This window comes from Rutidosis leptorrhynchoides, chromosome 5 (genome assembly GCF_046630445.1).
Source record: "Rutidosis leptorrhynchoides isolate AG116_Rl617_1_P2 chromosome 5, CSIRO_AGI_Rlap_v1, whole genome shotgun sequence".
In the NCBI taxonomy this organism is placed as follows: domain Eukaryota; kingdom Viridiplantae; phylum Streptophyta; class Magnoliopsida; order Asterales; family Asteraceae; genus Rutidosis; species Rutidosis leptorrhynchoides.
The window spans coordinates 302,980,149-303,052,237 of NC_092337.1; positions in this window are offsets into that span (position 1 = coordinate 302,980,149).

Here is a 72,089-nt window from a genome sequence, read left to right on the forward strand (position 1 = left end):
AGACCTGCACTTTCTACCATAAAGTGCTTCAAACGGCGCCATCTCAATGCTTGAATGGTAGCTGTTGTTGTAGGAAAATTCTGCTAACGGTAGATGTCGATCCCAACTGTTTCCGAAATCAATAACACATGCTCGTAGCATGTCTTCAAGCGTTTGTATCGTCCTTTCGCTCTGCCCATCAGTTTGTGGATGATAGGCAGTACTCATGTCTAGACGAGTTCCTAATGCTTGCTGTAATGTCTGCCAGAATCTTGAAATAAATCTGCCATCCCTATCAGAGATAATAGAGATTGGTATTCCATGTCTGGAGACGACTTCCTTCAAATACAGTCGTGCTAACTTCTCCATCTTGTCATCTTCTCTTATTGGTAGGAAGTGTGCTGATTTGGTGAGACGATCAACTATTACCCAAATAGTATCAAAACCACTTGCAGTCCTTGGCAATTTAGTGATGAAATCCATGGTAATGTTTTCCCATTTCCATTCCGGGATTTCGGGTTGTTGAAGTAGACCTGATGGTTTCTGATGCTCAGCTTTGACCTTAGAACACGTCAAACATTCTCCTACGTATTTAGCAACATCGGCTTTCATACCCGGCCACCAAAAATGTTTCTTGAGATCCTTGTACATCTTCCCCGTTCCAGGATGTATTGAGTATCTGGTTTTATGAGCTTCTCTAAGTACCATTTCTCTCATATCTCCAAATTTTGGTACCCAAATCCTTTCAGCCCTATACCGGGTTCCGTCTTCCCGAATATTAAGATGTTTCTCCGATCCTTTGGGTATTTCATCCTTTAAATTTCCCTCTTTTAAAACTCCTTGTTGCGCCTCCTTTATTTGAGTAGTAATGTTATTATGAATCATTATATTCATAGATTTTACTCGAATGGGTTCTCTATCCTTCCTGCTCAAGGCATCGGCTACCACATTTGCCTTCCCCGGGTGGTAACGAATCTCAAAATCGTAATCATTCAATAATTCAATCCACCTACGCTGCCTCATATTCAGTTGTTTCTGATTAAATATATGTTGAAGACTTTTGTGGTCGGTATATATAATACTTTTGACCCCATATAAGTAGTGCCTCCAAGTCTTTAATGCAAAAACAACCGCGCCTAATTCCAAATCATGCGTCGTATAATTTTGTTCGTGAATCTTCAATTGTCTAGACGCATAAGCAATCACCTTCGTTCGTTGCATTAATACACAACCGAGACCTTGCTTTGATGCGTCACAATAAATCACAAAATCATCATTCCCTTCAGGCAATGACAATATAGGTGCCGTAGTTAGCTTTTTCTTCAATAACTGAAACGCTTTCTCTTGTTCATCATTCCATTCAAATTTCTTCCCTTTATGCGTTAATGCAGTCAAGGGTTTTGCTATTCTGGAAAAGTCTTGGATGAACCTTCTGTAGTAACCAGCTAGTCCTAAAAACTGGCGTATGTGTTTCGGAGTTTTCGGGGTTTCCCACTTTTCAACAGTTTCTATCTTTGCCGGATCCACCTTAATACCTTCTTTGTTCACTATGTGACCGAGGAATTGAACTTCTTCCAACCAAAATGCACACTTTGAAAACTTAGCGTACAATTCTTCCTTCCTCAATACTTCTAACACTTTTCTCAAATGTTCACCGTGTTCTTGGTCATTCTTTGAGTAAATAAGTATGTCATCAATGAAAACAATGACAAACTTGTCAAGGTATGGTCCACACACTCGGTTCATAAGGTCCATGAACACAGCTGGTGCATTAGTTAAACCAAACGGCATGACCATAAACTCGTAATGACCGTAACGTGTTCTGAAAGCAGTCTTTGGAATATCATCTTCTTTCACCCGCATTTGATGATACCCGGAACGTAAGTCAATCTTTGAATAAACAGACGAGCCTTGTAGTTGATCAAATAAGTCGTTGATTCTCGGTAGTGGGTAGCGGTTCTTGATGGTAAGTTTGTTCAACTCTCGGTAGTCGATACACAACCTGAATGTACCATCTTTCTTCTTGACAAACAAAACAGGAGCTCCCCACGGTGATGTGCTTGGTCGAATGAAACCACGCTCTAAAAGTTCTTGTAATTGGCTTTGTAGTTCTTTCATCTCGCTGGGTGCGAGTCTGTAAGGAGCACGAGCTATTGGTGCAGCTCCTGGTACAAGATCTATTTGAAATTCAACGGATCGATGTGGGGGTAATCCCGGTAATTCTTTCGGAAATACATCGGGAAATTCTTTTGCAATGGGAACATCATTGATGCTCTTTTCTTCAGTTTGTACTTTTTCGACGTGTGCTAGAACAGCATAGCAACCTTTTCTTATTAGTTTTTGTGCCTTCAAATTACTAATAAGATGTAGCTTCGTGTTGCCCTTTTCTCCGTACACCATTAAGGGTTTTCCTTTTTCTCGTATAATGCGAATTGCATTTTTGTAACAAACGATCTCCGCTTTCACTTCTTTCAACCAGTCCATACCGATTATCACATCAAAACTCCCTAACTCTACTGGTATCAAATCAATCTTAAATGTTTCGCTAACCAGTTTAATTTCTCGATTCCGACATATATTATCTGCTGAAATTAATTTACCATTTGCTAATTCGAGTAAAAATTTACTATCCAAAGGCGTCAATGGACAACTTAATTTAGCACAAAAATCTCTACTCATATAGCTTCTATCCGCACCCGAATCAAATAAAACGTAAGCAGATTTATTGTCAATAAGAAACGTACCCGTAACAAGCTCCGGGTCTTCCTGTGCCTCTACCGCATTAATATTGAAAACTCTTCCACGGCCTTGTCCATTCGTGTTCTCCTGGTTCGGGCAATTTCTAATAATGTGGCCTGGTTTTCCACATTTATAACAAACTACATTGGCATAACTTGCTCCGACACTACTTGCTCCGCCATTACTCGTTCTGACACCATTTGTTCCTTTCGTTCTATTAACCCCTGGTCCGTAGACCTCACACTTCGCCGCGCTATGACCATTTCTTTTACACTTGTTGCAAAATTTGGTGCAGAACCCCGAGTGATTCTTTTCACACCTTTGGCATAGTTGCTTCTGATTGTTGTTGTTGTTGCGGTTATTATTGTTGTTGGGATGATTGTTGTAGTTGCTGTTGTTGTTGTTGTTGTTGTTGTTGTTGTTGTTGTTGGGCCGTTTGTTGTAGTTGCGATTGATGTTGCGATTGTTGGGATAATTGTTGCGATTATTGTTGTAATTGCTGTTGTTGTTGTATTGGTGATTCTTATCACCGTTTTCCTCCCACTTTCTTTTGACTTGCTTCACATTGGCCTCTTCAGCAGTCTGTTCTTTAATTCTTTCTTCAATCTGGTTCACTAGTTTGTGAGCCATTCTACATGCCTGTTGTATGGAGGCGGGCTCGTGTGAACTTATATCTTCTTGGATTCTTTCCGGTAATCCTTTCACAAACGCGTCGATCTTCTCTTCCTCATCTTCGAATGCTCCCGGACACAATAGGCACAATTCTGTGAATCGTCTTTCGTACGTGGTAATATCAAATCCTTGGGTTCGTAACCCTCTAAGTTCTGTCTTGAGCTTATTGACCTCGGTTCTGGGACGGTACTTCTCGTTCATCAAGTGCTTGAATGCTGACCACGGTAGTGCGTACGCATCATCTTGTCCCACTTGCTCTAGATAGGTATTCCACCATGTTAACGCAGAACCTGTGAAGGTATGCGTAGCGTACTTCACTTTGTCCTCTTCAGTACACTTACTTATGGCAAACACCGATTCAACCTTCTCGGTCCACCGTTTCAATCCGATCGGTCCTTCGGTTCCATCAAATTCCAAAGGTTTGCAGGCAGTGAATTCTTTGTAGGTGCATCCTACACGATTTCCTGTACTGCTAGATCCAAGGTTATTGTTGGTATGTAGCGCAGCCTGTACTGCGGCTATGTTTGAAGCTAGAAAAGTACGGAACTCCTCTTCATTCATATTCACGGTGTGTCGAGTAGTCGGTGCCATTTCCTTCAAAATAGTTAAATGGAACAAGTTAATCATACAGAATATTAAGAGTAGTTAATAGTATTTCGTAGCATAATATGAACTCATTTATAAAAGCTTTTTCTTCATATTAGCGTTTTATAAGTTTAAATTCGGGTAGTACCTACCCGTTAAGTTCATACTTAGTAGCTAATATACAATTCAACTACTACAATTCTATATGAAAAACTGATTATAATAATATTTCGCGTTCAAACTTTTATACAATATTTTACAAACTTACAATACCGCTTATTTTACATAAAGCATGAAATATAGCACACAATAACTTTGATACAAGATAGTTGTGAAGACAATTCTAGCTAGTACACAAGTCGTTCAGCAAAGGCAATAAATACACGTAATTCATACGTCCAGAAACAAGTCATGCATTCTGGTTTTACTAGGACTACTTCCCATCCTTGGTCTTGTGCAACATAACCGTTATGGCCGTTGATAAGACAGCGTGTTGTAACGTCATCAAAGGGACGAGGGTTACGTAATGTCCAACAGTCCCGTAATAATCTAAAAACCTCATTTCTTACCCCAATTACCGACTCCGTCACTTGTGGAAACGTTTTGTTTAATAGTTGTAGCCCGATGTTCTTGTTCTCACTTTGGTGAGAAGCGAACATTACTAATCCGTAAGCATAACATGCTTCTTTATGTTGCATGTTAGCCGCTTTTTCTAAATCACGAAGTCCAATATTCGGATATATTGAGTCAAAATAATTTCTTAACCCGTTGCGTAAAATAGCATTTGGGTTCCCCGCAATATATGCGTCAAAGTAAACACATCGTAACTTATGGGTTTCCCAATGTGATATCCCCCATCTTTCAAACGAAAGTCTCTTATAAACCAAGACATTCTTGGAACGTTCTTCGAATGTCTTACAAACTGATCTCGCCTTAAATAGTTGTGCCGAAGAATTCTGGCCGACTCTAGACAAGATTTCATCAATCATGTCTCCGGGTAGGTCTCTTAAAATATTGGGTTGTCTATCCATTTTGTAGTTTTAAACTGTAAAATAGACAAGAGTTAGATTCATAAAAAAAAATACTTATTAATACAAGCAATTTTTACATATATCATAAAGCATAAGAACACTATATTCCATATATTACACCACACGAATACAACTATCTTATTCCGACTCGCTCGTTTCTTCTTCTTCGGTTTTGGTTCGTTTTGCCAAGTTTCTAGGGATATATGATGTTCCCCTAATACGAACCGTCGTTGTCCACATTGGTTTAGAAAAACCTGGTGGTTTAGAGGTTCCCGGGTCATTGTTACAACTTAAGGACTTCGGGGGTTGACGATACATATAAAGTTCATCGGGGTTGGAATTAGATTTCTCTATTTTTATGCCCTTTCCCTTATTATTTTCTTTTGCCTTTTTAAATTCAGTTGGGGTAATTTCTATAACATCATCGGAATTCTCGTCGGAATCCGATTCATCGGAGAATTGGTAATCCTCCCAATATTTTGCTTCCTTGGCGGAAACACCATTGACCATAATTAACTTTGGTCGGTTGGTTGAGGATTTTCTTTTACTTAACCGTTTTATTATTTCCCCCACCGGTTCTATTTCTTCATCCGGTTCCGATTCTTCTTCCGGTTCCGATTCTTCTTCCGGTTCCGACTCTTCTTCCGGTTCCTCTTCGGGAACTTGTGAATCAGTCCACAAATTATTCCAATTTACATTTGACTCTTCATTATTATTAGGTGAGTCAATGGGACTTGTTCTAGAGGTAGACATCTATCACATAATATCAAACACGTTAAGAGATTAATATATCACATAATATTCATATGTTAAAAATATATAGTTTCCAACAAAAATGTTAAGCAATCATTTTTAAAGAAAACACGGTCGAAGTCCAGACTCACTAATGCATCCTAACAAACTCGATAAGACACACTAATGCAAATTTTCTGGTTCTCTAAGACCAACGCTCTGATACCAACTGAAATGTCCCGTTCTTATTGATTAAAAACGTTCCATATTAATTGATTTCGTTGCGAGGTTTTGACCTCTATATGAGACGTTTTTCAAAGACTGCATTCATTTTTAAAACAAACCATAACCTTTATTTCATAAATAAAGGTTTAAAAAGCTTTACGTAGATTATCAAATAATGATAATCTAAAATATCCTGTTTACACACGACCATTACATAATGGTTTACAATACAAATATGTTACATCGAAATCAGTTTCTTGAATGCAGTTTTTACACAATATCATACAAACATGGACTCCACATCTTGTCCTTATTTTAGTATGCAATAGCGGAAGCTCTTAATATTCACCTGAGAATAAACATGCTTTAAACGTCAACAAAAATGTTGGTGAGTTATAGGTTTAACCTATATATATCAAATCGTAACAATAGACCACAAGATTTCATATTTCAATACACATCCCATACATAGAGATAAAAATCATTCATATGGTGAACACCTGGTAACCGACAATAACAAGATGCATATATAAGAATATCCCCATCATTCCGGGACACCCTTCGGATATGATATAAATTTCGAAGTACTAAAGCATCCGGTACTTTGGATGGGGTTTGTTAGGCCCAATAGATCTATCTTTAGGATTCGCGTCAATTAGGGTGTCTGTTCCCTAATTCTTAGATTACCAGACTTAATAAAAAGGGGCATATTCGATTTCGATAATTCAACCATAGAATGTAGTTTCACGTACTTGTGTCTATTTTGTAAATCATTTATAAAACCTGCATGTATTCTCATCCCAAAAATATTAGATTTTAAAAGTGGGACTATAACTCACTTTCACAGATTTTTACTTCGTCGGGAAGTAAGACTTGGCCACTGGTTGATTCACGAACCTATAACAATATATACATATATATCAAAGTATGTTCAAAATATATTTACAACACTTTTAATATATTTTGATGTTTTAAGTTTATTAAGTCAGCTGTCCTCGTTAGTAACCTACAACTAGTTGTCCACAGTTAGATGTACAGAAATAAATCGATAAATATTATCTTGAATCAATCCACGACCCAGTGTATACGTATCTCAGTATTGATCACAACTCAAACTATATATATTTTGGAATCAACCTCAACCCTGTATAGCTAACTCCAACATTCACATATAGAGTGTCTATGGTTGTTCCGAAATATATATAGATGTGTCGACATGATAGGTCGAAACGTTGTATACGTGTCTATGGTATCTCAAGATTACATAATATACAATACAAGTTGATTAAGTTATGGTTGGAATAGATTTGTTACCAATTTTCACGTAGCTAAAATGAGAAAAATTATCCAATCTTGTTTTACCCATAACTTCTTCATTTTAAATCCGTTTTGAGTGAATCAAATTGCTATGGTTTCATATTGAACTCTATTTTATGAATCTAAACAAAAAAAGTATAGGTTTCTAGTCGGAAAAATAAGTTACAAGTCGTTTTTGTAAAGGTAGTCATTTCAGTCGAAAGAACGACGTCTAGATGACCATTTTAGAAAACATACTTCCACTTTGAGTTTAACCATAATTTTTGGATATAGTTTCATGTTCATAATAAAAATCATTTTCTCAGAATAACAACTTTTAAATCAAAGTTTATCATAGTTTTTAATTAACTAACCCAAAACAGCCCGCGGTGTTACTACGACGGCGTAAATCCGGTTTTACGGTGTTTTTCGTGTTTCCAGGTTTTAAATCATTAAGTTAGCATATCATATAGATATAGAACATGTGTTTAGTTGATTTTAAAAGTCAAGTTAGAAGGATTAACTTTTGTTTGCGAACAAGTTTAGAATTAACTAAACTATGTTCTAGTGATTACAAGTTTAAACCTTCGAATAAGATAGCTTTATATGTATGAATCGAATGATGTTATGAACATCATTACTACCTTAAGTTCCTTGGATGAACCTACTGGAAAAGAGAAAAATGGATCTAGCTTCAATGGATCCTTGGATGGCTCAAAGTTCTTGAAGCAAAATCATGACACGAAAACAAGTTCAAGTAAGATCATCACTTGAAATAAGATTGTTATAGTTATAGAAATTGAACCAAAGTTTGAATATGATTATTACCTTGTATTAGAATGATAACCTACTGTAAGAAACAAAGATTTCTTGAGGTTGGATGATCACCTTACAAGATTGGAAGTGAGCTAGCAAACTTGAAAGTATTCTTGATTTTATGAAACTAGAACTTTTGGAATTTATGAAGAACACTTAGAACTTGAAGATAGAACTTGAGAGAGTTCAATTAGATGAAGAAAATTGAAGAATGAAAGTGTTTGTAGGTGTTTTTGGTCGTTGGTGTATGGATTAGATATAAAGGATATGTAATTTTGTTTTCATGTAAATAAGTCATGAATGATTACTCATATTTTTGTAATCTTATGAGATATTTCATGCTAGTTGCCAAATGATGGTTCCCACATGTGTTAGGTGACTCACATGGGCTGCTAAGAGCTGATCATTGGAGTGTATATACCAATAGTACATACATCTAAAAGCTGTGTATTGTACGAGTACGAATACGGGTGCATACGAGTAGAATTGTTGATGAAACTGAACGAGAATGTAATTGTAAGCATTTTTGTTAAGTAGAAGTATTTTGATAAGTGTATTGAAGTCTTTCAAAAGTGTATAAATACATATTAAAACACTACATGTATATACATTTTAACTGAGTCGTTAAGTCATCGTTAGTCGTTACATGTAAGTGTTGTTTTGAAACCTTTAGGTTAACGATCTTGTTAAATGTTGTTAACCCAATGTTTATAATAACAAAAGAGATTTTAAATTATTATATTATCATGATATTATGATGTACGAATATCTCTTAATATGATATATATACATTAAATGTCGTTACAACGATAAACGTTACATATATGTCTCGTTTCAAAATCATTAAGTTAGTAGTCTTGTTTTTACATATGTAGTTCATTGTTAATATAATTAATGATATGTTTACTTATCATAATATCATGTTAACTATATATATAACCATATATATGTCATCATATAGTTTTTTTACAAGTTTTAACGTTCGTGAATCACCGGTCAACTTGGGTGGTCAATTGTCTATATGAAACATATTTCAATTAATCAAGTCTTAACAAGTTTAATTGCTTAACATGTTGGAAACATTTAATCATGTAAATATCAATCTCAATTAATATATATAAACATGGAAAAGTTCGGGTCACTACAATAAGAATCACCAATACAATAACAACAGCAATTACAATAATAATCGCAACAATTATCCCAACAATCGCAACATCAATCGCAACTACAACAAACGGCCCAACAACAACAACAACAACAACAACAACAACAACAACAACAACAACAACAACAACAACAACAACAACAACAACAACAACAACAACAACAACAAAAACAACAACAACAAAAACAACAACAACAACAACAACAACAACAACAACAACAGCAACTACAACAATCATCCCAACAACAATAACAACCGCAACAACAACAACAATCAGAAGCAGCTATGCCAAAGGTGTGAAAAGTATCACTCGGGGTTCTGCACCAAATTTTGCAACAAGTGTAAATGAAATGGTCATAGCGCGGCGAAGTGTGAGGTCTACGGACCAGGGGTTAACAGAACGAAAGGAACAAATGGTGTCGGAACGAGTAATGGCGGAGCAAGTAGTGTCGGAGCAAGTTATACCAATGTAGTTTGTTATAAATGTGGAAAACTGGGCCACATTATTAAAAATTTCCCGAACCAGGAGAACACAAATGGACAAGGCCGCGGAAGAGTTTTCAATATTAATGCGACAGAGGCACAGGAAGACCCGGAGCTTGTTACGGGTATGTTTCTTATTGACAATAAATCTGCTTACGTTTTATTTGATTCGGGTGCGGATAGAAGCTATATGAGTAGAGATTTTTGTGCTAAATTAAGTTGTCCATTGACGCCGTTGGATAGTAAATTTTTACTCGAATTAGCAAACGGTAAATTAATTTCAGCAGATAATATATGCCGGAATCGAGAAATTAAACTGGGTAGCGAAATATTTAAGATTGATTTGATACTAGTAGAGTTAGGGAGTTTTGATGTAATAGTTGGCGTGGACTGGCTGAAGAAGGTGAAAGCAGAGATCGTATGTTATAAAAATGCAATTCGTATTGTACGAGAAGAAGGAGAACCCTTAATGGTGTACGGAGAAAAAGGCAACATGAAGCTACATCTTATTAGTAATTTGAAGGCACAAAAACTAATAAGAAAAGGTTGCTATGCTGTTCTATCACATGTCGAGAAAGTACAAACTGAAGAAAAGAGCATCAATGATGTTCCCGTCGCAAAAGAATTTCTCGAAGTATTTCTGAAAGAATTACCGGGACTACCTCCACATCGATCTGTTGAATTTCAAATAGATCTTGTACCAGGAGCTGCACCAATAGCTCGTGCTCCTTATAGACTCGCACCCAGCGAGATGAAAGAACTGCAAAGCCAACTGCAAGAACTATTAGAACGTGGTTTCATTCGACCAAGCAAATCACCATGGGGAGCTCCTATTTTATTTGTAAAGAAGAAGGATGGTACATTTAGGTTGTGTATTGACTACAGAGAGTTGAACAAACTTACCATCAAAAACCGTTATCCACTGCCGAGAATTGACGACTTATTTGATCAACTACAAGGCTCGTCGGTTTATTCGAAGATCGATTTACGTTCTGGATATCATCAAATGCGAGTAAAGGAGGATGATATTCCAAAAACTGCTTTTAGGACGCGTTATGGTCATTACGAGTTTATGGTTATGCCGTTTGGATTGACTAACGCACCAACTGTGTTCATGGACCTTATGAACCGAGTGTGTGGGCCATATCTTGACAAGTTTGTCATTGTTTTCATCGATGACATACTTATTTACTCAAAGAATGATCAAGAGCACGAAGAACATTTGAGAAAAGTGCTAGAAGTATTGAGGAAAGAAAAACTGTACGCTAAGTTTTCAAAGTGTGCATTTTGGTTGGAAGAAGTTCAATTCCTCGGTCACATAGTGAACAAAGAAGGTATCCAGGTGGACCCGACAAAGATCAAAACCGTTGAAAAGTGGGAAACCCCAAAAACTCCGAAGCATATACGTCAATTTTTAGGATTGGCTGGTTACTACAGAAGATTCATCCAAGATTTCTCCAAAATAGCAAAACCCTTGACTGCATTAATGCATAAAGGGAAGAAATTTGAATGGAAGGATGAACAAGAGAAGGCGTTTCAATTATTGAAGAAAAAGCTAACTACGGCACCTATATTGTCATTGCCTGAAGGGAATGATGATTTTGTGATTTATTGTGACGCATCAAAGCAAGGTCTCGGTTGTGTATTAATGCAACGAACGAAGGTGATTGCTTATGCCTCTAGACAATTGAAGATTCACGAACTAAATTATACGACGCATGATTTGGAATTAGGCGCGGTTGTTTTTGCATTAAAGACTTGGAGGCACTACTTATATGGGGTCAAAAGTATTATATATACCGACCACAAAAGTCTTCAACACATATTTAATCAGAAACAACTGAATATGAGGCAGTGTAGGTGGATTGAATTGTTGAATGATTACGACTTTGAGATTCGTTACCACCCGGGGAAGGCAAATGTGGTAGCCGACTCCTTGAGCAGGAAGGACAGAGAACCCATTCGAGTAAAATCTATGAATATAATGATTCACACTAACCTTACTACTCAAATAAAGGAGGCGCAACAAGGAGTTTTAAAAGAGGGAAATTTAAAGGATGAAATACCCAAAGGATCAGAGAAGCATCTTAATATTCGGGAAGACGGAACCCGGAATAGGGCTGAAAGGATTTGGGTACCAAAATTTGGAGATATGAGAGAAATGGTACTTAGAGAAGCTCATAAAACCAGATACTCAATACATCCTGGAACGGGGAAGATGTACAAGGATCTCAAGAAACATTTTTGGTGGCCGGGTATGAAAGTCGATGTTGCTAAATACGTAGGAGAATGTTTGACGTGTTCTAAGGTCAAAGCTGAGCATCAGAAACCATCAGGTCTACTTCAACAACCCGAAATTCCGGAATGGAAATGGAAAAACATTACCATGGATTTCATCACTAAATTGCCAAGGACTGCAAGTGGTTTTGATACTATTTGGGTAATAGTTGATCGTCTCACCAAATCAGCACACTTCCTGTCAATAAGAGAAGATGACAAGATGGATAAGTTAGCACGACTGTATTTGAAGGAAGTCGTCTCCAGACATGGAATACCAATCTCTATTATCTCTGATAGGGATGGCAGATTTATTTCAAGATTCTGGCAGATATTACAGCAAGCATTAGGAACTCGTCTAGACATGAGTACTACCTATCATCCAAAAACTGATGGGCAGAGCGAAAGGACGATACAAACGCTTGAAGACATGCTACGAGCATGTGTTATTGATTTCGGAAACAGTTGGGATCGACACCTACCGTTAGCAAAATTTTCCTACAACAACAGTTATCATTCTAGTATTGAGATGGCGCCGTTTGAGGCACTTTATGGTAGAAAGTGCAGGTCTCCGATTTATTGGAATGAAGTGGGGGATAGACAGATTACGGGTCCGGAGATAATACAAGAAACTACCGAGAAAATCATCCAAATTCAACAAAGATTGAAAACCGCCCAGAGTCGACAAAAGAGCTACGCGGACAGTAAAAGAAAAGATATAGAGTTTGAAATTGGAGAAATGGTCATGCTTAAGGTTTCACCTTGGAAAGGCGTTGTTCGATTTGGTAAACGGGGGAAACTAAATCCAAGGTACATTGGACCATTCAAGATTATAGATCGTGTCGGACCAGTAGCTTACCAACTGGAGCTACCTCAACAACTCGCAGCTGTACATAACACTTTCCACGTCTCAAATTTGAAGAAATGTTTTGCTAAAGAAGATCTCACTATTCCGTTGGACTAAATCCAAATCAATGAAAAACTTCAATTCATTGAAGAACCCGTCGAAATAATGGATCGTGAGGTTAAGAGACTTAAACAAAACAAGATACCGATTGTTAAGGTTCGATGGAATGCTCGTAGAGGACCCGAGTTCACCTGGGAGCGTGAAGATCAGATGAAGAAGAAATACCCGCATTTATTTCCAGAAGATACGTCAACACCTCCAACTGCTTAAAATTTCGGGACGAAATTTATTTAACGGGTAGGTACTGTAGTGACCCGAACTTTTCCATGTTTATATATATATTAAATGAAATTGTTATTTACATGATTAAGTGTTTCCAACATGTTAAGCAATCAAACTTGTTAAGACTTGATTAATTGAAATAGGTTTCATATAGACAATTGACCACCCAAGTTGACCGGTGATTCACGAACGTTAAAACTTGTAAAAACTATACGATGACATATATATGGTTATATATATAGTTAACATGATTTTATTATAAGTATGAATCTCATTAGGTATTTTAACAATGAGTTATATACATAAAAATGAGACTATTAATTTAAGAAACTCGAAAACGATATATATAACGATTATCGTTATAACAACGTCTTAGTAGGTACATATGAATCATATTAAGATATTGATACACTTGGTTAATTATGTTAAATGATAAGTAAATATATTATTAAGTGTATTAACAATGAAATACATATGTAAAAATAAGACTACTAACTTAATGATTTCGAAACGAGACATATATGTAACGATTATCGTTGTAACGACATTTAACTGTATATATATCATACTAAGATATATTATATATTATATATCATAATATCATGATAATATAACAATTTAACATCTCATTTGTTATAATAAACAATGGGTTAACAACATTCAACAAGATCGTTAACCTAAAGGTTTCAAAACAACATTTACATGTAACGACTAACGATGACTTAACGACTCAGTTAAAATGTATATACATGTAGTATTTTAATATGTATTCATAAAATTTTGAAAGACTTCAATACACTTATCAAAATACTTCTACTTAACAAAAATGCTTACAATTACATCCTCGTTCAGTTTCATCAACAATTCTACTCGTATGCACCCGTATTCGTACTCGTACAATACACAGCTTTTAGATGTATGTACTATTGGTATATACACTCCAATGATCAGCTCTTAGCAGCCCATGTGAGTCACCTAACACATGTGGGAACCATAATTTGGCAACTAGCATGAAATATCTCATAAAATTACAAAAATATGAGTAATCATTCATGACTTATTTACATGAAAACAAAATTACATATCCTTTATATCTAATCCATACACCAACGACCAAAAACACCTACAAACACTGTCATTCTTCAATTTTCTTCATCTAATGGATCTCTCTCAAGTTCTATCTTCAAGTTCTATGTGTTCTTCCTAAATTCCAAAAGTTCTAGTTTCATAAAATCAAGAATACTTCTAAGATTGCAAGTTTACTTCCAAGTTTTCTAAATCCATTCCAAGCAATCATCCAAGATCAAGAAACCTTTGTTACTTATATTAGGTTATCTTTCTAATACAAGGTAATAATCATATTCAAACTTTAATTCAATTTCTATAACTATAACAATCTTATTTCGAGTGGAAATCTTACTTGAAATTGTTTTCGTGTCATGATTCTGCTTCAAGAACTTTCAAGCCATCCAAGGATCCTTTGAAGCTAGATCCATTTTTCTCATTTACAGTAGGTTTATCCAAGGAACTTGAGGTAGTAATGATGTTCATAACATCATTCGATTCATACATATAAAGCTATCTTATTCGAAGGTTTAAACTTGTAATCACTAGAACATAGTTTAGTTAATTCTAAACTTGTTCGCAAATAAAAGTTAATCCTTCTAACTTGACTTTTAAAATCAACTAAACACATGTTCTATATCTATATGATATGCTAACTTAATGATTTAAAACTTGTATTGTATATTATGTAATCTTGAGATACCATAGACACGTATACAATGTTTCGACCTATCATGTCGACACATCTATATATATTTCGGAACAACCATAGACACTCTATATGTGAATGTTGGAGTTAGCTATACAGGGTTGAGGTTGATTCCAAAATATATATAGTTTGAGTTGTGATCAATACTGAGATACGTATACACTGGGTCGTGGATTGATTCAAGATAATATTTATCGATTTATTTCTGTACATCTAACTGTGGACAACTAGTTGTAGGTTACCAACGAGGACAGCTGACTTAATAAACTTAAAACATCAAAATATATTAAAAGTGTTGTAAATATATTTTGAACATACTTTGATATATATGTATATATTGTTATAGGTTCGTGAATCAACCAGTGGCCAAGTCTTACTTCCCGACGAAGTAAAAATCTGTGAAAGTGAGTTATAGTCCCACTTTTATGTAACAACCCAAACCAATCCACGACAAAACCCCGTCAAAATTTACAACTAAAAAAAAAAAATTCTGGTGCAGTTCATTTGCGCGGCGCGCCAGGTGGGTGCGCGGCGCGCCAAACCACCTGGACAGCCCGCTGTCCCCGGAAGTCAATTTAACGAAAATGTTTGACTAGTTCCCGACACTTTTAGCCAAAACGCTTTTAACCTTACATTAATATATGTAAAACTAGCACATAACTAAGGTTTGAGCGAGTTTTACAAAGTGGGGCCCACACGTGCCCAAATTACCCTTTAAGTATCAAAATACAAATTTTAGACCATAAGACTCTTAATACAAAACAAAGCCGAGCATGGCGATTGGGGATACACTACCCAATCCTAATAAATCCAAAAGCAAGCCTTCTACGCAAACTATACAAGTCCTCTAATCCTCGCGCTTACCCGAGCCACCATCCGCATGCAATCTATAAAAAGAGTCAACAACGAGAGGGTAAGCTAACGCTTAGTGAATGATAATATACTACATACATATATATGCATAAAATGGACACGCCACATAAATAAACAAATACCGCATACCGGAGCGTCCAAGCCTAAAGGCAAGCTAATCTAAGTATACCGTACGATCACTAAGCAACAAGCTAATAATACCATCAATAAGGTAAGTTCACCAACGTCAATGTGAACAACGCCAATAACTACCCCCGGAGGGTTAACTTCATCACGACAACACAACATTAATCATGAATTAGCAATTCGACAATCATGCAACATATCGTGCATATACCAATAACCGCAAATCCACATTAGCTAGCATTACCAATAGCATATAGTTCATAATTAAATATGCCAATACATAATTCATACAACCATGGTTAACCAATTCGAACAAGGGAAACGGTACATACAAGACCGTTGGAGTTCATAACATCCGTTAGTGCTACTTAATCAACGCGTAGTCACTAATCCCCCGGGTGATGTCTTAAACAACGCGACTCACTCACCCTTTACAATGTGGCGTCTTAAACAACGCGACGATTCCACATGCCATTCAATACGATGGATGGTGTCTTAAACAACGCGACATCCCCTCCATTACATTGTGGTGTCTTAAACAACGCGACATCCACTTCTTTACCATGTGGTGTCTTAAACAACGCGACATCCACTTCTTTACCATGTGGTGTCTTAAGCAACGCGACAATGCCACATTCATACGACACAAATAAATACATTATATACACATAAGCATAATTATTCCACTCACAACCACGTGTGATAACGTACACCCAAAATGTGTACTTTGCCAAAGGTAGTCAACCAAAACGCACAACCGTGCCAATTGGACCTATGCACAAGTCCATCAAATCCACCTATATGTGAAGTGAGCTCTATAGCCGAGAATCACTTCACCCGACCCGTACCCATCCTACACATACATATGCATATAGGATATTAACACTCACCTTGAAGTCTTGAAGAAAGCTTCCAAGTAAACCGCAACTCGCCAATGGAAAATACCTATTCCATTATCACAATTACAACAATACACTTAGAGTGGATTCACAAGTCAACCAAATTCGACACTTAGTGCAATTTGACCCAAATGCACTACCAAGTACAAACCGCGCCCAAACTAACCAATAATCACTCACACAAGTGAGAATGGTCCTATTATGCCAATTAAACCCGAACTCAAGTGTCAAACACGTGTCATACCCATTTTGATACTTAAACCCTAATTTTGACCCATAAAGGCCAAAATCTCATCCTTTACAAGTTTTGACACCAAAACACATTTAACTCGGTTCTATACTTCAACTTAATCCATTTTAAGTTTATAACCTCATTAAATCGCCAATCGGGTCATAATCACCACCAAACCCTAATTTGACCCAAAGTCAAAGTTAGTCAACCAAACAACCCTAAATAGGTTTCAATACTTCCACAATCACTAAACCTAGTGATTAAACCCAATTTCAAGTTCTAAACATAACCAATTTGTTCACCAAACCGAAATCCACCAACAATAACAATAAACCCGATTACTAGCATCACTAAAGTCACTTCATGAGTCTAAATGGGTTTATCAACAAATCAAGTTCAAACCCTAACTTTGAATAGCAAAATCAACAATGAAATTCGGAGTTTGAGCTTACCAATACTATCACCGCGTAGCCAAGAACGAAAGGAACAACTTTAGAACCCGAGCTTTGGTGAGAAATCGACTCCTTCTTCCCCAAATCAAGCCCTCTCTCTCTAAACCCTTACTCTCTCTCTAAAAATGGTTGAGAGTGTTTTTAGTTGGTGAGAATTTGATCCAAACTGATCAAAGGATCAGTTTTGATGACCCTAAACCGACCCCAAGTGAAAAGACCAAAGTACCCTTCATTTAAAGCCTTTAAAATGGCTGAAAATTGCTTCTGACCCATTCGGCGCGCCGCGCCACATTGTGGAGCGCCGCTCCACTCTGCAGGTCAGATTTCAGAAACTTGTTTTGGCCATAACTTTTTGACCGTAGCTCCGTTTTCGATGAATCAAATATCGTTGGAAACGTAATAAGATTTTCTTTCCAATGGTAAGGCTTTGAAACATCAACACAAACTTTATTTGGGGTTGAAAAGGTACGTACACACCTTGTACCTCAAACAACGTCCAGTTTTCCTTCGACGGTCGAGCAAGCAACACCTACATGTTGTGCACACTCCATACACACATAGTACACCTTAAATACATTATGTACAATAAATATTTGGGTCTTACAACTCTCCCCCACTTAGAATCGATCACGTCCTCGTGATCCTCGTCACTTAACCAAACGGACCACACTCCACGGTCCTCAACATAAGTCCCAATCCGACTTTCCTAAGCAATTCTTCCCGACGAATCGCCTTCCACAACTAAATCGTCATCCACGATTTTTCTCAAATCCACAATCCGAGCACTAAAACCATACTCATTCCCTCGCATCGGGAAACTCATCCCATCTCTAACCGAGATATCACTCCTCTAGCGTACCATTACCAAGTACCGTGCTAAAGCAACCAAGTCTCAACCTAAGGTCAACAACCCGAAACGATGAAGACCGAACCAAACGAATCCTTACGGACAACACCAATCACTAAACATCCCTTGTAGCGCATAATACAACCAATACGCAACTACCGTAACATCATAAGCGAACGACTAGAACCGCTAGCGTCCAATCGACTATAACAACTTAAAACCCTAGGCGTACAAAATCGACCATTGTCACGCCCGTAACGACATGTGAGCGAAATACGGCTATCGCATCAGTAATCACACAATACGGTCCTCACGATCCCACCATAGGAGTATAAAACAACCGATAGATCACTCAACACCCGATGAAGTCAGCGGACCCCGTCAACGGTCATGCTTCACCGATATAACAATACCTCATGATGAAGTCAGCGGACCCCGAAAGTCATGCTTCACCACTATAACAATACCTCACACAACGAGTAGTGCAACATCGCGCTCCGCTACACTATAGTGAACCCTAACGGATACCGCTAACCGTCTACACTATCGAGCAAGAACCACCTATATCAAACATAGGCACAAAACAATATTTCTCTAGAAGAGAATCCGATACGCACATCCCTTAACCGAGGGATTTCACCTTGCTCGCCAAAACACGTCCATTATCTCTCGACGAGATTCACCAAACTTACCACCTCGGTGGTAATTTACAAATCCAATATCATAAGTACCAATGAGCCAAAAATTGTACTCTACCACCAATTGACCAAAACTAGGTCTCGACCAAATTTCCGGATCTAACAAAAGCATCATCCGAAATCTCACACTAAAACCTCCTCGTGCGGGAGTGCCACTCCCTCACTTGGAACTACGTTCCATATCCACAACTCGTACAACCGTACAATGCTACCAAAGGTAGACTTTACAAACAATTGGGTTCACACGACCCGTTACCATACCTTGCTCCAAACCTTGAGCACACGAAGGACTTGACCAATCCTTAAACACTTCGAACGAAAAGTGTACCACAAATACCCAAACTATACCCTCGCAATCATCCAATTTCATTAGTTTGTCAAATTCCACCTAGTCACTTATGTATCCAAGGGTTTTACTCCGGTACCCTAAGTACAATGCAACCACAACCATAACCTAGTCGGAGTCGAACACCACGCTAGTAGGTATAAAAGAGGCACCTAATGTCGCGTCATAATGACTCCATTACCAACATACATCGAGATTTCAAACACTCGATCTCAAGGGTTCCAATCACCCGGCGAACCTCATGGTTCATCACTTCAACATAAAAGCGAACACGCGCTTAACAATCGGACACCAAAACCATTTCCGTGGCTTGGTAGAAACATTTCCCAAACAATAAGGAATGCTTGGTTGCACCAAGTCTTACGCCCTTCATCAATCAATTAAAACGTCACCATAGGGTACTTCCATTAGGAACGTCACCCATAACAACAATATGCACAAACCAAGGCATTTAACAACTCACTTCCAAACGGCACTCGATAAACAATCAAAAGACATATTTATTAAAATGAAACGTGCCTTAACGTCTCCTCGCCGCACCCGTCCCCGCTAACTTAGGACGTTCCGACTTACGATGTCCTTCTTTTTGGCAATTAAAGCACACCATACTACCACCCTTTGGTACCGAACATTCCCAATATTTGTGACCCCTCACGCCACAATTGTAACACCTGGGCGCACTAGAATCCGATATACCCGTCCGTGTACCACCCGTGCTCACGCTCGGACCCTTAGTCCTCTTACTCGGAGCACCATAAGAAACAACCCTTATCTCCCTTGAAGGTTCACCCTTCTTCGATCGTGTATGCGACTCGAAACCCCTAGCCAAGTCGAATAATTCCGAAAACGATTTCGCTTGACCACGACTAATTTTACTTTTCAAGTCGTCATTCAAAGTCCAATAGAAATCCCCCATTAACAAACGATCACTTCCCAAATACTCCGGACAAAAACGAGCCTTCGCCATAAAGGTCGTCTTGAGAGTACTCAAATCCATAGATCCTTGTCGCAAGTTTCGCAACTCATTATGCAATTCCCACAAATCGGCCGAAGTCCGGAACTCCTCGAAGAATTCCTCCTTAAACTCGTCCCACGATAAGACCATAAACGTTTCACCACCAACAAGATCAATCTTACCATCCAACCAATCCCTTGCCCTACCCCGCAACAAACTAGTTGCGAGCCTCGTCTTCTTCTCGGGAGGGCAATCAATCGTGCGAAAACGCCCTTCGACATCCGAAATCCAAGTTGTGCTTACCAATGGATCCGGTTTCCCGTCGTACATCGGTGGTTTAGTCCTCATGAAGCTCTTAAGATAACGCTTCATTTCGCCAGTACTTTGAAGTTTGGAATACTTCCTATCCATTTCTTCTCGAAACGCTCTCATTTGCTCCGCAACGGCGGCCGCAACTCTAGCGTTAAACTCCACGTTATTCGCCTCGGTCTCGTTTCGCGTCGTCATTCAAAAGAATGCAAAACGATTAGTCCACGAACGTATAAAACCTCACGCACAACACCGTCCCATCTTGCTAAACACTCGTCGTACATCACTCGTTAGACACGATTTGCACCCGTAATAAGGTTTGCAAGTTCTTATTACGCACACACGCCGTATCGACTCGTTAGTACAACGACCGCCTCGCTCGATGATAATAACCAACACAACAAAATTCCTACACATATAAACATACGCAAGGAATAACATCACAACACAACACAATATCCTAGTTAGTTCACCTACACGCTAAGGCACTAACCAAATTTTCGTCCGTCCCGTTCTCCTACAAATCCCGCAGCAAATACGCACACACAAAAGTCTAAGTCTAGGCACCTATCTCAAGTCGCCTAAATCCCTTAGACCATGCTCTGATACCACTTGTAACAACCCAAACCAATCCACGACAAAACCCCGTCAAAATTTACAACTAAAAAAAAAAAATTCTGGTGCAGTTCATTTGCGCGGCGCGCCAGGTGGGTGCGCGGCGCGCCAAACCACCTGGACAGCCCGCTGTCCCCGGAAGTCAATTTAACGAAAATGTTTGACTAGTTCCCGACACTTTTAGTCAAAACGCTTTTAACCTTACATTAATATATGTAAAACTAGCACATAACTAAGGTTTGAGCGAGTTTTACAAAGTGGGGCCCACACGTGCCCAAATTACCCTTTAAGTATCAAAATACAAATTTTAGACCATAAGACTCTTAATACAAAACAAAGCCGAGCATGGCGATTGGGGATACACTACCCAATCCTAATAAATCCAAAAGCAAGCCTTCTACGCAAACTATACAAGTCCTCTAATCCTCGCGCTTACCCGAGCCACCATCCGCATGCAATCTATAAAAAGAGTCAACAACGAGAGGGTAAGCTAACGCTTAGTGAATGATAATATACTACATACATATATATGCATAAAATGGACACGCCACATAAATAAACAAATACCGCATACCGGAGCGTCCAAGCCTAAAGGCAAGCTAATCTAAGTATACCGTACGATCACTAAGCAACAAGCTAATAATACCATCAATAAGGTAAGTTCACCAACGTCAATGTGAACAACGCCAATAACTACCCCCGGAGGGTTAACTTCATCACGACAACACAACATTAATCACGAATTAGCAATTCGACAATCATGCAACATATCGTGCATATACCAATAACCGCAAATCCACATTAGCTAGCATTACCAATAGCATATAGTTCATAATTAAATATGCCAATACATAATTCATACAACCATGGTTAACCAATTCGAACAAGGGAAACGGTACATACAAGACCGTTGGAGTTCATAACATCCGTTAGTGCTACTTAATCAACGCGTAGTCACTAATCCCCCGGGTGATGTCTTAAACAACGCGACTCACTCACCCTTTACAATGTGGCGTCTTAAACAACGCGACGATTCCACATGCCATTCAATACGATGGATGGTGTCTTAAACAACGCGACATCCCCTCCATTACATTGTGGTGTCTTAAACAACGCGACATCCACTTCTTTACCATGTGGTGTCTTAAACAACGCGACATCCACTTCTTTACCATGTGGTGTCTTAAGCAACGCGACAATGCCACATTCATACGACACAAATAAATACATTATATACACATAAGCATAATTATTCCACTCACAACCACGTGTGATAACGTACACCCAAAATGTGTACTTTGCCAAAGGTAGTCAACCAAAACGCACAACCGTGCCAATTGGACCTATGCACAAGTCCATCAAATCCACCTATATGTGAAGTGAGCTCTATAGCCGAGAATCACTTCACCCGACCCGTACCCATCCTACACATACATATGCATATAGGATATTAACACTCACCTTGAAGTCTTGAAGAAAGCTTCCAAGTAAACCGCAACTCGCCAATGGAAAATACCTATTCCATTATCACAATTACAACAATACACTTAGAGTGGATTCACAAGTCAACCAAATTCGACACTTAGTGCAATTTGACCCAAATGCACTACCAAGTACAAACCGCGCCCAAACTAACCAATAATCACTCACACAAGTGAGAATGGTCCTATTATGCCAATTAAACCCGAACTCAAGTGTCAAACACGTGTCATACCCATTTTGATACTTAAACCCTAATTTTGACCCATAAAGGCCAAAATCTCATCCTTTACAAGTTTTGACACCAAAACACATTTAACTCGGTTCTATACTTCAACTTAATCCATTTTAAGTTTATAACCTCATTAAATCGCCAATCGGGTCATAATCACCACCAAACCCTAATTTGACCCAAAGTCAAAGTTAGTCAACCAAACAACCCTAAATAGGTTTCAATACTTCCACAATCACTAAACCTAGTGATTAAACCCAATTTCAAGTTCTAAACATAACCAATTTGTTCACCAAACCGAAATCCACCAACAATAACAATAAACCCGATTACTAGCATCACTAAAGTCACTTCATGAGTCTAAATGGGTTTATCAACAAATCAAGTTCAAACCCTAACTTTGAATAGCAAAATCAACAATGAAATTCGGAGTTTGAGCTTACCAATACTATCACCGCGTAGCCAAGAACGAAAGGAACAACTTTAGAACCCGAGCTTTGGTGAGAAATCGACTCCTTCTTCCCCAAATCAAGCCCTCTCTCTCTAAACCCTTACTCTCTCTCTAAAAATGGTTGAGAGTGTTTTTAGTTGGTGAGAATTTGATCCAAACTGATCAAAGGATCAGTTTTGATGACCCTAAACCGACCCCAAGTGAAAAGACCAAAGTACCCTTCATTTAAAGCCTTTAAAAAGGCTGAAAATTGCTTCTGACCCATTCGGCGCGCCGCGCCACATTGTGGAGCGCCGCTCCACTCTGCAGGTCAGATTTCAGAAACTTGTTTTGGCCATAACTTTTTGACCGTAGCTCCGTTTTCGATGAATCAAATATCGTTGGAAACGTAATAAGATTTTCTTTCCAATGGTAAGGCTTTGAAACATCAACACAAACTTTATTTGGGGTTGAAAAGGTACGTACACACCTTGTACCTCAAACAACGTCCAGTTTTCCTTCGACGGTCGAGCAAGCAACACCTACATGTTGTGCACACTCCATACACACATAGTACACCTTAAATACATTATGTACAATAAATATTTGGGTCTTAAATTTTAAAATCTAATATTTTTGGGATGAGAATACATGCAGGTTTTATAAATGATTTACAAAATAGACACAAGTACGTGAAACTACATTCTATGGTTGAATTATCGAAATCGAATATGCCCCTTTTTATTAAGTCTGGTAATCTAAGAATTAGGGAACAGACACCCTAATTGACGCGAATCCTAAAGATAGATCTATTGGGCCTAACAAACCCCATCCAAAGTACCAGATGCTTTAGTACTTCGAAATTTATATCATATCCGAAGGGTGTCCCGGAATGATGGGGATATTCTTATATATGCATCTTGTTAATGTCGGTTACCAGGTGTTCACCATATGAATGATTTTTATCTCTATGTATGGGATGTGTATTGAAATATGAAATCTTGTGCTCTATTGTTACGATTTAATATATATAGGTTAAACCTATAACTCACCAACATTTTTTGTTGACGTTTAAAGCATGTTTATTCTCAGGTGAATACTAAGAGCTTCTGCTGTTGCATACTAAAATAAGGACAAGATTTGGAGTCCATTTTTTTATGATATTGTGTAAAAACTGCATTCAAGAAACTGATTTCGATGTAACATATTTGTATTGTAAACCATTATGTAATGGTCGTGTGTAAACAGGATATTTTAGATTATCATTATTTGATAATCTACGTAAAGCTTTTTAAACCTTTATTTATGAAATAAAGGTTATGGTTTGTTTTAAAAATGAATGCAGTCTTTGAAAAACGTCTCATATAGAGGTCAAAACCTCGCAACGAAATCAATTAATATGGAACGTTTTTAATCAATAAGAACGGGACATTTCAGCATCCTCCAATTTCATGGACCATTCCTTCGGATTTAATCCTATGGTTTTCTCTAGAATACGTTTTAAAGCTCGGTTGGTATTTTCAACTTGTCCACTTGTTTGTGGATGATAAGCGGTTGAGATTTTATGAGTTACTCCATATCTTTTGAGAACTTTCTCAAGTTGATTGTTACAAAAATGAGTACCCCGATCACTTATTAAAGCTTTCGGTGTTCCGAACCTAGCAAAAAGACGTTTTAAGAAGTTGACTACAACTCGTGCATCGTTAGTTGGGAGAGCTTGTGCTTCTGCCCATTTAGATACATAATCAATGGCAACGAGAATGTAGAGATTATTATGAGATTTTGGAAATGGACCCATATAGTCAATATCCCAAATGTTAAATACTTCACATACTTGAATGACATTTTGTGGCATTTCATCATGTTGACTTATTGTTTCGGCCCTTTGACAAGCATCACAGGATTTACAAAGAAGGTGTGCGTCTTTGAAAATTGTAGGCCAATAGAATCCAGCGTCATAGATTTTTCTTGCTGTGAGTTGAGGCCCATAATTCCCTCCTGTTGGTCCTGTGTGACAATGGTTTAAGATTTGACTGGCTTCATCCCCGAATACACATCGGCGTATTATTCCATCGGGACAACTTTTAAACAGATGTGGATCTTCCCAGAAATAGTGTTTTATATCACTAAATAATTTCTTTCGTTTTTGGTACGACAACCCTTTTCAAGGAATCCACATACTAAGTAGTTTGCATAGTCTGCAAACCATGGAATTTCATTATAATCGATCTTCAAAAGATATTCATCAGGAAACTTATATTGTATGGCCGATTCATTTAGAACTTCTAATTCGGGATTTTCAAGACGAGAAAGATGATCAGCGGCGAGATTTTCTGCTCCCTTTTTGTCTCGGATTTCAATATCGAACTCTTGTAAGAGTAAGATCCAACGGATTAATCGTGGTTTGGCATCTTGTTTCGAAAATAGGTATCTAAGAGCAGGATGGTCGGTATAGACCACCGTTTTAGCTAGAACGAGATATGAACGAAATTTGTCAAAAGCAAAGACAATAGCAAGGAGTTCTTTTTCAGTAGTTGTGTAATTCGTTTGTGCTCCTTGTAACGTCTTACTAGCATAATAAATAGGTTGAAATTGTTTTTCAATCCTTTGTCCTAAAACGGCTCCCATTGCAAAATCACTTGCATCGCACATGAGTTTAAATGGTAGATTCCAATTTGGAGTTATCATGATCGGCACATTAGTGAGTTTTTCTTTAAGAATATTAAAAGATTTGATGCATTCATCTGAAAAGATGAATGGAGCATCCTTTTCTAGGAGTTTATTCATAGGAGTGGCAATTATAAAAAAATATTTTATGAAACGTCGGTAAAAACCGGCATGCCCTAGAAAACTCCTAACTCCTCTAACATTGGTGCGATGTGGAAGTTTAGCAATTACATCTACTTTAGCTCTATCCACTTCAATTCCTTCCTTTGAGATTTTATGACCAAGAACGATGCCTTCTCTAACCATGAAATGGCATTTCTCCCAATTAAGAACTAGATTTGATTATTCGCATCTAATAAGCATTCATTTAAGATTAACTAGACATGTTTCAAAAGTATCACCGAAGACTGAAAAGTCATCCATGAAAACTTTCATGCATTCTTCTATCATGTCATGAAAAATTGCCATCATGCACCTTTGAAAGGTTACGGGGGTGTTGCAAATTCCAAATGGCATGCGTTTATAAGCAAAAGTACCATAAGGGCACGTGAATGTGGTTTTCTCTTGGTCCTCGGGTGCTATTGGAATTTGAAAATATCCGGAGAAACTGTCAAGAAAACAATAGTAACTATTTCTGGCTAATCTTTCTAACATTTGATCAAGGAAAGGTAAGGGAAAGTGATCTTTTCTGGTGACGTCATTTAATTTTCTATAATCAATACAGACACACCATCCTGTTACAGTCCTAGTAGGAATAAGCTCATTTTTTCATTTGTGATGACAGTCATGCCAGCTTCTTAGGTACGCATTGAACTGGGCTTACCCATGGACTATCAGAGATTGGATAAATTAATTCTGCATCTAGCAGTTTAATAATTTCTTTCTTAACAACATCTTGCATATTAGGATTTAGTCTTCGTTGGCGTTGTACATAGGTTTTATGACCTTCTTCCATAAGGATTTTATGTGTACAATACGAAGGACTTATTCCTTTAATATCATGAATCATCTATGCAATAGCTGGTTTATGAGCTTTTAGCACAGAAATGAGTTGAGATTTTTCATTTTCTGTAAGATAAGACGATATTATTACAGGTAATTCTGATTCACCATGTAAATAAGCGTATTCCAAATGGTTTGGAAGTGGCTTTAACTCTAATGTTGGTGGTTCTTCTATTGATGATTTATATCAATATCTGTCTTCCTCTTTTAACATTTGAAGTTCTTCTGTTGTTGGTTCATATCCATTAGCCATAAGTGTAGCTAATATTTCAGCTTCATTAATTGGTTCAGTTCCTTCTCCTAAAGAACATTCTCCCGTTCCTTGTAATTCTGGAAATTCTTCTAACAATTCTGCATGTGAATCTATAGTTCGAATATAATAACATGTATCATCTGCAGATTGCGGTTGTTGCATGGCTCTATCAACAGAAAAGGTAACACTCTCGTCCTCTATACTTAGGGTCAGTTTCTTACCGAACACGTCTATTATTTCTTTATCCGTGTTTAAGAATGGTCTTCCTAATATGAGAGGAACTCGAGAATCTTCTTCCATGTCCAGAATAAAAAAATCTACTGGAAATACTAAAGTACCAACTTTAAATAGCATGTTCTCCATTATCCCTCTAGGATTACTGATCGATCGGCTAGTTGTATACTTATTCGTATTGGTTTCAATTCTCCAAGGTCTAGTTTAGCGTATAATGAATACGACATTAAATTTATACTAGCACCTAAGTCTGCCAATGCTTCTATTGAACTAAGACTACCCAGAAAACATGGAATTGTGAAATTTCCTGGATCTGAGAGTTTTTCCAGTATCTTATTCAACAGTACTGTGGAACAATTAGCATTCATAGTAACAGCCGAGAGTTCTTCCATTTTCTTTCTATTTGTGATTAGATCTTTCAGAAATTTAGCATATCTTGGAATTCCTGATATCACATCAATGAAAGGAAGATTAACATTTATTTTGTGACAACCCGTCCTAATCCTCCTGGACGAAGTCTTCAACATTTGGTTCCATTGCGAGGTACTGACTTAAATATGCCATGAACGACTCCATGTAATATGAGCAAATGCACAGCGGAAGATTTCTTTCATACCTGAGATTAAACATGCTAAAAAGTGTCAACCAAAAGGTTGGTGAGTTTATAGGTTTATCATAACAATCATTTCAATATATTAATAGACCACAAGATTTCTGTTTATAAATATATGTACACTCGCAAGTGTATAAAAGTATTCTATAAGCTGTAGGCACCCGGTAACAAGCCTTAACGTTCATATTTTACCCTCTGAAGTACACCAGATCAGGTGTGTTTAAAATAACCTCGAAGTACTAACGCATCCCATAGTCAGGATGGGATTTGTCAGGCCCAATAGATCTATCTTTAGGATTTGCGCCTACCGTACATAGACAAGTAGTTTAATGTTACCAAGCTAAGGGTATATTTCTGGTTTAAACCACATAGAATTAGTTTTAGTACTTGTGCCTATTTCGTAAAACATTTATAAAACAACGCATGTATTCTCAGCCCAAAAATATATAAAAAGGGAGTAATGAAACTCACCATACTGTATTTTGTAGTAAAAATACATAAGAGGACACTGAACAAAACAGGGTTTGGCCTCAGATTCACGAACCTATATCATTTATCATTTATATATATTAAAACAAATAATAATAATCAAATAAGTTTATATATTAATATTAGTGATATACTTGTAATTTTAGTATGTTATATGTATTAAATATAGTTTTACGTAACTAATTGTTATTTGGTACAATACTAGTAATAATAATAAATAACAAGTTGTGTTATCTTATGATAAAAATAAGAATACCTATGTTAATGATAATAATAATACTAATAATTATAAATGATACAAGTGCTAATGAAAATAGTTTGTATTATTTTTATAATAATAATAATATTAATCTTAGTCATGGTGATAATAGTGATTCCTCTATTAGTAATACTAATAATTCTACAGTTTTAATAAAAATATTTTTGTTGATTTTAATATAGTTAACAATGATAATAATAACAATATCGTTGATAACATAATAATAATAACCTTAGTCATAATAATAATAATCATAAAAATAATAATAATACTTAATTGATAAAATTAATAATAGTAAATATATTAGTAATATTTATAGGGATCATAATTATAATAATGGTTATAATACTTATAATTATGGTAATATTAATAATAATACTTATAATGCCAATGAAAATAATAGTAATAATAATCTTAATAATAACATTAATAATCGTGATCATAATAATAATGATATTAATAATAATAAAAATAGTATTAATAATGATTAATGATAATAATATTAATTGGAAAGTGAAAACTACCTTAAAGAGTTTTCTAAAAAAAAACTGCCTCCTGCGAGTCTCGAACCCTTGACCTCACGCTAACCCGTAAACAAGCTTAACCATTTGGGCTATTCCCTTTTTCTGATTAATATCTATTCCAATAATACATAACCCGTGTTTTTTTCTGTTTAGTTTCATCTTCTTCTTCAACTTCTATATTTAAGAATCAATATTCATTTAATCTTAATAATACTTTCAAACTTGATTTTTAGATTTAATATACAGCACAAAATCGATTAATTGAGATTAAAAAAAACTAAAAAAAATGACAGAACATATAAAAGTTGTTCGTCGCTGTTGATATAAAAAAAAAATTATTGATTACGAATTTAAGAACGTTTTGGCCACAGATTACAAAATGAACTAACCTTCAATTCATTCATATAATCTTTCTCCATTATCAATTTAACTAGAAACATAAAAAAAATACAAATTTCGTGAATGAACACCAGGTTTGAGTTTTTAATATAAAACTTTGACCACAAAATTAGATTTCGATATGAAAAATTAAGACTTGTAACTTTCCAGAAAGTTTAAGTTAACGATTTCCAACATTTCTACATTTAAGGATTTTAAAATATGATTCGTAAATCATGATTTGACCAAAAATTTGAGAAACAGGGTGTTCAGGCTGTTTTTAAAAAAATTTATGAATTTAACTGATTCAGTATCATTTGATTATTTTAATTGATATTGGTAATGGAAGAGAATTCGTGTGAATACGTTCCTACTTGAATTGATTGATTTATAGAATATTTATTTGGTATTATTCAGATCGAACAGGAAATAAAAATAAAATAAATATGAAACAGACTGGTAACCGAATTTGGATTTACTGTAAAGGTTGAATTTGATTTGTACGAATTTGCAATCAAAAACAGTATGAAAGTAATATGAAACACATCCTGAGAATTTCTAGTTCATATATATATATTTTATAGAAATAATATTATTAATTAGTAATTACAATTACATTTAATAATAATCAAAATTAATAATAATACTAATAATAATATTAATAAAAGTAGTAAAAAAAATTTCAAATGATAATAATATTTTTAGTGATACTACATAATATTAGTTATATTAATACTATTAATGATAGTAATATTATCAATAATAATAATAATATAACAACTTATACATATCCTTTTATATATATACATATCTCTATATCTTATATTAAAATTGATGATACAATTAATAATATTTAATAATAACATTAGTAATAATCATAATATTGTTAATAACATTAATACTAATAACATTAATATTAAATATAATAACACTATCAATCTATATATATATATCATGTTTGTATCTATAGATTATTAATAACACTAGTGTTTGATATTGTTATTAGAAATAGTATAATATTATTATAAAATTTATATTTATACTTGTATTATATATAAGTTCATTACTTATGTAATATATACTATAATGTGTATTACCTTTTATATAATAATAATCATACATAAAATATCTATAGTTTTATTTTTAATATCAACTTTTTATCTTGTGTAAAATTTTACGTAATTAACTCAATTGATTAAGTTGTATTTTATTATTTCGATTTATTATATAAACTTATATATATATATATATATATATATATATATATATATATATATATATATATATATATATATATAATTACAACAATCGTTCGTGAATCGTCGGAAATAGTCACAAGGTAAAATGAATTCATAAAAATAGTTCAAAATTTTTGATACTCAACATTACAGTCTTTGCTTATTGTGTCGAAATCATATAAAGATTAGGTTTAAATTTGGTCAAAAATTTTCGGGTCTTCACAGTACCTACCTGTTAAAGAAATTTCGTCCCGAAATTTGATTGAGGTCGTTATAGTTAACATTAAAAATGTTTTCATGACGAATTTGAGCTGATAAATAGAGTTTTATTACTGTTGAGTAATATGAATAAGATAATTCGATTATTCGAAGAGTACGAGTGAAGCTATCACTAAATAGTGAAATGAGAAAGACATGTTTCATCATAACTTTTGACTAGTCATGGTTGAATTCCGGAATTCAAGGGATTCAAAAGAAAATCTTGAAAATCTATAAGATCTGATTCTTTGAGATTTAAGGAAATTAGGATCTCTTTAATTAAATGCGATGATCTGTCCCGATTACTACGTCTGATATTTCCATTATAAATTTACCCTTTTTCATCCCATTATTCTCACCATTCCTATTCTCCATTCTTAGATTCAAAAGATTGTGAAAATGCTTAATCCAGTTCTGACTCTTGTTCTTATCCTCACTATCGCAACAATCATTTTCCTTTTCCAATTACCACCGGAGGAATCTGTTTTCTTCTACTTCGCCCTTGAGATTATAATGTTTTTAATTCTTCCGTGTCTTTATGTTGCGATAAACATTGATATACACGGTTTGTAATTTACGTGTTGTTATCGAGCTTTACATTCCCCCTTATATTTTGGAGTTTCATACTTTTGTTTTCTCTTCCCGACTCTAAGTCAAGCAAATAATGGTCTAGAATTCGTAGATATAGAGTTTCGAATGATTATAATGTTCTAAGCAGGAAAGAACGTGATAGCATGATTTGATTTTCAAATTTATCAACATCACGGAAGATAGAACCATCAAGAATACATTTTCTTGATATGTTCGGAGGTTAAATAGAATGAAAGGGTTATGTAACATGGCACATGATGACATTATGATCTGTGAATCATCATCACATTTCATTAGAATTTTCAGCATGACTTACTGTAATATAATCACGTTGGCCAAGCATCATTATATTATACTAACCCATGCTTCAATTACCAACACTTCTCCACAATTCATTCATAATTTATACTTAGATTTTACGGAAGTTTCCAATATAATGGTATACAGAAAACACGAAGAGGTAGATAATTCGGACAAGAATATTTATGAAAATATCCTCAGAAATATCGAAGATATTTGTGATGATATTTTGGAATTTCTAAGTCCGAAGGTTGATGAAGGAGAATTTTCCGCAAGATTTTAACATGACTTCGGAGTAAGATATTCTCTAAAGATTTCATCGGATCCAGATTTATCTGGGTTCTTTAAATATAGGGTTAGGTCCTTGTATTTGTCCTTGGTCTCCTTCATGGTTAGCTCAATCCATTTTCCAGTACCAAATTTTCTATCGAGCGTTCCCAACACTTCATTCTTTATCATCAAACTCTTGGCCATTTAGGCCATCTACAATTTTACTGTTTCCTTTGCATTTAATGCAGCCATATCTGAATCATCAGTTATCAATCCGAGGTGTTTTCAGAAGAATTGTGTTTTTAGATGATTAATTGCTGATGGTATTATGGCGGAATATAAAAGATTCTACGGTAACAATAAAAGAGCACGCATATATATATCAAGGTTATAATAAGGTTGTTTCGAATGAAAATTCGAAGTTGATTTTGCTGGAGCTGTGACAAAATTTGCTATTTTGAAAGGAATTACCAAGTTATTTTGGTTAATAATAACACTAAAGGAATTAGCACTGCTACGTGTTAAATGTTCATTCAGTTTCTGAGGGTTTTTCAGGTGCATGACTATATGCATCAACCTTTTCTTTCGTAGATGAAGTGCGGTTGGTTCATCCTCTCGATTGAGGTGTTTTCAAGAATTATGAAAGGTTTGAACGCAGATTATAACTGTCATGATACAAATGAGGTTTAAGATGAAATCAAGTGGCAAACTTGAAGAAATGTTTAGTTTCATATGTTATAATCAATATTTTAATTCATTTTAATTGTCCAATGTTTTTAGTCCTTAGTCGATAGTCCACAGTTAACAGTCCAGTAATTCATATATAGTTTAATATATAATATTCGAATTAATTAATACGTATCGTGACCCGTGTAAATGTCTCAGACTCGATCACAACTCAAACTATATATATTATTGTAGAATCAACCTCAACCCTGTATAGCTAACTCCAACATTACTGCATATAGAGTGTCTATGGTTATTCCAAATAATATATATAGATGCGTCGATATGATATGTCAAAACCTTGTATACGTGTCCCGATATTTAAAGTGCATAAAATAAATAACAGAAATTAAATGACAATAAATAAAATTGCGAGAATTAAAATTACGATAAATAAATTGCGATAATTAAAATGTAACAAGGTATTAACAGTTAGCTAGGAACAGTTAGCTAGGATTCTGTTAGCGTGAATTCTTAACAATATTTTAATTAGTTAGTTCGTTTGTTTCTAACAAATTTTATTTTGTCAAATGTTTTCTTCACTATGCCACTTGTTGGATTTTGATAAATCAAAATTCAAATATGAAATTGGATGAAAATGGTTATTCTGTGGTGAACGGATTTGTATATCGGTGGATGTAAGTAGGATAATAAACGACTGTTGAATCAGCTTCGAAGAATGTACAGTGTAACTTATTAATGTGAAATCTGAATATTCCTCGGGTATTACCTACCCGTTAAAATATTTTCACCATTAACAGTTTGTACAAAAGAATTTTTAATTACAATCTTTATGAAAATATACTTACATATATATTTTCTTCAGATGTCATCATGGATTTATTGAGTTAATATGATATTAATCTCATTTGATTTACTGTTAGAATTAGAATGGATAATCTCCAAAACTTTAGAGATTATTTAATCGCCATGTCGAACGGGGATAAATGATGTAGAACATCATGTAGAATGATGATTATGCTTGAGGTACAGAATGAGATGTTGAGGCATGGATTGTTGATGATACTGGTGCTGTTGCTGATGGTACTGTTGGTACCGGTGATGTTGTTGAAGCTGGTAAGTTTTGCACCATATTCTCCAAATTGATTACTCGAGCGTGAAGTTCGTTGACTTCTTCTATTATTTCGAGATGATTGTCGGTCAGAACGAGTGGATGAATAAGGTTTAGAATTGTGGATAGAATATAATTATGATGAGATACTCTGGAAATGAGAGAGAAAATGGTGTTTTGGACAGGTTCACCGGTAAGTGCTTCAGGTTCTTCACCCAGAGGTGAATTCGATTGGTGGAAGGGATCACTTCTTTTTGCCTCCAATGATTAAGTAGGCTACGAACCCATCCCCAATTCATCCAGAATTGGTGATGACTAATTGGTTGATCCATTCCGGTTACACTGTCTTCGGAGCTTGAGTCGAAATCCATATCTGAATAGTTTTCGGAATCTAAGGAATTTAAACTAGTTACGAGTTCCGTCTTGTACGGTTAGATAAGGGATTTTTGATATGAGATGATTTTTGGATATCGATGATATTCTAATTGTATAGAATACCTAAATATAGTACAGAAGATCCCGTATATTATGGAGAGAATTAAGGAAACGTATCAGACAAGATTTAATGTTATGAGATAGGAATTTGTCTGTACACCATCTATGCAATAATTGCAATAAGACGTATCGAGACTGAAAATGATAGGTAGATATTTTTTCGACAAAGAATGGTAAGCAAAATTCTTGACATGCAGACCAAGTTCAAGTCCAGACTTATTAATGTATCTTAACAACTACCAGGTTGAAGTCCAGACTCATTAATGCATCCTAACAACTACCAGTTAGACACACTAATGCAAGACATCGTTCGCTAAGACCATCGCTCTGATACCACATGTGACAACCCGTCCTAATCCTCCTGGACGAAGTCTTCAACATTTGGTTCCATTGCGAGGTACTGGCTTAAATATGCCATGAACAACTCCATGTAATATGAGCAAATGTACAGCGGAAGATTTCTTTCATACCTGAGATTAAACATGCTTAAAAGTTTCAACCAAAAGGTTGGTGAGTTCATAGGTTTATCATAACAATCATTTCAATATATTAATAGACCACAAGATTTCCGTTTATAAATATATGTACACTCGCAAGTGTATTAAAGTAGTCTATAAGGTGTAGGCACCCGTAACAAGCCTTAACATTCATGTTTTACCCTCTGAAGTACACCAGATCAGGTGTGTTTAAAATAACCTCGAAGTACTAATGCATCCCATAGTCAAGATGGGGTTTGTCAGGCCCAATAGATCTATCTTTAGGATTTGCGCCTACCGTACATAGACAAGTAGTTTAATGTTACCAAGCTAAGGGTATATTTCTGGTTTAAACCCACAAAGAATTAGTTTTAGTACTTGTGCCTATTTGGTAAAACATTTATAAAACAGCGCATGTATTCTCAGCCCAAAAATATATAAAAAGGGAGTAATGAAACTCACCATACTGTATTTTGTAGTAAAAATACATAGGACGACACTGAACAAAACAGGGTTTGGCCTCGGATTCAGGAACCTATATCATTTATCATTTATATATATTAAAACAAATAATAATAATCAAATAAGTTTATATATTAATATTAATGATATACTTGTTATTTTAGTATGTTATATGTATTAAATATAGTTTTACGTAACTAATTGTTATTTGGTACAATACTAGTAATAATAATAAATAACAAGTTGTGTTATCTTATGATAATAATAAGAATACCTATGTTAATGATAATAATAATACTAATAATTATAAATGATACAAGTGCTAATGAAAATAGTTTGTATTATTTTTATAATAATAATAATATTAATCTTAGTCATGGTGATAATAGTGATTCCTCTATTAGTAATACTAATAATTCTACAGTTTTAATAAAAATATTTTTGTTGATTTTAATATAGTTAACAATGATAATAATAACAATATCGTTGATAACATAATAATAATAACCTTAGTCATAATAATAATAATCATAAAAATAATAATAATACTTAATTGATAAAATTAATAATAGTAAATATATTAGTAATATTTATAGGGATCATAATTATAATAATGGTTATAATACTTATAATCATGGTAATATTAATAATAATACTTATAATACCAATGATAATAATAGTAATAATAATCTTAATAATAACATTAATAATCGTGATCATAATAATAATGATATTAATAATAATAAAAATAGTATTAATAATGATTAATGATAATAATAATAATTGGAGAGTGAAAACTACCTTAAAGAGTTTTCTAAAAAAAACTGCCTCCTGCGAGTCTCGAACCCTCGACCTCACGCTAACCCGCAAACAAGCTTAACCATTTGGGCTATTCCCTTTTTCTGATTAATATCTATTCCAATAATACATAACCCGTGTTTTTTTCTGTTTAGTTTCATCTTCTTCTTCAACTTCAATATTTAAGAATCAATATTCATTTAATCTTAATAATACTTTCAAACTTGATTTTTAGATTTAATATACAGCACAAAATCGATTAATTGAGATTAAAAAAATTAAAAAAAAAAATGACAGAACATATAAAAGCTGTTCGTCGCTGTTGATATAAATTTTTTTTTTATTGATTACGAATTTGAGAACGTTTTGGCCAAAGATTACAAAATGAACTAACCTTCAATTCATTCATATAATCTTTCTCCATTATCAATTTAACTAGAAACATAAAAAAAAATATGAATTTCGTGAATGAACACCAGGTTTGACTTTTTAAAATAAAACTTTGACCACAAAATTAGATTTCGATATGAAAAATAAAGACTTGTAACTTTCCAGAAAGTTTAAGTAAACGATTTCCAACATTTCTACATTTAAGGATTTTAAAATATGATTCGTAAATCATGATTTGACCAAAAATTTGAGAAACAGGGTGTTCAGGCTGTTTTTTAAAAAAATTTATGAATTTAACTGATTCAGTATCATTTTATTATTGTAATTGATATTGGTAATGGAAGAGAATTCGTATGAATACGTTCCTACTTGAATTGATTGATTTATAGAATATTTATTTGGTATTATTCAGATCGAACAGGAAATAAAAATAAAATAAATATGAAACAGACTGGTAACTGAATTTAGATTTACTGTAAAGGTTGAATTTGATTTGTACGAATTTGCAATCAAAAACAGTATGAAAGTAATATGAAACACATCCTGAGAATTTCTAGTTCGTATATATATATTTTATAGAAATAATATTATTAATTAGTAATTACAATTACATTTAATAATAATCAAAATTAATAATAATACTAATAATAATATTAATAAAAGTAGTAAAAAAATTTCAAATGATAAAAATATTTTTAGTGATACTACATAATATTAGTTATATTAATACTATTAATGATAGTAATATTATCAATAATAATAATATAACAACTTATACATATCCTTTTATATATATACATATCTCTATATCTTATATTAGAATTGATGATACAATTAATAATTAATAATATTTAATAATAACATTTGTAATAATCATAATATTGTTAATAACATTAATACTAATAACATTAATATTAAATATAATAACACTATCAATCTATATATATCATGTTTGTATCTATAGATTATTAATAACACTAGTGTTTGATATTGTTATTAGAAATAGTATAATATTATTATAAAATTTATATTTATACTTGTATTATATATAAGTTCATTACTTATGTAATATATACTATAATGTATATTACCTTTTATATACTAATAATCACACATAAAATATCTATAGTTTTATTTTTAATATCAACTTTTTATCTTGTGTAAAATTTTACGTAATTAACTCAATTGATTAAGTTGTATTTTATTATTTCCATTTATTATATAAACTTATATATATATATATATATATATATATATATATATATATATATATATGTATATATAATTACAACAATCGTTCATGAATCGTCGGAAATAGTCACAAGGTAAAATGAATTCATAAAAATAGTTCAAAATTTTTGAGACTCAACATTACAGTCTTTGCTTATTGTGTCGAAATCATATAAAGATTAGGTTTAAATTTGGTCGAAAATTTCTGAGTCGTCACATATTTGTTTAAACATATTCAAGAATTTGGATTGCTCGGCTTCAAGTCTTTCTTTTCTCATTTTACTCGGATAAGGAAGTGGTGGTTGGTATGGTTTAACATAAGGCTTGGCCTTAACTGTGTTATCTTCATTAACCTTTTCAACTACCGGTTCTTTTTCCTTATCTTGCTCAGATTGTGGTTCTTGTGGAGTAGGAATAAAGTCCTCAGAAATTACAGGTATTTCAGGTGGTTTAAGTGTAATACTACTTCTCGTGGTAATGGCTTTAGCTGTTTCATTCTGGGGGTTAGCATTTGTATCGCTAGGTAGACTTCTCGATTTTCTTTCACCTATCAACCTTGCTAGGTTGCTTACTTCTTGTTCTAGATTTTGGATTGAAGCTTGTTGATTTTTAAATGCTTGAGCATTTTGTTCATTAGTTTGTTTCTGAGATGTAAAAAATTGCGTTTGATATTCAACTAGCTTCGACATCATGTCTTCTAAATTTGGATTTTTATCATCGGTTTGTGGTGGTTTATTTTGAAAAATAGGTCTTTGCTGATTGTAAGTATTGTTGGATACTTGTTGATTGCTAGGACCTTGTTGGTTGTTGTATGAAATATTTCAGTTATAGTTCTGATTTTGATTGTAGATTGGTCTTGGCGGTAGATAATTATTCTGATAATTATTTCCAGGCCTTTGGTTCATGTATGAAACATTCTCTCTTTGTTCCATTGTTTGTTCAATACTGAGACAATCTTTTGTCAAATGTGGTCCTCCACACTGTTCACAACTAATTCGTATAGCATGAATATCTTTAGTCATCTTTTCCATTCGTCTCTCGACAGCATCTATCTTTGCGGAAATGGAATCAAAGTCATGGCTAGAATCGGTTCTAGCCGCTTTAGATGATCTAACGATATCTTTTTCTTGATGCTACTCATGTGAATGGGAAGCAGTGTTATCTGTAATTTTTTAAGCTTCAGTTGCGGTTTTCTTCATAATAGAACCACCAGCTGCTATATCGATGTCTTTTCTTGTAGTGATGTCGCATCCTTGGTAGAATATTTGTACTATTTGATAAGTGTCTAAACCATGTTGCGGACATCCTCTTAACAACTTTCCAAATCTTGTCCGTACCTCATATAGAGTTTCATTTGGCTTCTGTGTGAATGAAACTATTTCTCCTTGAAGTCTTACGGCTTTAGATGCCGGAAAAAATTGTTTAAGAAAATTTTCAACTAAGACATCCCATGTATCAATCACCCCTTCAGGTAATGATTCTAACCAATCTTTGGCTTTCCCCTTTAAAGTCCAGGGAAATAACATGAGATAGATCTGTTCATCCTCCACTTCTCTGATTTTGAATAGAGTACATATCCTATTAAAGGTACGAAGATGTTCGTTTGGATCTTCCTTCGGCGCACCACTAAATTGGCATTGATTAGTTACCATGTGTAGGATTTGTCCTTTTATTTCATAATCTGGCACATTAATGTCTGGTTGAGTAATTGTGTGACCTTGGCCAGTGCGTTTAGCTCTCATTCGGTCTTCCATACTTAGAGGGTCCAGATTTTCCATGATTGAAATTGTTGAATCTGAATCACTAGATGATTCTGATTTAATGGTTTCTTCCTCGACAATCTCTGGATGAGTGATTTATGGTTCAGGAGGACTGATTAGTGGTTCAGGATCCCTGAATTGTCCCTGAATATCCTCCGGATTCTCAATTGTGAAGTCGGGTTCAAAAAATGGATTATCGGAAATTTGAATTGGAGTACTTGGTCGACTAGATGACGATTCTAAAGAAAAATCAACGACGACAATATTGGCTAGATGTCTTGATCGAGTAACAGGTGGTGAACGTATGAAAGGTGGTGAACGTTTTGCTCGGTGCATTCACAGAATATCCTATTAGTTATAAACATAAAAATTATATAAGCTATCAAATTAATAGACTTTTCTGATTTTGCCCACGTTTCGAATAGCCAATAGATGCAGCAGGTAGCCAGGACCCTTTAAATCGGAATCCCACAACTCGCCACTAACAAATCCTACTATTACTACGAACCAGAAAATTTTGGATGTCTATCAATTTAACCACTTAAAATAATTTTTCGTTTTGAAATTTTAGAAATAAAAATCTATGTCCTAAAAACTAGAGCGTCGAGAAATAAGAAAGAAAAAGAGTACGTCGAAAAACGTTGAAAAATAAATGGTCGAAAAATAATAAAAATAATGTAGCGCGTCGAAACTTAAAAGTCTAAAAACTAAAAATTAAAAGTTGCGTCTAATGGTATTAAAGCTTAAAAGGAATTCTATATCTAAAATGGCAATAACTTAAAAAGTACTAAAATCTTAAAACGGCGTTGCAAAATTCTAAAGCACCTAAATTTTAATCTAAAGAAAAAGCACTTAAGGAATTTTACGGCAAAGTCTAACAATCTAGAACTACTATGGCAAAATACTAGATTAAAACTAATTACGAACGAAAAATTATAAAATTACGCTTTAACTAATAAAAAGATACAAAATAAAAAAATAAAACTTAAAGTTATAAAAATACAATTTTATAAAAATATTATTTTTATATTATTTATTTTATAAAAGTATTAATTTTTATATATTAATAAAACTAATTAACACTTAAATTATAAATTATTTAAAAACTAAAACTAATTATTATTAAATTAAACCCTAATCTTAATTAATTAATAATAATAATAATAATAATAATAATTAATACTTAACCCTAATTCGATTCAGCTGATGTACCGGGCCTGTCAAATCAGCTCATGCGATCGCATGAGCTTGGTGTTATAATACCATGCGGTCGCATGGCTTCGGATATCAGGCCACTTTGTTGGGCTGCTACAGTGTTCGGCCCGTATATTTTTTTTACTTTTTTTTATATTTTTGTAAAAAAATTTATATAAAACTTATAAATAAGAAAAATTTACTTATTAATTTTTATAACTTTTCACAATAAATAGAAATATAAACTTTTTAAATTTAACTAAACTTAAAAATATAGATATATATTTTTCTTTTTCTTTTATATTTTTGATTGTATTATATAAAACGTATTTTAATAAAAATGAATTAAAGCTTAATAAATTTTTTTATAGCGTTTTGCTCCAGCGTTCTCTGGTAGCGGCGCCAAAAATACTTAATGTGCGCAGAGGTGTATACGAAATAGTTATATTTTTGTTGTCAAATACTATTAAATACGATACAATTTTACACAAGTTATTTATTTATAGAGTGGATATACCTAAACCTTGCTACAACACTTTATAGTCAGTGTACCTAATCGTACAGTAGTGTAGTTTTTAGTAAGTCCGGTTCGTTTCACAGGGAGCTAACCAAGTTTAAAGCTATATTTTTAAACTATATTTGTATAAATATATATATATATATATATATATATATATATATATATATATATATATACACACACATATATATATATATATATATATATATATATATATATATATATATATATATATATATATTATTAAGTTATTATTATTATTATTATAAAGGGGGGTTTTTACCGTTTAACGACAGGTTTGTTGATATTATGTTTTAAATTGCAATTAAAACCTAATGTAAAATATTAAAAATAAATATAACTTAATTTAAAGCGTAAAGTAAATGATGATAATAAAATTGCGATAATTAAAAGTGTGAATAATAAAATGACAGTAAATAAAAATGTGATGAGGTATAAAATAAAGGAATTATGCTTATTTACACTTCCGTAATCATGATGTTTGACGTGTTGATTTTAATTTATTACCATAGGTTAATTGTCCTTTGTCCTGGATTATTTGATATGTCCATCTAGTTTTTGTCCATAACAGTCCATCAGTCATAAATATAAAGTGCGAGTGTCCTTGTCAAATTACTCTTATATCCGAAGTCAAATATTCCAACTAATTGGGGACTTAAACTGTAATAAGGTTTAATAATTTATTATCAATTACACCAAGTGTCCTTGCATGTAATCCACCCCTGTTTTAATGAGTCCATTGACTGTTAATCCATTCCCGTGACCGGTCAAATGAACGATTATTAGTACTTATAATTACGTCCAATTGTAAATCTTTATACTAAATTAACGAACTATCATTCAGTTAAACAAATATAAAGCCCATTAATAGTCCATAGTCTAATTTCTACAAGTGTCGTTCTTTTGTCCAAACCCCAATTATGGTCCAAAGCCCAATTACCCCGTCTTTAATTTTTAGCCCAACATCATGATTACTTCAATTTAAATAAGCATAATAATAACTTAGCTACGAGACATTAATTTAAAAAGGTTGAACATAACTTACAATGATTAATAATAGCGTAGCAATACACGGACAGAATTTCGATTTACAGACTTACAACATTCGCTAACATAACCTTATTATTATTAATCTTAAATTAAAATTAAAATTATAAAATATATATATATATATATATATATATATATATATATATATATATATATATATATATATATATATATATATATATATATATATATCGTGAGAGAGAGATTGAAAAAGGAGTATATCAATTCGGCCAAAACACGCAAAATTTATAGATGTGGCCAGAGTTTAGGAGCCATGCGATCGCATGAGCTTTGTTCTTCCAGGCCATGCGATCGCATGGCCAGCTGGATCCAGCCCAAATGCTTTTGTTTGCTAGTTTGCCGACGGTTTTAATAAATATATATATATAATTTTAAGAATTATTTATATATATTATATTATATTATATGCATAGTTAACTTGTAATTTTAGCTCCGTTGCGTCGCACGTTGAGAGTTGACTCTGGTTCCGATTCTGGATTTTTGAACGTCCTTGCGTACAATTTAATATCTGGTACTTTGTGTTTCACGGCTCGTACTCTTGTAACTTTTAGACGTTTCTCATCAATAATTTGAACCACTTTGATTGTACTTTGTACTTTTTAGCTTTTTGGTCGTTTGCGTCTTCAATTCATCGAATCTGTCTTTTGTCTTCACCTTTTATTATTTAAACGAATATCACTTGTAAATAGAACAATTGCAACTAAAATCTTGTCTTTCTTGAGAGATAATCCTATGAAATATATGTTCGTTTTTAGCATTATCATTACACTTCTTTGACTTAGTCTCAAGCTTGTATCTATCTGCATCCTTGGTTTTCACATAAGAATTACACCTAAAGATTCTAAGATGACCATAACTCACATTTTTACCTTCCCATTCTTCCTCGAGAATTCGAGAATCCAACGGTGTTGAGGCTCCCCTATTGATGAAATAAGCCGCCGATGTAACATCCCGCATTTTTCCGTTAATTCATTTTAACGCCCGTCTTTTTTTTAGATAATATCTTTTGTTATCTAAATTCGTACCTTCCATTAACTAACGTTCTTAATATTTTCCGTTATTGGATTATAACATTCCATTTATTCTCGCGTATTTAAATGAATTCGTTTAGTTAATTCACGCACCCACTTTAAACTCGAGGGATCAAAGTTGCCAAGTGGGCAAACTAGTTGACTAGGTCAACTAGTAAACCCACCTTCCACCACTCATTCATTTCATCTTCAATCTCCCTTTTCTCTCTAGATGGAGAAACCCCATTTCCACCAAAATCATTCATTCATCATCTAAATCGGATCTAGCAAGCAAACATCAAAACAAACTACATATTCGTGATCCTATCTTCATCCTCTTCAATTTGGTACTAATTTCATAGCTTGGGGTAAGCTTTTCAAAATCTCTAATTTTTCATAATTTAGACCTTTAGACTTGAAATGGTGTTAATTAGTGTCTATGGCTCATTGTGATGTCGTGTATGTAATTTGTATGCTTGATCTTGTTATTTGGTGTAACTAGCATGTACTCTTGAAATGGGTTAGTTAACTCTTTGATTTTGGATGATGAAATATGTTTAGATGTTAAACCTTGTGTGTTAATAGTGTTACTAGCATCGTTAGCTTCGTTTTGGTATGTTGGATGACATGAAAACCTTACATTAACATGATTATTGATTTTGTAATTCTTGTTTAGGGTTTGATAGATCTTAAAATGAACTTTTGATGCATTAAATGCTTTACAATGTTAATTGTAAGTGTTTAGTTGTAATGTATGCGTAATTAAATTCGAAACGGCATATTGTATGTGTAAATTGAGTTCCCGAATCATGAAATGCGTTTTACGAACTTGAAACTTGAATGATGAACTTTTAACGATCATTCGACGAGGTTTTTATTGTTGTAAATGATTAACTTGATTGATGATATGTGTTTAGTTGTATTCCTTGTCAAAATACCTTTCCAACGATATAAGACACATGTTTTAAGTGTTTTCGGTTCACAATTTGTGTTTGTTTGAGTTTGGTTCGAGACTTGTCATTTGCAAGAACAACAATCTGTAACCCATTTGGACGCCGTCCCACACCTTAGACGCCGTCCAGTCTGATAGTGCTCCAAATGAACATATATTTCGTATCAATATCTTTCCAATATGTAAAGATTTTAGTTGCAATTGTTCTATTTTCAAGTAATATTCGTTTAAATAAATAAGTGCGAAGACAAAAGAAGAAAACGAAGATTTGAAGACGCAAACGTCCAAAATGCTCAAACGTACAAGTTAAACTCCAAGTGGTTCAATTTATTGATGAATGACGTCTAAATATTGACAATAGTACAAGTTACAAAATGCAAAGTACAAGATATTAAATCATACGAAAAGACGTTCGAAAATTCGTAACCGAGACATGAACCAACTATCAACGTACGACTCAACGGAGCTAAAATTACAAGTCAACTATGCACAAGAATATAATATATATATATATATATATATTATATATATTATATAAAATTATATATATTATATTATATATTAAAAAATACCAGCAGCCCACGTTTTGTATTTATTGGATGAGCTGGATTTCGAACCTCCACAATCGCGGAGCTCAGAGGCACAATTGTATCGCAATCGCGGAGCTGCCTCGGACAAAAATGCCCATAAAAGCCAGCCTTCTGATCAACGAAATAGACCTCAATTTCTTTCTTTCTCTCTATATGTAATATATATTTATATTTATAATTTTAAATTTTAATTTAAGTTTAATAATAATTGGGTTATTGTAAGAAATGTTTTACGAGTTTTAAAGTCGAAACTCTGTCCGTGTAACGCTACGCTATTAATAATCACTGTAAGCTATGTTCTTCCTTTTCAAATTAATGTCTCGTAACTAAGTTATTATTATGCTTATTTGAGCCGAAGTAATTGTGATGTTGGACTAAATATTAAGACGGGGTTATTGGATTTTGACCATAATTAGGGTTTTGACAAAAGACCGACACTTGTGGACATAGGACTATGGACTATTAATAGATGGGGGTATTGTCTAATTGAATGATAACTCATTGGAATCTGTCGAACCTATCTTTAAATTAGTTAATCTAATAATTATTAAATGATTATGAATGTCCTTTTTAGTGACGTTTATACGACATCCTTTACAATCATTTAATTAATTATTCGGGTTGGGTAATTGATTATTCATTTTGGCCAAGTGGGTAAATTAATATTCATATCTCCTTAAAACAGGGGTGGATTACATACAGTGATAACTGGTGTAATTGTTGACAGAAGTGATAACTGCGTCACAGTTTAAATCCTTAATTAGTTGGAATATTTGACTTCAGGAATAAGGGTAATTTGACGAGGACATTCGCACTTTATATTTATGACCGATGGACTATTTTGGTCAAAAACCAGATAGATGTATCAAATACACCCAGGACAAAGGACAATTAATGTAACATCCCAAAATTTTAAGATAATATTTTATGAGAATTTATTAGTGATTCGTTATGTTTAAGTATTTAACTAGCAAAATAAAATAGACAATTCAAGAATTTGTTAGTTAAATATTGGCAAGGACTAATCATGCAAAGTATGAAATGAGATGGTTAGTTAGTGTTAAGGACCACCTAAACTATGTTTTGGTGGGGAGGGACCTAAGTGGCCAACTAGTGAAAGTTTATAAGTATTAAACTACTCATGAAGCTTCTAGTTCATTTTGGGGAGAAAGTCCAAGAAAGAAAGAAAGAAAGAAAGAAAGGGAGAGAGAGAGAGATGAGAGAAATTAGGGTTTTCAATTAGTGATCTAACCCTATAAAAATCAAGTAAGTCTACAATCAAGGATGCTAGTAGCACAAAGAAGTAAGAAGATCATCATCAACATCCTTTTCTTCATGTTTTTTAAGTTTGAATTCTTAAGAAGAAGTTGAGGTAAAACTAGTACACTTGAAATTATTGAAGTTTATGTTTAGTTTATGGTTAGATCATGATGTAATGGATGTTTTATGAGTTGAGTTAGTGAATTTCGGATTTAAGTGCTATGGTGTATGTCTAAATGGGTTTTGTTAATGAAATGAAAGTATAAGAGTAGATTATGATGGATTTATGTTATGTTTATGTATAAATATTAGTTTTATAGTAATATGATACATGAATATGCATAATACTAGTTAAAAGATTGTGCATGGGGAAGAAAATGATTATATGTGTAATGAAATAAGTAAATATGGTTTTGTGCACATAAGGTGTTTGATAAAATGCTTCAATGAAAGTGAAAATTGTAATTTAACAAGAAATGTTGATAATGCTAAAAACGAACATATATTTCATAGCATTATCCCTCAAAGAAGACAAGCTTTTAGTTGCAATTGTTCTATTTACAAGTGATATTCGTTTAAATAATAAAAGGTGAAGATAAAAGACAGATTCGACAAATTGAAGACGCAAACGACCAAAAAGCTCAAAAGTACCAAAAACAATCAAAGTGGTTCCAATTATTGATAAGAAGCATCTCAAAATTACAAGAGTACAAGACGCAAAACGCAAAGTACAAGATATTAAATTATACGCAAGGACGTTCGAAAATCCGGAACCGGGACCAAAGTCAACTCTCAACGCGCGACGCAACGGAGCTAAAATTACAAGTCAACGGAGTACAAGAATATAATATAATATATATATAATTATATTTAATTATATATATTATATTATATAATAAATAAATAAGCAGCCCACGTTTTTAAAGACTTTTGAGCTCTCCCAGCTGGCCATGCGATCGCATGGCCTGGAAGAACAAAAACCATGCGATCGCATGGCCCTGAAATCCAGGCCTGGTCCTATAAAGTTCGCGAGTTTTGGACGAAATTTAACATCTTTTTCTTCTTCCTTCATACGTAAATATATATATATATATATATATATATATATATATATATATATATATATATATATATATATATATATATATATATATATATATATATATTATAATTTTAATTTTAATTTTAATTCTAATAATAAGGGTATGTTAGCGAATGTTGTAAGGGTGTAAGTCGAAATTCTGTCCGTGTAACGCTACGCTATTTTTAATCACTGTAAGTTATGGTTAATGTTATTTTTAATTTAATGTCTCGTAGCTAAGTTATTATTATGCTTATTTAAGCCGAAGTAATCATGATGTTAGGATAAATTATTAAGATTAGGTAATTGGGCTTTGTACCATAATTGGGGTTTGGACAAAAGAACGACACTTGTGGGATTTATATTAACTAAATGATACCTCATTAATTTAATATATAGACTTATAATTTGACGTATTTATATATAACCACATACGCTTGACTGGGCACGGTGGGCAGGATATCTATAAATACCAATAATTGTTCATTTTACCGGACACGGAATTGGATTAATAGTTAATAGACTTGTTGAAACAGGGGTGGATTAGATTCAAGGGTAATTGGTGTAATTGTTAACAAAGTAATAAAACCTTGGTTTACACGCAGTCGATAACCTGGTGTATTCATTAAACAAAGTATTAAGACCTTGTTACAATTCGAATAAGAATAATTTGACGAAGACTTTCGCACTTTATATTTATGACTGATGGACTATTATGGACAAATCCGTATGGACATATCAAATAATCCAGGACAAAGGACAATTAACTCATGGGAATAAACTAAAAACAACACGTCAAACATCATGATTACGGAAGTTTAAATAAGCATAATTCCTTTATTTTATATTTAATTTCCTTTATTTTATATTTAATTGCACTTTTAAATATCGCACTTTTATTTATTGTCATTATATTTAATTGCACTTTTAATTATCGTACTCTTTAATTATCGCAATTTCATTTTATCGCACTTTTATTTATCGCAATTTCATTATCATTATTTACTTTACGCTTTAAATTAAGTTATATTTATATTTTACATTAGGTTTTAACTGCGACTAAAAGTTTTAAAATCGACAAACCGGTCATTAAACGGTAAAAACCCCCTTTTATAATAATAATACTACTTATATATATAATTGTATTTTTACAATTATAAGTTAAAAATATAGCGTTAAGCTTGTTTAAGTGTATCCCTGTGGAACGAACCGGACTTACTAAAAACTACACTACTGTACGATTAGGCACACTTCCTATAAGTGTTGTAGCAAGGTTTAGGTATATCCATTCTATAAATAAATAAATATCTTGTGTAAAATTGTATCGTATTTAATAGTATTTCGTTGTAAAAATAATACTATTTCCTAGTACACCTCGCACACATCAAGTATTTTTGGCGCCGCTGCCGGGGAAAGCCAAAGCGAAACGCTATAAAAAAATATATTTATTTTTAAAAAAGTTTGTTCAAAATATATAATATATAAAATTATAAAGTAATTTTATTTCTATTTTAGTTTTTTTTTAAAATTAAGTTTTTATTTAATTTATATAAATATTTTATATAAATATTAAAAACAGAAAGAAAAAAAAAATTAATTAAAACTGAGAATTGGGCCGAAACCCGTCGAAGCCCAACACTGTTTTTATTTAAATATCGAAGTGGGCCGAACTGTTTTTAGCCCAATACTTAATCCGGTAATATTCATCTCCGCGATCTCGGAGTAGAAAAGGCAGAGAACTTCGAGATCGCGTAGCACACCCTGACACGCCTGGTCAAACCCTAATTCTGCATTAATTACGGAGTATTATTTATTATTATTATTAAAACCCTAATTAGGGTTTAATTTTAAATTAATTAGTTTTAGTTTTTATTATTAATTTGTATTTTTAGTTTAATTAGTTTTAATAATATATAAAATTAATACTTTTATAAAATAAATAATATAAAAATAATATTTTTATAAAAAAATTGTACTTTTTACAACTTTAAGTTTATTTTTATATTTTGTATATTTTTATTTGTTTTAGCGTAATATTTGTATTTTTCGCTCGTATTTAGTTTTAAGTCATAGTTTTTGCCATAGTTATTTTTATTTCTAGATTCTTAGGCTTTGCCGTAAAATCCCTTAAATGTTTTTTCTTTAGACTAAGATTAAGGTGCTTTAGAATTTTGCGAAGCCGTTTTATAAAATTCAGTACCTTTTTAAGTTTTTTCCATTTTGGATATAGTATTCCTTTTAAGCTTTAATATTTTTAGACGCAACTTTTAATTCTTAGTTTTTAGACTTTTTAATTTTCGACGCGCTACTTTCTTATTTTTATTTTTCGACGCCTATTATTTTTCGACGTTTTTCGACGCACTCTTTTTCTTTCTTATTTCTCGACGCTCTAGTTTAGGACATAGAATTTTCTATTTCTTCTCTAAAATTTCCTTAAATTTAAATGAAAAATTATTTTAAGTGGTTAAATTGATAGACATCAAAATTTTCTGGTTCGTAGTAATAGTTAGATTTGTATGTGGACCGGGTTATTGGAGCCAAACAGTACTCAATTATATTGAGACCAAACGAATCCTGCCCCTCTGCTGCATCTTTTGGCTATTCGAAACGTGGGCAAAATCAGAAAAGTCTATTAATTTGATAACTTATATAATTTTTCTTATTTTTATAACTAATAGGATATTCAGTGAATGCACCGAGCAAAACGATCACCACCTTTTGAACATTCACCACCTGTAACTCGATCAAGACATCTAGCAAATATTGTCGCTGTTGATTTTTCTTTAGAATCGTCATCTAGTCGACCAAGTACTCCAATTCAAATTTCCGATAATCCATTTTTTTGAACCCGACCTCACAATTGAGAATCCGGAGAATATTCAGGGACGATTTCGAGATCCTGAACCATTAATCTTTCCTCCGGAACCACCAATCATTCAAACAGAGATTGTTGAGGAACGAACCATTAAATCAGAATCCTCTAGTGATTCAGATTCAACAAATTCAATCATGGAAAATCTGGAACCTCTAAGTATGGAAGACCGAATGAGAGCTAAACGCACTGGCCAAGGTCACGCAATTACTCAACCTGATATTAATGCGCCAGATTATGAAATCAAAGGACAAATCCTACACATGGTAACTAATCAATGCCAATTTAGTGGTGCCCCGAAGGAAGATCCAAATGAACATCTTCGTACCTTTAATAGGATATGCACACTATTTAAAATAAGAGAAGTGGAGGATGAACAAATATATCTCATGTTATTTCCCTGGACTTTAAAGGGAGAAGCCAAAGATTGGTTAGAATCGTTACCTGAAGGGGCGATTGATACATGGGACGTTTTAGTTGAAAAATTTCTTAAACAATTCTTTCCGGCATCTAAAGTCGTTAGACTTCATGGAGAAATTGTTACGTTCACAAAAAAGCCAAATGAAACTCTATATGAGGCATGGACAAGATTTGGAAAGTTATTGAGAGGATGTCCGCAACATGGTTTAGACACTTGTCAAATAGTACAAATATTCTACTAAGGATGCGACATCACTACAAGAAAAGACATCGATATAGCAGCTGGTGGTTCTATTATGAAGAAAACTGCAACTGATGCTTATAAAATTATTGATAACACTGCTTCCCACTCACATGAGTGGCACCAAGAAAAATATATCGTTAGATCATCTAAAGCAGCTAGAACCGATTCTAGCCATGACTTAGATTCCATTTCTGCAAAGATAGATGCTGTCGAGAGACGAATGGAAAAGATGACAAAAGATATCCACTCAATACGAATTAGTTGTGAGCAGTGTGGAGGACCACATTTGACAAAAGATTGTCTCAGTATTGAACTAACAATGGAACAAAGAGAGAATGTTTTATAAATAAACCAAAGGCCTGGAAATAATTATCAGAATAATTATCAACCGCCACGACCGATCTACAATCAAAATCAGAACTATAACCGAAATGTTCCATACAACAACCAACAAGGTAATAGTAATCAACAAGTATCCAACAATACTTACAACCAGCAAAGACCTATTTTTCAAAACAAACCACCACAAATCGATGATAAAAAGCCAAATTTAGAAGATATGATGTCGAAGCTAGTTGAATCTCAAACTCAATTTTTCACATCTCAGAAACAAACCAATGACCAAAATGCTCAAGCATTTAGAAATCAACAAGCTTCTATTCAAAATTTGGAACAAGAAGTGAGCAACCTAGCAAGGTTAATAGGTGAAAGAAAACCAGGAAGTCTACCAAGTGATACAAATGCTAACCCCCAGAATGAAACAGCTAAAGCTATTACCACAAGAAGTGGTATTACACTTAAACCACCTGAAATGCCTGTAATTTCTGATGAAGCTATTCCTACTCTACAAGAACCACAACCTGAACAAGATAAGGAAAAAGAACCGGTAGTTGAAAAGGTTAATAAAGATAACACAGTTAAGGCAAAACCTTATGTTAAACCATACCAACCACCACTTCCTTACCCGAGTAAAATGAGAAAAGAGAGACTTGAAGCCGAGCAATCCAAATTCTTGGATATGTTTAAACAGATAAATGTAAATCTTCCTTTCATTGATGTGATTTCAGGAATGCCTAAATATGCTAAATTTTTGAAAGATCTAATCACAAATAGAAAGAAAATGGAAGAACTCTCGGCTGTTACTATGAATGCTAATTGTTCTGCAGTGCTGTTGAATAAGATACCAGAAAAATTATCTGATCCAGGAAGTTTCACAATTCCATATTTTCTGGGTAGTCTTAGTTCAATAGAAGAATTGGCAGACTTAGGTGCTAGTATAAATTTAATGCCATATTCATTATACGCTAAACTAGACCTTAGAGAATTGAAACAACACGAATAAGCATACAACTAGCCGATCGATCAGTAAAATATCCTAGAGGGATAATGGAGAACATGCTAGTTAAAGTTGGTACTTTAGTATTTCCAGTAGATTTTGTTATTCTAGACATGGAAGAAGATTCTCGAGTTCCTCTCATATTAGGAAGACCATTTTTAAACACGACCAAAGCAATAATAGACGTGTTTGGTAAGAAACTGACCCTAAGTATAGAGGACGAGAGTGCTACCTTTTCAGTTGATAGAGCCATGCAACAACTGCAATCTGCAGATGATACATGTTATTATATTCAAACTATAGAATCACATGCAGAATTGTTAGAAGAATTTCCAGAATTACAAGGAACAGGAGAATGTTCTTTAGGAGAAGGAACTGAACCAATTGATGAAACTGAAATGTTAGCTACACTTATGGCTAATGGATATGAACCAACAACAGAAGAAATTCAAATGCTAAAAGAAGAAAATAGATATCGATATAAATCATCGATAGAAGAACCACCGACATTAGAGTTAAAGCCACTTCCAAACCATTTGGAATATGCTTATTTACATGGTGAATCTGAATTACCTGTAATAATATCATCTTCTCTTACTGAAAATGAAAAATCTCAACTCATTTCAGTGCTAAAAGCTCATAAACCAGCTATTGCATGGAAAATTCATGATATTAAAGGAATAAGCCCTTCGTATTGCACACATAAAATCCTTATGGAAAAAGGTCATAAAACGTATGTGCAACGCCAACGAAGACTAAATCCTAATATGCAAGATGTTGTTAAGAAAGAAATTATTAAACTGCTAGATGCAGGTTTAATTTATCCAATTTTTGATAGTCCATGGGTAAGCCCAGTTCAATGCGTGCCTAAGAAGGGTGGCATGACTGTCATCACAAATGAAAAAAATGAGCTTATTCCTACTAGGACTGTAATAGGATGGCGTGTTTGTATTGATTATAGAAAATTAAATGATGCCACCAGAAAAGATCACTTTCCCTTACCTTTTATTGATAAAATGTTGGAAAGATTAGCCGGAAATAGTTACTATTGTTTTCTTGATGGTTTTTCCGGATATTTTCAAATTTCAATAGCACCCGAGGACCAAGAGAAAACTACATTCATGTGCCCTTATGGTACTTTTGCTTACAACCGCATGCCATTTGGACTTTGCAACACCCCTGCAACCTTTCAAAGGTGCATGATGGCGATTTTTCACGACATGATTGAAGAATGTGTAGTGACCCGAACTTTTCCATGTTTATATATATTAAATGAAATTGTTATTTACATGATTAAGTGTTTCCAACATGTTAAGCAATCAAACTTGTTAAGACTTGATTAATTGAAATAGGTTTCATATAGACAATTGACCACCCAAGTTGACCGGTGATTCACGAACGTTAAAACTTGTAAAAACTATATGATGACATATATATGGTTATATATATAGTTAACATGATATTATGATAAGTAAACATATCATTAAGTATATTAACAATGAACTACATATGTAAAAACAAGACTACTAACTTAATGATTTTGAAACGAGACATATATATATATAACGATTATCGTTGTAACGACATTTAATGTATATATATCATATTAAGAGATATTCGTACATCATAATATCATGATAATATAATAATTTAAAATCTCATTTGATATTATAAACATTGGGTTAACAACATTTAACAAGATCGTTAACCTAAAGGTTTCAAAACAACATTTACATGTAACGACTAATGATGACTTAACGACTCAGTTAAAATGTATTTACATGTAGTATTTTAATATGTATTCATACACTTTTGAAAGACTTCAATACACTTATCAAAATACTTCTACTTAACAAAAATGCTTACAATTACATTCTCGTTCAGTTTCATCAACAATTCTACTCGTATGCACCCGTATTCGTACTCGTACAATACACAGCTTTTAGATGTATGTACTATTGGTATATACACTCCAATGATCAGCTCTTAGCATCCCATGTAAGTCACCTAACACATGTGGGAACCATCATTTGGCAACTAGCATGAAATATCTCATAAAATTACAAAAATATGAGTAATCATTCATGACTTATTTACATGAAAACAAAATTACATATCCTTTATATCTAATCCATACACCAATGACCAAAAACACCTACAAACACTTTCATTCTTCAATTTTCTTCATCTAATTGATCTCTCTCAAGTTCTATCTTCAAGTTCTAAGTGTTCTTCATAAATTCTACAAGTTCTAGCTTCATAAAATCAAGAATACTTCCAAGTTTGCTAGCTTACTTCCAATCTTGTAGAGTGATCATCCAACCTCAAGAAATCTTTCTTATTTACAGTAAGATATCTTTATAATATAAGGTAATACTCATATTCAAACTTTGATTCAATTTCTATAACTATAACAATATTATTTGGAGTGGAAATCTTACTTGAACTTGTTTTCGTGTCATGATTCTACTTCAAGAACTTTCAAGCCATCCAAAGATCCTTTGGAGCTAGATCCATTTTTCTCATTTCCAGTAGCTTTATCCAGAAAACTTGAGGTAGTAATGATGTCCATAACATCATTCGATTCCTACATATAAAGCTATCTTATTCGAAGGTTTAAACTTGTAATCACTAGAACATAGTTTAGTTAATTCTAAACTTGTTCGCAAACAAAAGTTAATCCTTCTAACTTGACTTTTAAAATCAACTAAACACATGTTCTATATCTATATTATATGCTAACTTAATGATTTAAAACCTGGAAATACGATAAACACCATAAAACTGGATATACGCCGTCGTAGTAAAACCGGGGGCTGTTTTGGTTGGGATAATTAAAAGCTAAGAAGAACTTTGATTTAAAAGCTATACTTATGGAAAAATGATTTTTCTTATGAACATGAAACTATACCCAAAAATCATGGTTAAACTCAAAGTGAAAGTATGTTTTTCAAAATGGTCATCAAGATGTCGTTCTTTCGACGAAAATGACTACCTCTTTCAAAAACGACTTGTAACTTGTATTTCTGACTATAAACTTATACTTTTTCTATTTAGATTCATAAAGTTAAGTTAAATACGAAACCGTGGCCACTGGAATCACTCAAAACGGATTAGAAACGAAGAAATGGCGAGTAAAACAAGATTGATAAAAACTACTCATTTTACCTACGTGAAAGTAAGTAATAAATCTATTCTAACCATAACCTAATCAACTTATATTGTATATTATGTAATCTTGAGATACCATAGACACGTATACAATGTTTTGACCTATCATGTCGACCCATCTATATATATATTGCGGAACAACCATAGACACTCTATATGTGAATGTTGGAGTTAGCTATACAGGGTTGAGGTTGATTCCAAAATATATATATAGTTTGAGTTGTGATCAATACTGAGATACGTATACAATGGGCCGTGGATTGATTCAAGATAATATTTATCGATTTATTTCTGTACATCTAACTGTGGATAACTAGTTGTAGGTTACTAACGAGGACATCTGACTTAATAAACTTAAAACATCAAAATGTATTAAAAGTATTGTAAATATATTTTGAACATACTTTGATATATATGTATATATTGTTATAGGTTCGTGAATCAACCAGTGGCCAAGTCTTACTTCCCGATGAAGTAAAAATCTGTGAAAGTGAGTTATAGTCCCACTTTTAAAATCTAATATTTTTGGGATGAGAATACATGCAGGTTTTATAAATGATTTACAAAATAAACACAAGTACGTGAAACTACATTATATGGTTGAATTATCGAAATCGAATATGCCCCTTTTTATTAAGTCTGGTAATCTAAGAATTAGGGAACAGACACCCTAATTGACGCGAATCCTAAAGATAGATCTATTGGACCTAAGAAACCCCATCCAAAGTACCGGATGCTTTAGTACTTTGAAATTTATATCATATCCGAAGGGTGTCCCGGAATGATGGGGATATTCTTATATATGCATCTTGTTAATGTCGGTTACCAGGTGTTCACCATATGAATGATTTTTATCTCTATGTATGGGATGTATATTGAAATATGAAATCTTGTGGTCTGTTGTTACGATTTGATATATATAGGTTAAACCTATAACTCACCAACATTTTTTATTGACGTTTTAAGCATGTTTATTCTCAGGTGATTATTAAGAGCTTCCGCTGTCGCATATTTAAATAAGGACACGATTTGGAGTCCATGCTTGTATGATATTGTGTAAAAACTGCATTCAAGAAACTTATTTTGTTGTAACATATTTGTATTGTAAACCATTATATAATAGTCGTGTGTAAACAGGATATCTTAGATTATCATTATTTGATAATCTACGTAAATCTTTTTAAACCTTTATTGATGAAATAAAGGTTATGGTTTGTTTTAAAATGAATGCAGTCTTTGAAAAACGTCTCATATAGAGGTCAAAACCTCGCAACGAAATCAATTAATATGGAACGTTTTTAATCAATAAGAACGGGACATTTCAGTTGGTATCCGAGCGTTGGTCTTAGAGAACCAGAACTTTGCATTAGTGTGTCTTATCGAGTTTGTTAGGATGTATTAGTGAGTCTGGACTTCGACCGTGTTTACTTGAAAAAAAAAAAAAGATTGCTTAACAAATTTTGTTGGAAACTATATATTTTTAACATGTGAATATTATGTGATATATTAATCTCTTAACGTGTTTGATATTATGTGATAGATGTCTACCTCTAGAATAAGTCTCATTGACTCACCTAATAATAATGAAGAGTCAAATGTAAATTGGAATGATTCGTGGACTGATTCACAAGTTCCCGAAGAGGAACCGGAAGAAGAGTCGGAACCGGAAGAAGAAATAGAACCAGTGGGGGAAATAATAAAACGGTTAAGTAGAAGAAAATCATCAATCAACCGACTAAAGTTAATTATGGTCAATGGTGTTTCCGCCAAGGAAGCAAAGTATTGGGAGGATTACCAATTCTCCGATGAATCGATCCCGACAAGGATTCCAATGATGTTATAGAAATTACCCCAACACAATTTAATAAGGCAAAAGAGAACAATAAGGGAAAGGGCATAAAAATAGAGAAATTTGATTCCAAACCCGATGAACTTTATATGTATCGTCAACCCCCGTATTTCTTAAGTTGTGACAATAACCCGGGAACCTCTAAACCACCAGGTTTTTCTAAACCAATGTGGAAAATGACGGCTCGTATTAGGGGAACATCATATATCCCTAGAAACTTGGCAAAACGAACCAAAACCGAAGAAGAAGAAACGAGCGAGTCGGAATAAGATAGTTGTATTCGTGTGGTGTAATATATGTAATATAGTGTGCTTATGCTTTATGATATATGTAAAAATTGATTGTATTAATAAGTATTTTTTTATAAATCTAACTCTTGTCTATTTTACAGTATAAAAACACAAAATGGATAGACAACCCAATATTTTAAGAGACCTACCCGGAGACATGATTGATGAAATCTTGTCTAGAGTCGGTCAGAATTCCTCGACACAACTATTTAAGGCGAGATCAGTTTGTAAGACATTCGAAGAACGTTCCAAGAATGCCTTGGTTTATAAAAGGCTTTCGTTCGAAAGATGGGGGATATCACATTGGGGAATCCATAAGTTACGATGTGTTTACTTTGACGCATATATTGCGGGGAACCCAAATGTTATTTTACGCAACGGGTTAAGAAATTATTTTGACTCAATATATCCGAATATAGGACTTCGTGATTTAGAAAAAGTGGCTAACATGCAACATAAAGAAGCATGTTATGCTTACGGGTTAGTGACGTTCGCTTCTCACCAAAGTGAGAAAAAGAACATCGGATTACAACTGCTAATAAAACATTCTCACAAGTGACGGACTCAGTAGTTGGGGTGAGAAACAAGGTTTTTAGATTGTTACGGGACTGTTGGACATTACGTAACCCTCGTCCCTTTGACGACGTTACAACACACTGTCTTATCAACGGCCATAACCGTTATGTTCCATAAGACCAAGGATGGGAAGTAGTCCTAGTAAAACCAGAATGCATGACTTGTTTCTGGACGTATGAATTACGTGTCTTTATTGCCTTTGCTGAACGACTTGTGTACTAGCTAGAATTATCTTCACAACTATCTTGTATCAAAGTTATTGTGTGCTATATTTCATGCTATATGTAAAATAAGCGGTATTGTAAGTTTGTAAAATATTGTGTAAAAGTTTGAACGCGAAATATTATTATAATCAGTTTTTCATATAGAATTGTTGTAGTTGAATTGTATATTAGCTACTAAGTATGAACTTAACGGGTATGTACTACCCGAATTTAAACTTATAAAACGCTAATATGAAGAAAAAGCTTTTATAAATGAGTTCATATTATGCTACGAGATACTATTGACTACTCTTAATATTATGTATGATTAACTTGTTTCATTTGACTATTTGAAGGAAATGGCACCGACTACTCGACAAACCATGAATATGAGCGAAGAGGAATTTCGTACCTTTCTTGCTGCAAACATAGCCGCAGTACAGGCTGCGCTACATACCAACAATAACTCCGAATCTAGCAATGCAGCTAACGGCGCAAGAAATCGTGTAGGATGCACCTACAAAGAATTCACCGCCTGCAAACCTTTGGAATTTGATGGAACCGAAGGACCAATCGGATTGAAACGGTGGACCGAGAAGGTCGAATCGGTGTTTGCCATAAGTAAGTGTACTGAAGAGGACAAAGTAAAGTACGCTATGCATACCTTCATAGGTACTGCGTTAACATGGTGGAATACCTATCTAGAGCAAGTGGGACAAGATGATGCTTACGCACTATCGTGGTCAGCATTCAAGCACTTGATAAACGAGAAGTACCGTCCCAGAACCGAGGTCAATAAGCTCAAGACAGAACTTAGAGGGTTACGAACCCAAGGATTTGATATTACCATGTACGAAAGACGATTCACAGAATTGTGCCTATTGTGTCCGAGAGCGTTCGAAGATGAGGAAGAGAAGATCGACGCATTTGTGAAAGGATTACCGGAAAGAATCCAAGAAGATATAAGTTCACACGAGCCCACCTCCATACAACAGGCATGTAGAATGGCTCACAAACTAGTGAACCAGATTGAAGAAAGAATTAAAGAACAGACTGCTGAAGAGGCCAATGTAAAGCAAGTCAAAAGAAAGTGGGAGAAAAATGGTGATAAGAATCACCAATACAACAACAACAGCAATTACAACAATAATCGCAAAAACTATCGCAACAATCGCAACATCAATCGCAACTACAACAAACGGCCCAACAACAACAATAATAACAACAACAACAACAACAACATCAACTACAACAATCATCCCAACAACAATAATAACCGCAACAACAATAACAACAACAACAATCAGAAGCAGCTATGCCAAAGGTGTGAAAAGTATCACTCGGGGTTCTGCACCAAATTTTGCAACAAGTGTAAAAGAAATGGTCATAGCGCGGCAAAGTGTGAGGTCTATGGACCAGGGGTTAACAGAACGAAAGGAACAAATGGTGTCGGAATGAGTAATGGCGGAGCAAGTAGTATCGGAGCAAGTTATGCCAATGTAGTTTGTTATAAATGTGGAAAACCGGGCCACATTATTAGAAATTGCCCGAACCAGGAGAACACGAATGGACAAGTTCGCGGAAGAGTTTTCAATATTAATGCGACAGAGGCACAGGAAGACCCGGAGCTTGTTACGGGTACGTTTCTTATTGACAATAAATCTGCTTACGTTTTATTTGATTCGGGTGCGGATAGAAGCTATATGAGTAGAGATTTTTGTGCTAAATTAAGTTGCCCATTGACGCCTTTGGATAGTAAATTTTTACTCGAATTAGCAAATGGTAAATTAATTTTAGCAGATAATATAGGTCGGAATCGAGAAATTAAACTGGTTAGCGAAACATTTAAGATTGACTTGATACCAGTAGAGTTAGGGAGTTTTGATGTGATAATCGGTATGGACTGGTTGAAAGAAGTGAAAGCAGAGATCGTTTGTTACAAAAATGCAATTCGCATTATACGAGAAAAAGGAAAACCCTTAATGGTGTACGGAGAAAAGGGCAACACGAAGCTACATCTTATTAGTAATTTGAAGGCACAAAAACTAAGAAGAAAAGGTTGCTATGCTGTTCTAGCATACGTCGAGAAAGTACAAACTGAAGAAAAGAGCATCAATGATGTTCCTGTCGCAAAAGAATTTCCTGATGTATTTCCGAAAGAATTACCGGGATTACCCCCACATCGATCCGTTGAATTTCAAATAGATCTTGTACCAGGAGCTGCACCAATAGCTCGTACTCCTTACTGACTCGCACCCAACGAGATGAAAGAACTGCAAAGTCAATTACAAGAACTTTTAGAACGTGGTTTCATTCGACCAAGCACATCACCGTGGGGAGCTCCTGTTTTGTTTGTCAAGAAGAAAGATGGTACATTCAGGTTGTATATCGACTACCGAGAGTTGAACAAACTTACCATCAAGAACCGCTACCCACTACCGAGAATCGATGACTTATTTGATCAACTACAAGGCTCGTCTGTTTATTCAAAGATTGACTTACGTTCCGGGTATCATCAAATGCGGGTGAAAGAAGATGATATTCCAAAGACTGCTTTTAGGACGCGTTATGGTCATTACGAGTTTATGGTTATGCTGTTTGGATTGACTAACGCACCAGCTGTGTTCATGGACCTTATGAACTGAGTGTGTGGACCATACCTTGAAAAGTTTGTCATTGTTTTCATTGATGACATACTTATTTACTCAAAGAAAGACCAAGAACACGGTGAACATTTGAGAAAGGTGTTAGAAGTATTGAGGAAGGAAGTATTGTACGCTAAATTTTCAAAGTGTGCATTTTGGTTGGAAGAATTTCAATTCCTCGGTCACATAGTGAACAAAGAAGGTATTAAGGTAGATCCGGCAAAGATAGAAACTGTTGAAAAGTGGGAAACCCCGAAAACTCCGAAACACATACGCCAGTTTTTAGGACTAGCTGGTTACTACAGAAGGTTCATCCAAGACTTTTCCAGAATAGCAAAACCCTTGACTGCATTAACGCATAAAGGGAAGAAATTTGAATGGAAGGATGAACAAGAGAAAGCGTTTCAGTTATTGAAGAAAGAGCTAACTACGGCACCTATATTGTCATTGCCTGAAGGGAATGATGATTTTGTGATTTATTATGACGCATCAAAGCAAGGTCTCGGTTGTGTATTAATGCAACGAACGAAGGTGATTGCTTATGCGTCTAGATAATTGAAGATTCACGAACAAAATTATACGACGCATGATTTGGAATTAGGCGCGGTTGTTTTTGCATTAAAGACTTGGAGGCACTACTTATATGGGGTCAAAAGTATTATATATACCGACCACAAAAGTCTTCAGCACATATTTAATCAGAAACAACTTAATATGAGTCAGCGTAGGTGGATTGAATTGTTGAATGATTACGACTTTGAGATTCGTTACCACCCGGGGAAGGCAAATGTGGTAGCCGACGCCTTGAGCAGGAAGGACAGAGAACCCATTCGAGTAAAATCTATGAATATAATGATTCACAATAACCTTACTACTCAAATAAAGGAGGCGCAACAAGGAGTTTTAAAAGAGGGAAATTTAAAGGATGAAATACCCAAAGGATCGGAGAAGCATCTTAATATTCGGGAAAACGGAACCCGGTATAGGGCTGAAAGGATTTGGGTACCAAAATTTGGAGATATGAGAGAAATGGTACTTAGAGAAGCTCATAAAACCAGATACTCAATACATCCTGGAACGGGGAAGATGTACAAGGATCTCAAGAAACATTTTTGGTGGCCGGGTATGAAAGCCGATGTTGCTAAATACGTAGGAGAATGTTTGACGTGTTCTAAGGTCAAAGCTGAGCATCAGAAACCATCAGGTCTACTTCAACAACCCGAAATTCCGGAATGGAAATGGGAAAACATTACCATGGATTTCATCACTAAATTGCCAAGGACTGCAAGTGGTTTTGATACTATTTGGGTAATAGTTGATCGTCTCACCAAATCAGCACACTTCCTGCCAATAAGAGAATATGACAAGATGGAGAAGTTAGCACGACTGTATTTGAAGGAAGTCGTCTCCAGACATGGAATACCAATCTCTATTATCTCTGATAGGGATGGCAGATTTATTTCAAGATTCTGGCAGACATTACAGCAAGCATTAGGAACTCGTCTAGACATGAGTACTGCCTATCATCAACAAACTGATGGGCAGAGTAAAAGGACGATACAAACGCTTGAAGACATGCTACGAGCATGTGTTATTGATTTCGGAAATAGTTGGGGTCGACATCTACCGTTAGCAGAATTTTCCTACAACAACAGCTACCATTCAAGCATTGAGATGGCACCGTTTGAAGAACTTTATGGTAGAAAGTGCAGGTCTCCGATTTGTTGGAGTGAAGTGGGGGATAGACAGATTACGGGTCCGGAGATAATACAAGAAACTACAGAGAAGATCATCCAAATTCAACAACGGTTGAAAACCGCCCAAAGTCGACAAAAGAGCTACGCTGACATTAAAAGAAAAGATATAGAATTTGAAATTAGAGAGATGGTCATGCTTAAAGTTGCACCATGGAAAGGCGTTGTTCGATTTGGTAAACGAGGGAAATTAAATCCAAGGTATATTGGACCATTCAAGATTATTGATCGTGTCGGACCAGTAGCTTACCTACTTGAGTTACCTCAACAACTCGCGACTGTACATAACACTTTCCACGTCTCGAATTTGAAGAAATGTTTTGCTAAAGAAGATCTCACTATTCCGTTAGATGAAATCCAAATCAACAAAAAACTTCAATTTATCGAATAAGCCCTTCGTATTGCACACATAAAATCCTTATGGAAGAAGGTCATAAAACGTATGTGCAACGCCAACGAAGACTAAATCCTAATATGTAAGATGTTGTTAAGAAAGAAATTATTAAACTGCTAGATGCAGGTTTAATTTATCCAATTTCTGATAGTCCATGGGTAAGCCCGGTTCAATGCGTGCCTAAGAAGGGTGGCATGACTGTCATCACAAATGAAAAAAATGAGCTTATTCCTACTAGGACTGTAACAGGATGGCGTGTTTGTATTGATTATAGAAAATTAAATGACGCCACCAGAAAAGATCACTTTCCCTTACCTTTTATTGATCAAATGTTGGAAAGATTAGCCGGAAATAGTTACTATTGTTTTCTTGATGGTTTTTCCGGATATTTTCAAATTCCAATAGTACCCGAGGACCAAGAGAAAACCACATTCACGTGCCCTTATGGTACTTTTGCTTACAAACGCATGCCATTTGGACTTTGCAACGCCCCTGCAACCTTTCAAAGGTGCATGATGGCGATTTTTCACGACATGATAGAAGAATGTGTAGTTACCCGAACTTTTCCATGTTTATATATATTAAATGAAATTGTTATTTACATGATTAAGTGTTTCCAACATGTTAAGCAATCAAACTTGTTAAGACTTGATTAATTGAAATAGGTTTCATATAGACAATTGACCACTCAAGTTGACCGGTGATTCACGAACGTTAAAACTTGTAAAAAGTATATGATGACATATATATGGTTATATATATAGTTAACATGATATTATGATAAGTAAACATATCATTAAGTATATTAACAATGAACTACATATGTAAAAACAAGACTACTAACTTAATGATTTTGAAACGAGACATATATGTAACGATTATCGTTGTAACGACATTTAATGTATATATATCATATTAAGAGATATTCGTACATCATAATATCATGATAATATAATAATTTAAAATCTCATTTGATATTATAAACATTGGGTTAACAACATTTAACAAGATCGTTAACCTAAAGGTTTCAAAACAACATTTACATGTAACGACTAACGATGACTTAACGACTCAGTTAAAATGTATATACATGTAGTATTTTAATATGTATTCATACACTTTTGAAAGACTTCAATACACTTATCTAAATACTTCTACTTAACAAAAATGCTTACAATTACATCCTTGTTCAGTTTCATCAACAATTCTACTCGTATGCACCCGTATTCGTACTCGTACAATACACAGCTTTTAGATGTATGTACTATTGGTATATACACTCCAATGATTAGCTCTTAGCAGCCCATGTGACTCACCTAACACATGTGGAAACCATCATTTGGCAACTAGCATGAAATATCTCATAAAATTACAAAAATATGAGTAATCATTCATGACTTATTTATATGAAAACAAAATTACATATCCTTTATATCTAATCCATACACCAATGACAAAAAACACCTACAAACAATTTCATTCTTCAATTTTCTTCATCTAATTGATCTCTCTCAAGTTCTATCTTCAAGTTCTAAGTGTTCTTCATAAATTCTACAAGTTCTAGCTTCATAAAATCAAGAATACTTCCAAGTTTGCTAGCTTACTTCCAATCTTGTAGAGTGATCATCCAACCTCAAGAAATCTTTATTATTTACAGTAAGATATCTTTCTAATATAAGGTAATACTCATATTTAAACTTTGATTCAATTTCTATAACTATAACAATCTTATTTCGAGTGGAAATCTTACTTGAACTTGTTTTCGTGTCATGATTCTACTTCAAGAACTTTCAAGCCATCCAAGGATCCTTTGGAGCTAGATCCATTTTTCTCATTTACAGTAGCTTTATCTAGAAAACTTGAGGTAGTAATGATGTCCATAACATCATTCGATTCCTACATATAAAGCTATCTTATTCGAAGGTTTAAACTTGTAATCACTAGAACATAGTTTAGTTAATTCTAAACTTGTTCGTAAACAAAAGTTAATCCTTCTAACTTGACTTTTAAAATCAACTAAACACATGTTCTATATCTATATGATATGCTAACTTAATGATTTAAAACCCGGAAACACGATAAACACCATAAAACTGGATATACGCCGTCGTAGTAAAACCGGGGGCTGTTTTGGTTGGGATAATTAAAAGCTAAGAAGAACTTTGATTTAAAAGCTATACTTCTGGAAAAATTATTTTTCTTATGAACATGAAACTATATCCAAATATCATGGTTAAACTCAAAGTGAAAGTATGTTTTTCAAAATGGTCATCAAGATGTCGTTCTTTCGCCGGAAATGTCTACCTCTTTCAAAAATGACTTGTAACTTGTATTTCTGACTATAAACTTATACTTTTTCTATTTAGATTCATAAAGTTAAGTTAAATACGAAACCGTGGCCACTGGAATCACTCAAAACGGATTAGAAACGAAGAAATGGCGAGTAAAACAAGATTGATAAAAACTACTCATTTTACCTACGTGAAAGTTAGTAATAAATCTATTCCAACCATAACCTAATCAACTTAGATTGTATATAATGTAATCTTGAGATACCATAGACACGTATACAATGTTTCGACCTATCATGTCGACCCATCTATATATATATTGCGGAACAACCATAGACACTCTATATGTGAATGTTGGAGTTAGCTATACAGGGTTGAGGTTGATTCAAAAATATATATATATATATAGTTTAAGTTGTGATCAATACTGAGATACGTATACACTGGGTCGTGGATTAATTCAAGATAATATTTATCGATTTATTTCTATACATCTAACTGTGGATAACTAGTTGTAGGTTACTAACGAGGACAGCTGACTTAATAAACTTAAAACATCAAAATGTATTAAAAGTATTGTAAATATATTTTGAACATACTTTGATATATATGTATATATTGTTATAGGTTCGTGAATCAACCAGTGGCCAAGTCTTACTTCCCGACGAAGTAAAAATCTGTGAAAGTGAGTTATAGTCCCACTTTTAAAATCTAATATTTTTGGGATGAGAATACATGCAGGTTTTATAAATGATTTACAAAATAGACACAAGTACGTGAAACTACATTCTATGGTTGAATTATCGAAATCGAATATGCCCCTTTTTATTAAGTCTGGTAATCTAAGAATTAGGGAACAGACACCCTAATTGACGCGAATCCTAAAGATAGATCTATTGGGCCTAAGAAACCCCATCCAAAGTACCGGATACTTTAGTACTTCGAAATTTATATCATATCCGAAGGGTATCCCGGAATGATGGGGATATTCTTATATATGCATCTTGTTAATGTCGGTTACCAGGTGTTCACCATATGAATGATTTTTATCTCTATGTATGGGATGTATATTGAAATATGAAATCTTGTGGTCTATTGTTACGAGTTGATATATATAGGTTAAACCTATAACTCACCAAGATTTTTTGTTGACGTTTTAAGCATGTTTATTCTCAGGTGATTATTAAGAGCTTCCGCTATCGCGTACTTAAATAAGGACAAGATTTGGAGTCCATGCTTGTATGATATTGTGTAAAAACTGCATTCAAGAAACTTATTTTGTTGTAACATATTTGTATTGTAAACCATTATGTAATAGTCGTGTGTAAACAGGATATCTTAGATTATCATTATTTGATAATCTACGTAAATCTTTTTAAACCTTTATTGATGAAATAAAGGTTATGGTTTGTTTTAAAATGAATGCAGTCTTTGAAAAACGTCTCATATAGAGGTCAAAACCTCGCAACGAAATTAATTAATATGGAACGTTTTTAATCAATAAGAACGGGACATTTCAGAATATATGGAAGTTTTCATGGATGACTTTTCAGTCTTCGGTGATACATTTGAATCATGTCTAGTTAATCTTGAACGAATGCTTATTAGATGCGAACAATCAAATCTAGTACTTAATTGGGAGAAATGTCATTTCATGGTTAAAGAAGGCATCGTTCTTGGTCATAAAATTTCAAAGGAAGGAATTGAAGTGGATAGAGCTAAAGTAGATGTAATTGCTAAACTTCCACATCCCACCAATGTTAGAGGAGTTAGGAGTTTTCTAGGACATGCCAGTTTTTACCGACGTTTCATAAAAGATTTTTCTAAAATTGCCACTCCTATGAATAAAATCCTAGAAAAGGATGCCCCATTCATCTTTTCGGATGAATGCATCAAATCTTTTAATATTCTTAAAGAAAAACTCACTAATGCGCCGATCATGGGAGCCGTTTTAGGACAAAGGATTGAAAAACGATTTCAACCTATTTATTATGCTAGTAAGACATTACAAGGAGCACAAACGAATTATACAACTACTGAAAAAGAACTCCTTGCTATTGTCTTTGCTTTTGACAAATTTCGTTCATATCTCGTTCTAGCTAAAACGGTGGTCTATACCGACCATTCTGCTCTTAGATACCTATTTTCAAAATAAGATGCCAAGCCACGATTAATCCATTGGATCTTACTCTTACAAGAGTTCGATATTGAAATCCGAGATAAAAAGGGAGCAGAAAATCTCGCCGCTGATCATCTTTCTCGTCTTGAAAATCCCGAATTAGAAGTTCTAAATGAATCGGCCATACAAGACAACTTTCCGGATGAATATCTATTGAAGATAGATTATAATAAAATTCCATGGTTTGCAGACTATGCAAACTACTTAGTATGTAGATTCCTTGAAAAAGGATTGTCGTACCAAAAACGAAAGAAATTCTTTAGTGATATAAAACACTATTTCTGGGAAGATCCACATTTGTTTAAAAGTTGTCCCGATGGAATAATACACCGATGTGTATTCGGAGATGAAGCTAGTCAAATCTTAAACCATTGTTGCACAGGACCAACAGGAGGGCATTATGGGCCTCAACTAACAGCAAGAAAAGTTTACGATGCTGGATTCTATTGGCCTACAATTTTCAAAGACGCACACCTTCTTTGCAAATCCTGTGATGCTTGTCAAAGGGCCGGAAAAATAAGTCAACATAATGAAATGCCACAAAATGTCATTCAAGTATGTGAAGTATTTGACATTTGGGGTATTGACTTTATGGGTCCATTTCCAAAATCTCATAATAATCTCTACATTCTCATTGCCATTGATTATGTATCTAAATGGGCGGAAGCACAAGCTCTCCCAACTAACGATGCACGAGTTGTAGTCAACTTTTTAAAACGTCTTTTTGCAAGGTTTGGAACACCGAAAGCTTTAATAAGTGATCGGGGTACTGATTTCTGTAATAATCAACTTGAGAAAGTTCTCAAAAGATATGGAGTAACTCATAAAATCTCCACTGCATATCATCCACAAACAAGTGGACAAGTTGAAAATACCAATCGAGCTTTAAAACGTATTCTAGAGAAAACCGTAGGATCAAATCCGAAGAAATGGTCCATTAAATTGGAGGATGCACTCTGGGCTTTTAGAACAGCCTACAAAACTCCAATTGGAACCACACCTTTTAAATTCATTTACGGAAAAGCATGTCATCTTCCAGTAGAAATTGAACACAAAGCATTTTGGGCGTTGAAGACATGTAATCTTGATTTACATGAAGCCGAACGTCTACGATTAAGTCAACTAAACGAATTAGAAGAATTAAGATATGAAGCATACGAAAATTCGTTAATCTATAAGGAAAGAACGAAGAAATGGCATGATAAAAGAATCAGAAGTTTAAAAGAATTTATAGAAGGAGATAGAGTTCTTCTTTTCAATTCACGATTCAAGATATTTCCTGGAAAATTGAAATCAAGATGGTCTGGACCATTTATAGTCAAAAGAGTTTTCCCATACGGAACAGTAGAGTTAATAAATTCAAATGGGATTGAATTTAAAGTTAATGGTCACAGAGTTAAACATTACATACATGATCCGATGGAAGTTGACAATGAAGTCAATCATAATTTCACCACCCAAGAAAACCTTCAAAATGAAAACATAAATATGTTATCAACAACATATGAAAAATCAAAATTGGAAAATAGGGAGGATTCAAATTGGAGTGATGAAGAAGAATTCTTATACAAACCTCCCATTCCAAGAAACGAAGAAAAATGTGAACAAGAAGTTCAAATAGAAGTGAAAGAACCAAGAAAAAAACATCCGAAAAAGGTTTACAAACCAACTCGACTTAATAAAGCAGGAGACCTGGGTGAATTTATCATTTCTTGCTTGCTTAATGATGGTGCTGTATAGGACTCGCAGATTTAGGAGCAAGTGCAAATATTATGCCTCTTTCCTTATACAAAAGATTAGGTATGGGTAAATTAAAACCAACCAAAATAGGTGTTCAATCATTTGACCTAACCATTAAACACCCGGTTGGAATAGCAAATAATTTACTTGTTAACGTGGGAAGTTTGACCTTTGTTGCAAACTTCATAGTGATTAATATGGAGGAAAACCTTGATATTCCTCTAATTTTAGGTCGCCCATTTTTAGCAACCACCGAGGCATTCATTGATGTAAGAGAAGGTAGAATGACACTTAGGGATGATGATAAATCGATCACCTTTGTGAATCGAAAGTTTAGATCTCCACCAACCAAAACTGTTAGACCAATAAAAACGCATAAGTATGGGGAAGATGAAGAAACACTTAATGATGATCCGATCACAAAGAACCCCGTTGATGATAAGAAATTAGATGAACCCGTTTTTAACAGTTCAACGAAGAAACTTTATAAACGGATTCACGATGCTAAGATTAAAGGAAACTTTAAGTTATGTAACCGATTAATATCCAATTTATCGCCAAAAGAAAAGGCGATGTTAGTTGAATTTGTGAAAGTTACGGAGGAAATCAACAAATGGATTGAAGTAAAAGTCAGAGATATACAAGTTGTTGATGATCCAATTGAAAATAACGTTAATCACAATTTTAACTAAGTGTGGGGAGAATCGAATCTTTTTAGGGTAATATGTATTTATGTTAGAGTTAGATTTTCTGTTTTCGTGTAGTTTCCGAGAATGGAACCCGAATGGTCTTTCCCTAGCAGACCCTAAAGAACTAGTCTTCTCCCCCCATTCTGAATTTTTATTTTTTTTTAGGTTTTACGAGATGAAGACTTCCTGTGAATTAAACCATGGTCTAATGCTACACACTTTAATCAATAAACGTAATAATGACACCCTTCCAAGTGAAATAGTATCATTAATCAGAGGTAAATTGGACGGAGTAAGAAAAGAATCCAGAAACGAAAATAATAAGTTACAATTTGGTAAAGGAAAATCAAAATCTGCAACGAAAAGGAGAGCTCGACACCTTGAAAGATGTCACAAATGCGGAAAATGGTCACACGAAGGAAAATGTTCGACGAATCAGACATATTCCAATACCGAATTTGTTACTTTATGCAGAGATGGACCGTTCATATGTTTAGAAGAAGAAAACATTGAATGCTCGAGGTTACGCCTATGTAGCTATGGAAAATCAATTAGTCCGACTATCTTATGAGTGGGCTAAAGCATATCACTAAGAATACTATCTCACAGGTAAGTATGTACAGTTTTTATTTTTATTTTTATTTTTAACCTTTTGATAATAAACGCTAATTTGTTCGCTATAAAGTATTAAATTGGTATTCGATAAAATTAGGTATGCGTGACCGAAATTATTGATATCATACAAAAATTTATTACATCACTGCGAAATTTACCGTTTATTCTTAAGGTATAAATATCTTTAATCAATCAGCCCAAAATATTTCAGAAATTCTTCAGGAGTAAAACTAGGTAATATAGCCGAAATTACTTTACCGAAAAGAGGGGCGTATGTTTTTGATAATATTTGATTGATTAAAGTGGGATAAAAGAACAACAAGATTTTTAATTTTATTTTTACTTTGTTTTTAAAATTAATATTAAAATAATATTGTAAACTTTTTAAATCAATATATTTAAAATTGTAAATATTTGAAAAACTAATACTTTTAATATAAGTTTGTATGTATAAAAACAAAAATATAATTTAAGTTTGGTGTGAATTTTTAATATGAATTTTTAATTTTATGCATTTTAAATTTAAGTTTGGTGTGAATTTAAAAACAAAAATTTACTTTATTTCGTTAAGTTAAAAATTTGATTTTTAAAATTCGTCGTGAGTTGAAGACTAGGTCGTTGAACCGAAATTGCTCTACCCAAGGGAGGGACGAGAACTTTTATTATCATTATTTTTAATCTTATTGAACTAAAGTATGTCAAAAACATTTAAAAAAAACCCAAAAATCTTTACTTTTAAAACCGCGCTTTGAATTGACGAATTTTAAAATTTTTTCGAGGAACGGACTAGGACAACGATCCGAAACGCCCTCATCCTAAAAAGAAACAAATTTTTAAAATTTTATTAATTTTATGTTTTATTAAAGTATAAGGTTTTATATAAAAAAAATAGAGGAAAAATACTGTACCCGGACCACCATGCGATCGCATGGGTTTTGAACTCCAACTCCATGCGATCGCATGGAGCTGAAAAACAGGCCAGATAGAAAAAGTTCAGCGAGTCTGTTTTTCACACAAAACACACACATATACATGAAAACACACTCAAATCCTCTCTAAAATTCACCATTTTTCACCATAATTCGTTAAATTTCTCGCTCTAATCATGAAATTGTTCAGAAGTTTATCAAGAAAGGTGAAAATTACACCCCTAAACTTTTAAATTCTCTAGTTTTTGT